The sequence below is a fragment of the Ciconia boyciana genome, chromosome 6 (assembly GCF_034638445.1).
Source record: "Ciconia boyciana chromosome 6, ASM3463844v1, whole genome shotgun sequence".
Taxonomy (NCBI): Eukaryota; Metazoa; Chordata; class Aves; order Ciconiiformes; family Ciconiidae; genus Ciconia; species Ciconia boyciana.
The window spans coordinates 29,613,627-29,685,387 of NC_132939.1; the positions used below are offsets into that span (position 1 = coordinate 29,613,627).

The 71,761-nt window shown below is 44.7% G+C and overlaps 1 protein-coding gene across 5 annotated transcripts; it reads right to left on the reverse strand.

Annotated features, from left to right (window-relative positions):
• Positions 1-3,256: 3,256 nt before the first annotated feature.
• On the reverse strand, positions 3,257-46,675 carry RPAP1 (RNA polymerase II associated protein 1). Of its 5 annotated transcripts, none has more exons than XR_012042985.1 (26): positions 46,616-46,674; positions 41,441-41,683; positions 40,307-40,455; positions 39,652-39,744; positions 38,114-38,294; positions 35,848-36,024; positions 32,635-32,841; positions 28,923-29,038; positions 28,414-28,512; positions 27,843-27,944; positions 26,885-27,052; positions 24,351-24,536; positions 22,429-22,563; positions 22,072-22,251; positions 19,930-20,087; positions 18,407-18,586; positions 17,433-17,634; positions 15,412-15,521; positions 12,795-12,990; positions 11,708-11,857; positions 11,086-11,228; positions 9,050-9,854; positions 6,797-6,973; positions 6,048-6,104; positions 4,898-5,302; positions 3,257-3,485 (listed from the first exon to the last, which is right to left on the reverse strand). XR_012042985.1 is itself a non-coding variant. In XM_072864424.1 (26 exons), the coding sequence occupies exons 3-26, from the start codon at positions 41,628-41,630 to the stop codon at positions 5,147-5,149; spliced, it is 4,317 nt and encodes a 1,438-aa protein (XP_072720525.1). In that variant the 5' UTR covers positions 41,631-41,683; positions 46,093-46,157; positions 46,616-46,675; the 3' UTR covers positions 3,257-5,146. The 5 variants fall into 5 exon arrangements, 4 of the variants coding, with proteins under 4 accessions (XP_072720525.1, XP_072720527.1, XP_072720524.1 ...); XM_072864424.1 differs by adding an exon at positions 46,093-46,157 and having other exon boundaries at positions 3,257-5,302; positions 46,616-46,675; XM_072864426.1 differs by adding an exon at positions 46,093-46,157 and having other exon boundaries at positions 3,257-5,302; positions 41,441-41,680; positions 46,616-46,646.
• Between the last annotated feature and the right edge of the window lie 25,086 nt (positions 46,676-71,761).

The following is a 71,761-nucleotide window of genomic DNA, read 5'->3' on the forward strand; positions in this document are numbered from 1 at the left end:
CCGTGTGTCCCCCATTACCCGCCCAGCCCCACCGCTGCCACCCCTCAGGACAGGCTCCCAGAACCCAGATTGTTCCAGAAAACTTCCTTCCAGCCTTAGCCATCAACTAATGCATCAACCTCAGATTTTAGCATACAACCGTCACACATGTGGCTGTGCTTTGACATCGGTAGTATTTCTAGGTCACAGAAGCCCTCTTTTTGTTGTGGCCAGGACAAGCTGCTGCTTCATAACATCATTAATTGCATTAACATCAGTGGTCTGGTTTGTCATCTGTTAGATTGGGGCAGAGGGACATAGAGGGTAGATGCCCCTGGCCTTCCTCATATACCTTAGATTTTGTTATGATGTCCATATACAGTACTTTCTAGAAACTTTCATCACCCTGACTGGACTTATGAGCTGGTTGCTCAACAGACAACAGAGTACCGCAAAAAAGTTGCCCAGGGGCAGGATAAAGGATATTGCTCTGGTCCCTGAAGCCACAGGTGTCTGCCAGTATCTGCTAGTTATGCCCCAGCAGAAAATAAAGAACTGAACCCAGGTGTTGCTATGTCTAAAACGTCCTTTGTTTGTTAGTAACCTGCACGCAGCTATTGCTCAGTCAGGGCTGGCTGGAGGCTCACCATGACATGGCTGGTGCAGCATCTGGTCCTTTTGCACGATATGACTTCAGTCAGGTTGAATTGGAGCTCTTCACGCTCTTCCTTGGGCTGGGGCTGGCCAGAAATCCACATACAGCGTTTTTGCAACAGCTGTTTTGAGACTCAAGATTACCCAAAAAAGGGAGGGAGCGGAGCACATAGTCGCCATTTCACCCCTGCATACAAACACCACTCATCATGCAAAACAACAGCAGTTCTGAGAGCACGTTTTCACAGCACCTTCTCCCTTCAAAGGGGGGAAAAAAAGCCAGTTTTTAAGAACTAGGGCAAAGGCCAGTAAATTACCATAAAGTTACTTATACAAGGGATATCAGAGGGCCAGCTTTGTGAACAGAGAGCTTATATGAGCTTCTGTAAGCTGAAAGAAAACATGTTTTGCCCCCAAGTTTGATCATCAGCTAGAGGCAGCACCACTTTATTGATGAGAGATTTCCAAAGAGAAATCTCTTCGCGGAACTAGGAAGGAGCAAAAGCAAGGATTAACATGCCTTTCTGCTCTACTTTGTCTGACACCAAAAGAAACACATTTGTCTGACCCGTAGTATATTTATACACGCACATCTTATGGCTTGTTCTATCTGTCCATGACTTCATCAGCAAAAGGTGTCTAGGGTGTGCCTGATATTAAGTGGCCAGACAGAATGCATTAGTCTAGAAATGGATTATTAAATTCCATTGTCAAACTGGAAGTAGTCAATAAACACAGTGGAATGTAAGTGCTTTAATTATATAATGCTTCACGTGTACTTTACCGTTAAAAAGTTCCCATACAGTGAGGTTTCAGTCCTGTTTTGATTTTTTCCTTGCCTAACTCTTTACTTTCTTCTGCCAGGCTTTGTCCTACCCAGTGCGTAGTACAGCCAGCTACTGAGTTGCCTACATCTTCTTTGGGAACTGCCGCTGCTCAGCAAAGTGGGCCAAGTCACCAGATAGGGATCCTAAACCCAGGGAATTCAAACCACTCATGCAGTCGAAGGATCACAAATCAACTCCATTTCTTCTAGGTAGAAAAGGACATGCTTCCAAGCTGATGGGAAAACCCCCTCTCCCCCTTCAAAATGCAAAGGAAGATTCAGTAGAATGCAGAAAACTGCTGCCATTAAAGTTATGGGATGCAAAACTGTTATGAGACAGCCCAACCATCTTACCTGCCAACTCAACAGCAATACTAGAAGTATTATCTTCAACTCATCTCCAGTCCAATCAACCACTTGTTTTTAAAAGCACATTGTTGCTGCCTTCCAGCACAGCCCCTGCTAAATTTGTCCCAATACAGATTCCCACTGTTCCTACATGGGGTAACATCAGTAACTTGGATGAAACCAAGCATTTTCTAGCCACAAAGGACCAGAAGGTAGTTGGGTTTTTTTTTCTTTCTAAGAATTAAAAGACAGCATCTGTGGGGATTTTTTTTTATTTGGTCGTTGATGTTTTTTTTGTCTTCTGATCAGTTACCAGACAACATATGCTGTTCTGAGTTAGAAATCCCAGCAACCTATTTGTGGGTCTCATTTCAGCAGAATTACTTTCTTCTCAAAGAAATCTTAAGCTTTTGATAAGGAGTTAGGAAGTCACATCAGTTTTTGGGACAGTTTTCATTTTCTTCATCTCCTCACGTACTCTGATCAGGATTAAACTGGATTAACAGAACTGGCACACTTTGGTCCTGCTTCAGAGTGCATTCATGTTAAGTTTTAAGCTTTCATTCACTCTACCAGGATTTTTCCAAAATAATCCTGCTGGCAAAGCACTAAATGATTCTTAGCAACCAATCACATTTAAAAAATATTTAATTCTCCACACTTTCTCCAAAAGTATATGCAAAAATAAAAAAAATGCAGAAAATTCAAACCAGTTTTATGGGTTGGTTGTTTTTTGATATTTTTTTTTTAAGTCCCAATCGCACTGAAGCTGAGAAAGTTTCCATTTAAACTAGGTAAAGCAATGCCCTCTAGTGTTCTGCAGAGAAATGTGGTACAAGGCTGTCCAAAGCCTTAAAAAATTCAAGCTTAGGATTGCTGTACCATCTCAAGTGACATCCAAAGTTTTGAAAGCTTTCATCTCACATGCAGCGTCCACACCAGTGTGGTCTGCAGACTGATTTGGGATCCTTTCCTTTCCTCTATTGCTGATGCTTGCATCAGAATTTCATGTTAAAAGATGTAGGTATTTTCTGGGCATACACCGATGGCTTGAGGAACATCTGGGAACAAGAGGGGCTTTTGAGAATCAGGCAAAAGCCTGATCCTTTCCTTCCCAGGGTTCACAAAATAAATTAAATCCACCTCCTCTCTCATCACCTACAAATACCATCCATGGACAGTTTTTTTAGTGTCTTTCCACTTGTGGCATGTGACAAGTCACATAATACCCACCCTGCACCTTCCCCAAGTACACACAGCATTTGGTATCCCGTGTTAATGACCCACCACACAAGCAGGATGATGCCTTCGGCTTGAAGAGCTCTCTTACAGAGCTCCAAAGCTTAGTGGATTCGCTCACAGCAGTAGCATTCCCAAGATATTGATAAATTGCAAACAGAAGAAGAAGATTTCAAGAAAGATTTAATTAAAAGGAGAGCATTCTCATGGTTCAAAAAACCTGCAGAGCTATCAAAATATTTATTTACACCCTGTACACATTACAAAATTCAACTTTGCATCACACAAAGGACTGAAAGAGTTTTTATAACTGGAGGTCTGAAAAGCAAAAGGCAAAGTCCTTGATGAAGGCTGCTCTTAAATGGGCAGCTAGGAGTCCTCAAATTTTACCATCCATTGCTCTTGAAAGACAACTGCTGGGCTCTCACCATCTCACCATCTAGACAGAATAGAAACTTGAATGCCTTTGATTAAACTTTTAATCACATCAAGTACTTTTAAAATAATTAACAACAAAAAAACCCCATCATGTTGACCACGGTGCTTTTGTTACTTTATGTGCCATTGATCTGCAGCAGAGAAAAACCACAGATCAAAAGCTGCGGGGTGGGGGGGAAGAGAGATTAAAATGAAACATCAGTTCCACCCATGTCCTATCTGAAATAAGGGGGAAAAGGATGAAACAGCATATTTTCTGGCAACCTAAGGAGGACTGGTACGCTTAGAAAACTGCCAATGCAAAGACAGCACCACAGCCATAAAGTTGCTAGCTGGAGTTTGTTTCTTGTCTGGAACAATTTCAACAATTACAAGCTGGCCTATTAACAGTGTTTCACACTCTTATTAGGACATTCACTGGAGCAAGGTTAATACAGGCATGGTTTCTTTGGAGGGAAGCTAGCTTGGCCTGTTTGATAGGTAAAGAGAGAAGCTTAAGTCTTCAGGCTAGGCATCACCCTGCACCTTCCAGAGGAATTTATTTGTAAGAACAAAACAAAAGAAATAACTTTAACAAGTTTTGCTCATAAAAGTCAGTTCTCCAAACAAAAGCCTGCCAGAGTGACTGTAGTTCTGCAAAAGTTATTGTATATAAACAAAACATCCAGTGAGATCACACCTAGGGTAAATTCTGGACTTGACCTGTCACTTGCGATGAGCCTTTTAGGGTGCTGTATTTGTAGCTCTTGTGTCTGAGGCTGCAATACATAATTTGGATTATAGAAGTAGGGTCACATTAGTAATTTTTAAAATTAGGTTTAAGCTGAGGAACTCCAGTTTAAAATTTAAATTACATTCCCCTCTTCTCAGAGGGCAACCAATACATATTCTAGTTAAACAAGCAGATACTTGGGTTGTTTTTTTTCTCTAATGGGGAGTGCTTACTGCCAAGCATCCTGCCCTGCAAATAAATTATTTTTGATCTTGTTATACGTGTAACCAAATTAAGGGAGAAGAGAAAGCAGTTTAGAGACTATCCGAAAGACAGCCAAGGGAGAATACCCAGTGTTTGTACCACTGCACTGGGAAATATTATTTCTTAGAGGTCTGACACAATACATCTGTGTGACTGACCATGTGCACAGAACACTGTCCCAGAGAAACTGCTTGTATATATATTTTTAAAAAGCTCTCAGCATCAGCTTCTTCCCTGCTGTATTATCATCTTATTTGCAGGGGATAGTGTGGGGAAAGGACCATTCAAAACTCAGGGTACAAAGAAAGCAAGGGAAAGATCTGGGGAAAACAGACATCATTTTGTGAACCCACAATCTCCAGCCTGACTGAACAAAATAACTTTTCCACTTCCTTCAGTTTATTCAACAGCCCAGTGCCTCTCAGACACATTCTCACCTTCTCCAGGGAGAAGCAGAACAACCTGAAAGAGAATGGAGGAAAATGCTCCAGCATTCATCATGGAGAGGCTACACACACATATTGCCATATCTTGAGAAGATGTGTATTGTTCTGCAGGGCTGGGAGCATGCTACTAGTGCTTCACTTTCTGAAGATGCCAAGAGTGTGCAGGTAAGACACATCAGTGAAGCATACACTGAGCTCTTCCATTCTTCCCCTTGGCCCTCTTCTTGCACAAGTGTTTTGCTATGAGACTAGCACTGGTCCATTCTCCTTATTTTCTTTCTGTGTCACCATCTGCAGGTGCTTCAGTCGCATGGGAGGGAGCTGCTCATAAAGGTCAAATCCCAAAGGGCTCTCTGCATTCAGCAGTCTGTAGTAGAGTAGGTGCTTTTTCAAGGTCTGAAGAAAGAAACAGCAGCCATTAAGCATGTCTGAACAGAATCTAATCTTTTCCACCTGTCTCCAACACAACATAGCAACCTGCCAGATAGTACAATTCCATCATGCCCAACATTTAATTGCATCAAGAGCAAAGGTGAGTTTCTTCCAAGAAAATTCACTTTTGATTTGCATGAGATTTCCTCTTCTGAACAGAACTTCACTGTCTCCTCAACAACCCCTCACAATGACCTCTTGCCAGAAGCCCCAATGGGGTTTCGAGTTGGATCTAAATCTACCCTGGACGCTAAACAAAGTGCCAAATGACCCAGCTCTGTCACACAAATGATAGACTTTGGCAAGCTCCCTGAGAAAAAGAGAAGCCTTAAATCTGTTTTGTTCTTTTCGGAGGAAGCATCCAACTAGGAGTTAAGGGAGATCACTGCTGGCCACCTAGTCATAGTTGTGCTCGATCATCTCTCTAGGACCTCTCCCTATCCAGATATAAGGCAGCTTGGGCAAGAGCCATGGAAATACAGTACAGGAGATTCATCTAGGTTCCAATGGGCTCAGTGCTTTGAGTTCAATTACTACAAGAACTGGATAACAGTATTTACAGCCATCGCAGGTCAAAATCCTGCTGCTAATCTCTCATTCTCAAGTTAGCAAGGTAGTTAAATTTTGAAAGACAAAGGTAAATCTGTAACAGTACCGAGTCTGAAAAACTTAAGTCCCAGTGGCACAGACTGAACCTTACAGATCCTACCTCATCCACCAACAGCCACGTCTTCCGCAGCATGCTTTTCCGAGCAGCATCAGTCTCCTGCGAACAAAACACATACTTTGCTTAATACGGCACAGTGCTACCTTTGCCCATGGGCGTACAGCACTCCAGAAGGATGCTTTGTTCATTATGATGATGCTCCAAAGAGCAGCTTGTTCTATCAGAAAGGGCTTGAGATGGCTGTCGCTTGGATCGTGCCTCTCTCCTCCTTCCCCCGACCTGAAACTCAGCTGACTCCTCAACTTTCAGGTAGAATCGTAGATCAGAGGTGAAGTGTTAGCACAAGTAACCATTGCTAGAGGCCCCAAGGCCATGGGAAGGTTTCTGCTTGGTTATTCAAGCAAGGTGAAAGGAAAGAGTACTCTGCACCTTAAGACTGCCCCAGACAATGGCTAAATCTATTACAAGCTCTCTCTACCTGATCAGCTCCCTCATCCTCTCTGCTTCATGCTTCCTGCCGTAACATAGCCCATGTAGTTGCTGACTTCAAAGGTTTATGTAGGATTGGCTACCATTAATGCAAATGCTTTAGGGTATAACGAACAAGAGCTATTGCCCGCATCTCGTATGTGGATTCTCAAACAGCTGACCAGTCCTCAAAACATTTGCTTACAGTCTTTGTTTTCAAGCCCAGGGTCAGTGATTCACCACAAGCCACACAGGACCCTTGGGGAAGAGCAGATGCAAAACCCAAAGCTTCCAGCCCTGAGGCTCTGCTGTCCATTACCTACCTGTGTCGTGCTGTCTTGGGAGAAAATAAAGCTGTTCACATGAGCCACAGCCACCACGTAAAGAACAGGGCACCAGGTGTGGCGCAGTGCACCCGTGACCAGTGTTCGGAAGTAGAGTCGCAGGAGGTTCAGGTTATCCTCAGGAGGGGAAGTATATCGCTCAAGAGGCACAGGAAACTGCAACAAACCCACCCAGAGACAACATTATAGTTTTTGTCAGGGTCTAAGTAGCGAGGGGAAGTTCATTACTTTAGGGTGCCCTTCCCCAGCTCTTTGCGCGTGCACTCCCATAACATGATGTACCTTGCTGGCACAACTCCCATTTGGAGCACAGCTGTTACTGCCCACACTGACTAATATGGCATGTCTTGGACAAAGCATCCTCAAGACTTCTTCAGCTTTATGGAGGGATGTTTTACTGGTTAAATCACTGCAGTTGCTTTTTGGCACAGGTAAGAAGAGCGGTTTCAAAGTGAGGAGACAGAGTACTTTCAACAGCATCGCATCCTGCTAACGTACCAGACAGGCTTACACTGACCTATGCATTTAGCCAGAAAAGGAAACCAGATACATGTGCCAGAGTTAATGTTGTTGTTAAGCAAAGTTTCCAGCATTTTCTGACTTCACTGTCTAGTTTCAGAAAATAGGTTAGAAAAGCTTTTATTAACAACTTAGTTGTGTTTGCTTCTCCCCTCTGCAGAAGTCCAGTTTTTATTATTCTCAATTTTGAGATAAGTTCTCTAGGGCTAAAATTACGTATTTCACTTTGGAGCATCTTCTTTGCATGATTAAAGACAATCATTGATTTTACTCAATTCCAAAAGCAGTCTGCCTGCTAGGATATTCCTACTGCCCGCTAGGGTATTTTTAATTCAAGACAAAAAGGGAAAAAAAAACCCAAACAAACAACATCATCTCAAGTGATCTTGCTCAAATTTGCCAACACATAGTTTGTTTTCAATGAAAAACAATGAAAACACTGTTCATAGTATTTGACATTTAAAAAATTTCTAAGCACATGAAAGACAATCTGCTTTGAAATGTTCTCCATCGTAACATATGCCACAATTCTGATGGTACTGAGGGATCAAGACAAGATAAAGCACATGACGTAGAATGAAGGCTTTCATCTGGAATATCGTGTTTAGCTCTATTCCTACATGTATTTGTGGAACTGGAATAGAGACAGGGAAGGGCTACTGGAAACATCAAGAGAACAGATAGCTTATCATAAGAAGCAGGCCAGAATATCTTGCCTTACTTGGCTTAAACAAAGGCTCATCTGGCCATAATGATATGGAAAAACTGGCCGCAGGGCTACTACAACCAAAGCAAAAGCACTGCAACCACACAATGGAAAGCACTGATCTCATGTAAACTGCTGGTTCATAGGGGTTTGGAAAAAAAATTTTGAAATGTTATCTTTGTATTAGCAAACTTTAGGCTAGATCAGGTATTGTCTGTCAACTGACATAGAACTTAAAGGCAGCTAAATTCCATCTCTTGTGCTCTGCTCATTCAAAAGAAATGCAGTCCTGCACTAGACAGATCAAATTTACCCAGCAAAGCACAATTCCAGTGTAACTAAATGTGGAAACATGGTTCAGAGGGAAAATGACTGTTTGTCCATACATTAGGCAAGGAAAAGGTTCTCACCAAGGTGAGAAAAGACTTATTTAAGGGAAAAGTAATTGCTGGCAGAAGAACATGGGGTGCAGACTAGCTCTTCATACACACAGGCCATAAATTAGAAGGAGGTTCTCAGTCATTAGACCAAAGCAGGGTGTGGGACAATTTCCACTGAAGACTGAACAATTTCACAGCTCCTGCCCTCCACTTGTACACCTTATCTGCTCTCAGAACAAAGTTCAACAGGTTTCTGAAAATGATTATGTGACAAGGGCTTGTACCTACAGGGGCTGGACTCTGTTCTCCAGACTTACAATCAATCTGTTTAAAAAAAGAAAGAAATAACAACAACAAAAAAATGTATACACTGCTGTCACAGCCCTAAATCAAAAATAACATTGCTCTCCGTTCCTATTCTATTTTACATTCCAGGCATTGGACTTTCTTCAGGGAGAATGAAAAGCTTCTAAGCAAAGAAAGCATGACTATTCTACTAGACAAGGAGGGATGAGGAAGAAGGGGAACTGCTGGGAGGATGCCCAAATCAAGGTTGGAGAAACACAGGCAAGAGCCCAGTAACGCAGAAATATGCAGTGACAGGCAACTACCAAAAGCCAGGACTACCTGCTGGAGTGGCACTCCTAGTGCCCGCAGGATACTTGTGTGCTCCCCAAAAACAGAGAGACGCAGATGAACGCTGAAACGCTTCTGTAGAGGTAGAAGAACAAAGACTCCAAAGAGTGGATCTCCAAAGGAGACACCTTCAAACTGCTCCAGGAGACTTATATAGAGATCATGGAAGGAAGCCAAACCAGGGAGAGGAGCATCCAAGTTCAGAGAGTCCAATGTCTTGGGTTGGCAATACACAGAGAGAAGGGCAGCTGTGTAGCGGTGGATTGGTGCTTCTAGAAAGAGGTCACCACCTGTGAGGAAGACACACATAAGCCGTGCAAGTTTGGCAGCAGTAGGGATGCTCTGAAGGGTTTTAGCACGCCAGGTTTCCAGCAACAAGACCCACTGCAGGTTCCAGGTCACAGTGTGGACGAGATCAAGTGGGAGAGAGTTCAGTACAGCCCCACGTGTCTCTGCATTAGTCACTTTGTTGTAAAGGCTGATAAGCGGAAAGAATGGCCAGTCTGAAGGCAGGATGGGCCCTTTGACCTCAGGAAGCAGCATTGACTGGATGAGGTAATTCTGTCCTTGGTAGAATGCTTGGGAACGTGTAAGGGTAGGCTGTAAGTGGACAAAATGAGAAAGGTAGCAGGAGCGGATGAAAGGCAGATTCTGGTACGATTCTCTCAGCAGGGCACCACGAGTAGCCTTTGAAAAAAATGCTGCCACAGAGCCAGGCTGTGCCAGTTTGGCACTGGTACCCAGATGCAGGATATCAGAGAAATCAGCTGCTTCTGGCCCTCCAGCTTTCCCTTCACTGTAAGATAAAGACAAACATCAGTTAAACAAACACACACACACCAAAACACCCAACAAACAAAACACCACAGAAATTCACCTCTACAATCTTCCTGGATCAGGGAGAGCAATATACACACAGCACTCACAACACTTTCTACAGCATTCAGTTATGATAATACTGAGTGCCTGTAAAGTATCAGCTATCTTGGTATTTAGAGGGAATTCACAGAACTACATTTGGAGTTAGCAACACTAAGGCCTTGCCATGAAAAACCTCCACACAATGCCAGCAGCCTGGTGTGGACGCTGCAACCCCTTTTCCAGAGAGGCAGTCTACTTAGCCACACAGCTGTCAGGGTGCTGAGATTAAATACCGCATATCATATAAGGCCTACATGAATCAATAAGACAGTTCTCGAAATAGTAGCTTTGCAGCTGGCAGTGGCAAGGTCAGATGAACCATACAGACTGGTAGTTAGAATTTGGGGGGGAAGGGGGGGAGTTGGTGTTTGTCAAATCCATGTGCCACGATATCAGACCAGAGACTGACCATGGTCTCAGATTACTTGCCAAATTCTCACAAAATGGTAGCTCTATAGCAGGCATTTGTAAAAACACCAAAAAACAAAAACACAACACCCAAACAAACAAGCAAACCCACCCAAAAACTTTCCTTCTTTTGGGAAAACTATAGTATCTCCTTGCAGCACCTTGGTCCAACCTCTACAGGGATGTGCCATGGCAAATTACAAAGAGATTGTGATGAACAAGATAAACTGCTACCATTTTCTTGGCCAGACATGGGAGGCTTCACATTTGAGATGCTCACGATTTCTTCCAGTGCAAGGTGGAAAACATCACAGTTGCCAAATCAGCAGAAATTTGTGTAAGAACTTGTATAATAAGGGTTTGGGGGAGATTTAATAAGCTTTTCAGCCTATGTCAAATTCCCATATTTAGTGAGAATCAGTTCTATCAGGAATCACAGGACTCTTGCCACAGAGATCAAAAGAAACTAGTCACGTTTCTCAGCATTGGTACATTGGAGAGAAATCTGCAACCACACTGCCGATCTGATTAAAAGGCTCTGTGACTGGAGAATATGCCGATGAGTAACTAAAATTTGAATACAGGCCCTATTAAAGGCCAAAAATTATGACAAAATTGCAGTGCCAACACGTGCTCCTTCAATTTTCCCAAGTTTTCCCATGTACCAGACTACAGAAAGGAAAAAATGCAAAGCTTACGGAAGAAACTCTGGATTAAAGGCAAGATCCAGTAGGACCTCATAAGCCAGATGCTCACTCCCTGGCAACAGACGGCTTAGCAATGCCATGGCAACACAGTGATGGAATGAGGCATGTTGGGCATAATCCGGACAAGTGCCTGCCTGTACAGGAAACAAAACAACAGATAAAAGCACTATATCATTTGTCAACAAAGCAATCAACAAGGACAGGAGAGTCAACCGAGACATAGATCTTGCTGGAAAGTGAGAGACTGAGGCAGACTACAAGAACTGTCAGCATTCATACTGAGATCTTTCTGCTTCCCCTGATTGTCTTAAATAGTCAGACATCTTTTTTAGCAGCACATTTGAAAACTTTGTTCTCACTCTAGCCCAAAGACAGGCAAAAATATAATTTCGCCATCCAAAGTATTTTGGATCTGAATCCCCACATCAGTAACTGTAAAGATATTATTTGCTAATGGGGCATTAAAAGACAGCTGAAGAGTCATGAGACCTAAGTCAAATATGAGAAAGAACATGGCTGCAAAGACCAGTTGCCAGTCTGACACACTGAGCTGGAGAGGCCAAGGTGAAGTCAGTTCCTCGGGTGAAAGAAATGAAAGGACTAATAACGATACCATTCTCCGAGCCAACGCTAACACAAAGTACTGCAGATGATATTCATGGCGCAGGATCCATGCAGATGAGGGAGTTACAGAGGGAGGTCTGGTCTGCCAGCTTTGATGCAGATAATCCTTCAAGCCTCTGAAGTCCAGCACAGAGCTGTACTATAAAGGAATCAGAAGGGGAGACAAATACTACTAAGACAGTTCGTGCTTGGAGGAACATAAAACATAGCCCTCTCCAAGGCCTACCCCCTACCTTCTCCCATAAGAATTCCTATTGGCTGCTCCAAAAGGGATAATCAAAAATAGCCTTATAAATATCTGCCTCAGGTCTCACCTGCACCTATCATGACCATCCCCACCACAGGTAACCAATAGTCACTGCGTACATTTTCCATAGTGCTTTGTAAGGCAGAAGTCTGGACAGTGACTTAAGAAGTCTCTCTCTCATTTGGCGATCTCTCTCAGATACCGCTATTAGTAACCCATCCGCTAATTCAACATAAGATGACAGAGGAAGGTTTTGAGAAAGCTTATGCTAGGTTCTCCATCTCTCTAGGGCTCTGCCATTTCCTCCTCAGAGTTTGCACTCTTCCATGACACTCTCATTCTAAAAATTCAGGGCAACCAGAAGGGAAAGAAATCTCTTCAGCCACTGTAGCACTCATTCTCTTGTTTAATTTCATCCCATTTTTCTTTGTTATATATGCCTCAACCATCTCTTTTCTCCTCTGACATTGTTATCTATTTTGCTTAGCCAAACAACAGTTATTTAACCCTTCTCAACATTCTTTATAAATCCATCCTTTAAGTGTCATCATTATTCATCACCTGCTCTATAATTCCAGCTTCCCAGTGTCAACTGTCAATTGGAAGTCAAAGACAGAATATATTTTTCAGATCCTTGTCCCACCTGTTCTGAAAATGGAGGTATTTCTCTCTATAGGACTTTGTTATTTTTAAAATAAAAATACACAACAATTCCTTTTTAATAGTCCTACTAACATCACTCTTAAGCCTGGGAGGATACAAATACTAACCTCCCTCACAAGCATATCATCATTCACCTAGAACCTACAGCGAAAAAGTCTATTCTCACCTTGCTGGTCAGGCCTTTGTGAATGTGAGTGATGCTATTGATGAGAAATAGGAGGGCAGTGAGGAAGGGAAAAGGTGACTTGGAGCCAACCAGGCTCAAAGGAGGTTTGCCTCCAATGCAACTCAGAGATGCAATGCTGAAGACAGATTCTGGTGCTGGGGAACAGGACAGAGGGTTGCACAAAGCAGAACACGGCCTGTGTGAACAGATAAAAGAGAGAGGGGTCAGGTCAAAAGCACTCATACCGCTGAAGAATTATCTTGTAGGAATGTTACTCCCTGCTGTGCCACACATTGCAGTAAAACGGAAGCCCCAAAGACTGTGCAAGAAAAAACCTAGTATCACAGTTGGTCAAGTAAGCACTACCGCCATACAAGGTAATGCTAGTGAGCTGTCATGAATTTGAATCTTCAGCTACATTGTTCATGACATGCAGAAATACTGATGCAGTGACGCAACTCTGATGTCAAACATTTGAAAGCATCGGGCCTTTGATTAAAAAAAATACACATTTCCCCATGTACATACGTAAACCAGGCTAATAAAGCTGCCCACCCACTCAAGACATTTCAATAACAAAGTGGCTGGCAAAGCCAAAAAGCTAGCTTATATCTAAAATTGACATTGTAAAAATACTGCCCGTTATGTGCTCATGAAGTATATATTTTTAAAGTCTATTCAGAAAGAGCCTAGATTTAACGTACATGAACATGACCGTGCATACTGCTCTTGGTGTGCGTGCTCACTCTCTGCAGGCAAAGCTAGAACTTTTCATACCAGCAGTGTAGTCTAACAGGAGCTGGTGGAAGGCCAAGGCTTACGTAAAGCTGATAAGGGGGATTCAGGCTGGAAAGCAGAACTTCTAAACAAGAATTACTGTCCTTGGGAGAGAAGCACATCTTGAAGAAATATGTAAGCCAATTAAAATGTTTTGGAAACCATCTGAAACAACTAGTAGAAGTGTGATAAGAAGCACCCTCACATGAACTATCCTCATTATAATACTAAAAGTCACATCCCTCAAGCTGGAGACCCTAGCCCAAGCAGAGACCCCTCACCTCTGAGCATGCGCAGAATATTAAAGTAGCACTGTAGCTTTAAGTTGAAATAAGAGAAATGTGACCAATAGAAAACTGCTTTTTGTAATTACTTATGCATATGCATAACTAAACTGTATAAATACTGTACCTGTATGACCGAACTTTGTGCTAGCTTTGTGGAGCTACCACCTAGCACCCATCTCTGCACAGGCATGAAATAAAATACCTCTGCCCTGTGTGTATATTGGCGTCTCACACACCGGGTAAACAACCTCACACTTGTGGGATAACAGCAGTGCTTACAGGGCCCCACACTAGACATACCATGTCTGTACAGGCAAGACCACTACAAGGAAGAGCGGCCGTAAGCATGTTGCTCAGCGGTCATGAGGCAACAGGGCAAATCCTGTCGAAGATCCATATCACTACTCTATGACAGAGAACTAATTCTTTAAATGCATTGCTCTTCTTTCCATTGGCATTATCATGTAGGAGATGTATGAACACATCTGGGGCTTACAGAGTACCCTGAACTCCTGGCCCTAATCTGCCCAGAATGTTTTGACAAGATTGTCAAAATATTAAGGCAGAGATTAGCTGATTCTTTTTACCAGCCAGTGTTAACAGCAGCCTAGGAGAATTCTTGCTGATAGGCTTTTACAGCCTGATGAAACCCATTGTTTTCAGACTTCAAGGACAGGCAGGAAAGGGTCTAATGAGTGCCCTTGAGTTGGAAGTTTTGGTGCCAAGACCTTCACACCTCAGTTCTCAGTCATGAAAGAACATGGGCCAAACTGTTTGGTGAGCATTCAAATACCACTTAAAACCAAAAATTTCAAGGGCCCTTTATATCAGATGTTCTCAGAAGCAGCCGGATGTCTCCCTGACTACAAGTTAGGCCTTTTAGGATCCCCCTCTCCAGAGGACTGATCACAGGCTAGCAGGGAGGCTCCCTATACAGCAGAAAGACAGCATTTCTGTGGTGCTTAACAGTTCCCAGAGCCAGAGACAAAGCTTATGTTATCCAAATGTCTGAAAGAACAGTTTGGTATCTGGCCTTTCACTTTCTTGCAGGTGCTTTGAAAGCCTTAGTGAAGCTCTGCAGGAGCGTAAAGTCTAGTTTAAATTATTTTATATAAGCAGCATTACACAGAGCACGTGAACGGTACAGACACACACACTCACCTCCCCCATGTAAGGACGACTCAAATTGATGTTACTTTTTTTTTTTTAAACCAGTGAAACCAAAGAAGAATCAAAGCCAAGAGTGACCAAAGTCAAACTGAAACTGATATGAAAAACACAGCTACATGGAAGGGCAGAGCTGCTGACCCTGCAGCAGCACCAGTAGGAAAAGAGGAACTGGAGAATCCCTGTGGCCATCATGCTTTTTGCTGTGAGGGGAGAGAGGACAAAGCAGGGTGTAGACAGAGCACTACTGCACTCTAATTCACACATATGGGGCACGTATGTACAGGGGAAAGAAATGGGAGGGGGAAAACTGCCACACAGTACAGTATAGAAATGAGGCTCCGTTAGCTTCTGGCAACAGCATCTTCGCAGTGAAATGATTTTACCTGAGGAAGTCCCACATGCTGTGTATGGCTGGCTGGCTGAGAAGGGGCTGCAGCACCTCAGATGTCAAACGTTCCAGTTCCTCTAAGCAGTCAATTGGATTGACTGATGGCTGCAGAAGACATGGAGAAAGACAGGAAAAGATGGTGAATGAAGGCATTCCAGTGAGGGCAAAAAGCCAGGTTGATTTAATTGCTTTCTCTGAGTTTGTTATCTTTTTGCCAGACCACATCATCTACATAGTAGTACTGCTCTAGGTTAGAGCTGGCCTCACTGCTGGTAGCGCGGAAGCTGCGAGCTGGCACCTCAAGGTGTTGTCGCACTCAAGTATTAGAATGCATCACAGAGATTTCTTAATTGGCTGGAAGTAAGGTATGGGGTCCTTGGGATCAAGATTCCCTAAATGAAAACTTGCCCTAAGTAGCTAAACCCCCCTCCCCATACCATCTGCATGCTGATCTTTCCATTTAACTTGAAGATGACACAAAGGTGATCAGAACTACCTTGAGAAAGCAGAGTGGCACCATGAAGGTCTCCAAAAAAATTATTGGGGGGGACGGGGGGGAAGAAATCAACTGTATAAAGTGCAATTGACCTACCCATCAAAGCATGACTGTGGATGCACACTGCACAGAGGAGGATTTGTGGCTTTTAGAGAACCATCTGAATTCTTCTGACCCTAGTAAGCAATATTCCAGGTTGAAGGAACATGCTGGCAAATTTTAATGTTTTTTCCCTTCATTAGAATGCTGCTTTAGGATACAGAAATACTCATTTCTATAACATAAAATCTAATTTTCCCCTGGGTGAAATCCCCCTCCAGAAATCGGTAAAGTCTACATGAAGACGTTAACCTTAGTTCTTAGTCATCTAACAAAAATATTCCAAGAAGGTCCCAGTATACACTAATCTCGTTACTATACAAGTTGTTGTTTTTTTTTTTTTTTTGCACTAGTCCATTCAAACGTGCTATATGCAATTTTATTTTTTTTAATCAGATTAGCTAACCACAGGTAGATGACTGAACTTGTTTTTAAGTGGAAATAAAAAAAAAAATCTTATGTCATAGTTCAAGGACTTAAGCAATTATTTTGTCAGCCAGTCTTCTGGGATATCTATAAAGGTTGAAAAGGAGTATTAACCTCTTGGTTATCCTGGTTCTCTAATGCTCAGGACCTAATGACAGCACATGAAGGGTAACACCAATCTTTGGGGCACTGAAGACATCTTTGAAAGATACTGGTGGTTTCCACCCCAGCCACAACTAACAAACTCATTTGCTTTGGGCAAGTTTCAGAGGAGTTGCAGAAGTGTGAATAACTACAGCCATTAAATTACCCCCACACCCTGAAGACAGCTCGCCCAGATCAGAACTCAGGCATGTCAGTTGGGCAGTAAAGAGGAAACTTGCATTTATCTTTAGAACATGAATCTTTAAGGTAGCTAAAGTATAAGACCTTATTCTTCAACAGCATGACACTGATGTGTTACCTTCAGAAAACTCACTTTAAAAGATGGTCACATACTACAACTGTTACTGTGTTACAGAATTTGACCTTGAATGTCAGTGGGGCAACAAATAAATTTATCTTTATTGTTTCCTATCCAAAGTTCATATGGCATGATCCTCTTCATATGGCATGACCCTCAACACTCAATCTTCCAACCAGATTATTGCAGCATAGCTGTCCACATGTAAGCTCTCAGACCACAGCAAATGCAAAAATGTGCAACTTGATTTAGGCCACAAGGAGGAAGGACTGCCAAACTAAATTAGGTGGAAGAAAGGACAAGAAAGGAAGACAGTGATATTTGGCACTGCTAATGTGAAGGATCAGCAGACTTATCTGACCCTAGATGCCATGCAGCCTAGATATGAGGTGTGGTAAACAAAATCTAGTTCTCAGCTAGATGCCTCAACATCTGTCTTTTTTAGCATTGCCTGTAAGTTCAGGTTTTCAGAGGTAATACACAAGGCTGATGTTGGTGAGATGAAAAGACACCCTGTATTTTCAGGCCTTACCTGTTGGCTGCAAGCACTGTAATAAACTCCCAGGTAGATCACATAAGTTGTGGTCAGAGGCTGGAGAGTTTGCCAAGTTTCTGTCTGGGATATCTCTTGGAGGAGTGTTTTCAGGCCGGTCTCAAGGAAGGGCTGTAAGCCTGACACTTGATTCCATGCTACTGGAGGAGGTGGAATCTGTTCACTATCTTCTGAGCTATTACTGAAACACAATGGAAGAATGACATAGGATAGCAAATATGTCTCAGGAACAATTGCCTCTCTAAATCACCATTTTTAAGAGCAAGATTTCCAATTGCATGTAGTCTGGAAGGCCCGACAACAACTGTTGATACCCGACAACAGCCACTAGGGGGAAAAAAAAAAGTCTTTGCACATTTCCACAGACCAAGTCAATTTAGGCAGAAAGGATGAATGCAGAATCTACTCATGCAAGCTGAAGTTTCTTCACCTGCACTACTCTGTCCTTGAGCTATGCTCTAGTTTTACTGGACACACCACCTCAGTATCCAGCTTTAGTTAAAAGAGTTTTTTGCTTTTCACCAGAAAACGTACCTGTGTCCAGCAAATCCTACTGCTTTGATGCCTATCGAAACCAACCACCTCTTAATCCTGACCCATCTTGGTCTCTGCAGGGAGGTTACTTTCTTTTCCCCAAAGGGAAGGTCAAAGGAATTTCCTAGCTCCTTTCAGCAGGGCATTTGGCTAACATTGCCCTTCTGCCCCATAGCTGAATGCAATTTTTGCTCCTACCTCCTACCAAGCTAGCAGGTATACCACTGTCAGACTAGATTACCCCTCTGACCTTGTGCCAGAGGGAATACACCCCACCATGCAGGGATTCACATGTGGGACAGTAAACCATCCAAAATTAAGGAAAAAAAGAAGGTGATAGCCAGGTCACCAAACCAAAGAGAGGGAAGACAGGATGCCAACTATTCAGATACACAGAACTGGTGACAGAGAGGGCCTACCTGCTCAGCTTGGCCTGCAGCTCTGCCGCGTAGCCTGCTGTTTGCGTCACGTGTATCAGCAGAGTAACTACTGCCGTAGCTCGCTGGACAGACAACTCAATCATAGGGCTCTTCCCACGGCAAGTGCTGAGCAATTCAGGCAGGGACTGCAGTATCCTCACCAGCACAGGGTAGAGATCCCTATAGTATGAATCACAGAATAAATGAGGTTGGAAAGGGTCTCTGGAGATCATCTATAGTTCAACTCCCTGCTCAAGCCAGGTCAGCTACAGCAAGTTTGCCCAGGAACATGTCCAGTTGGATTCTGAGTATCTTCAAGAACGGAGAGTCCACAACCTTCCTGTGCAACCTGCTCCAGTGTTTGATCACCTTCACAGTAAAAATTTTTTTCTTACGCTTAGGTGAAATTTCCTGTATTTCCATTTGTGCCCATTGCTTCTTGTACTTTCACTTCATACCACTGGAAGAACCTGGCTCTATCTTCTTTACACCCTCCCATCACATATTTATAAAGATTGCTAAAATGAGATTATGACAACCATCACCACCACCAAAATAACAAAAATAAACAGATAGAGAAAAAAAGATGACAAAGGAAGAATACTGTCATTCCAAATTCATCTGAATGGGACCTACCTAATACTCTGCCTCCAAGCATTCTGATAATCTCTTGGAAAAAAATACTTTTATTTTATTCTTGTTTCCCTAGTACTCAAATTCTCAGCCAAAGTATCCACAGTTATAATCGTGCAAATTTAAGGAATCTTCTGCTGTTTGTCTTTCCTCAACTTTATTTACAGTGCTAAAAAATTATATACAGTTTTTACTCTTTATTAACCAATACACCTGATTGGGCTGGAGAACACAAAATGCTGCTGCGAGAGAGAATCTCCCTTCTGAAACTTAACACTGGCCACCCTTTTACACCTCTTCAGAGCAACTTCATAGCCATCTCTGTGCTTCCAAGTCAGTGCAATCACAGGAAGAAAATTCAGTGCTTGAGGTAGGTCAGACTTATCCCAGTGCAGACCTTGACAGTCAAGCACAAGAACTTGTATTGAACTGAAAGTCGATGCAGTGTTTGTCTGCATCAGTCTGGCTCACTTAGCATGGATGCTGGTGACTGCTGCCCTCAGACTGCCTTTAGGTCAACAGATTCAATCCTAGGTGTGCAGTAAACTATGTGTCCTGATGTCACATAAGCACAGATCATTCATGCTTTCAAGGGGAAGAAGATGCAGCCCTAAAAGTTAGGGTTATCTCCCATAGTACAGAGGAGAAACAACAAAATACCAGTGCTTAAACACAGGAGATAATGAAAAAAACAGAAAAAGAGACAATACTCAACACAAATGCCTTTAGAAACTGTGAGTTTTACTGCAGGAGGCCAGAGAAAGGGAGGTAAGACTCCCTGAAGGGAGTAGAGACTGAGCCTGGAGATTCCTATATTTGCCCATCTGGACCAGGATGTCCATTTTCTCTGTTGTGCCCTCCACCCCCATTTCTCCAGCTTTAGACTGTACCTGTAGAGATCACAGGCCTGACCATAGCCAGCTGCCACAGCCCACAACCGGAAGGCTTCAGTGCTTAGCCTAATGGCTTCTTCCCTTGGCAAGAGCAGATCCAGCGGGTCTTCAGCTACAAATCGACTTAACCGACTTTTCATTTGAAATTTGTTAAGCTGTAAAACGAATAAAAAAGAATGAGCAACAAAAAAGACAAAGGGATAAGAGACAACAGTTGCATGCATCATTACCTCATTACTCTGACACACCAAAAGAGGTGCAGATTTCAATTAATCTCATTCTAAACTCCTCTTGCACTGTTCAAATCTGTCTTTATCTTGTGTAATATTAAGGAGCATACTACAAAGGATCAATAAATGGTCAATGGCTATTAAGACAGAAGTATTCCTGGAGGGGATGCCTAGGTGTTACCTAATCCATTCCTAACACAAATCAACTATACCTAAATCATTCCTGACAGCAGTTTATCTAGCCTACACACGCTCTTGTTTTGGATGCTGCTCTCTGCAGCATTTAACAGATTTTTTAAAGATATATAATTATCCTTCAAGTAGCCGTAAATAGAACTCTAATAGAGTCAAGATTACATGTAAAGATATATCTTATTAAAAACACTGTATACAAAAGTACTGAATTGATGACGATATTCTTTTTGGGAGATCACACTAAATGGCTTTCAGAGGTCCTACAACCTAAATCTTTCTACAATTCTGTGTTTATTTTATAAAAGGGTACCTCCTCACTATTACTTTTATAAGATTATAGAATTTTGCTGCCTTGGAAATGTTCTGAGGTTATTTTAGTATTGAATTAAGCATTACATGACTCATTTGCAGTTCTCTAGAAATAATTTTTATCCTCCCCAACAACTGGGTATTTTTGCTTAACCATAAAAAAAGAGCTTCTCTTTCCTTCTCCCACACATACAAAAGCTCATGTGTGCTCTGTCTAAACAAATGAGATAACAATGTCTTTTTCACAACACAAGGACGTATTATAGATAATTTAAAATTCAAATGCTTTAGAGACATCTTGTAGGGAAATCAATGCACACCAGCAAGAAAGCAAAGGAGCTGATGAATTCTGACACCCCTCCTACAGAACAGGGGGCAAAGTCAAATTTACTTCCAGAGGAGGAAGATGGAAGAATTTTGTTGTTAGCCAAAATAAATTCCTACATTAATGATTTTGATTTAGTTTTTTATTATCTTCCACTCCCATGTTTAAGTGCCTGTAGCAAGCCATATGAGAGTGCAACAGAACTAAACCCTGAGTGGGAGGAACCTTGTAAACAATTTTTGCATGCCTTGAAATACCTGGAGTACACAAAGCCTGAAATAGAGTAAAATTCAGAGATTTTCTATTATGTTCCTAGCACCACTTAACAGCCTTTAAATAACCCACTATCCATTATCAGTACATTATTCTATGTATTTTATAGAACAGACTGGTGTTCTTCTGCTGATGTTAGCAATTTCCTGGATGGCAATTTATTAGATGCTATTAACAATACTGAACCAAAAACCCTAAGAGGTGCTCATCGCACTGTAATGGGTGCTGCTCTTGGTAGATGTTATGCATTTATAGCACCAATGTGATGACCTGTATGAGTGAATGCAATTATCTCTGAGTGGAAAACCTGTTCAGAAGTAGATAAGAGGGGTTGGGAATACTGATAAATTAGCTCAGAGTTATTAAGACAAATGAATGGCAGGAAAGTTCAACCAGGGTTGTAAAACACAAGGATAGCGATTAAATCTCTGGTTTATATAGTCCTAAGCTGCCTATCACTGAAACACGGGAGAGTACAGAGCATCACACACCAATGTGTGCTCTAACATCTGCTGTTGGTCAGTATCACTGAGCTGTGCTATGTGATTTTTCATAACTGCTCTACGTAAAACAAAATAAAGCAGAGAAAAGCTTGAGACAGCTCTTCTACTGGCACACAGCAGAAGGCATCATTAGTATGATGCTGTCAACAACAACTTCAAAACACACATATGCACCTTCTTCACAATTATTATTTCAGCTTCCGCTCAGTCTCACCTCCAATTAATCCTCTATCTTTACTTAGAAAGCAAGGCACAGAGAGCAAAGGCCTTTGCAATCAGAAAAGCTCTTCTGAGAATCACTCACCAGCCTGGCAGTCGCATTTCGGCCTCCAGATGCCAACACTCTGATGAACTTCATAGCAGTGGCGCAAGCAACTCCATGGAGGCTGGTGAGTAAACACCCTGGTTCAGCCACTTGGGGATCCCACCGAGTAGGGAGAAATTCCCTGACAATGGTATCAATCAACCGAGGACAATCAAGCAGCTGCAGAGAAATAGCAGGCAGCACACATAACTAAAGGTATGCAATTATGCAGACATGCAGAAGACATGCAAAACACACAAATTTGTCTAATCTTTGCCATAACTTCACCTGCTTCTTTCTTCCCTTTTTCAAACCTTTCTCTACTATTCCTGAGCTCCTGTACAATAGGAGATTTACCTGGCTGCATGCTTCAGAGGAGTGCCTTGCTATGTGGGTGAGGATGTGCAATATATCGAGGACTACTGTTGGAACAGGTCGAACCACCTCCAGGATGTACCTCAGCCGGTGCTGGATCCGTGTCTTCAAAAGTCCCTGAAAGGAGAAAGAAAGAAAAAAAAATAATTCCATTATTTATGCTCTTAACGATGGCTCTCTGAACTGCAGTTCCTCAAAGACAAAAGCAGATTCAATTACATCTTCTGCAGAGAGACGGTTTTAAAATTACCAATGGGGAAACAAAGAGATAAGTTTCTGTGGATTTGCCAGTATGCTAGCAAATGAGCAAGAGTTAGCTCAAGAGAGCAGGAACGACTGAACTTCTGTTCTGAGTCAGACCACTGGTGGGGTTTGGATACTTGTGTTTTCCAGGATACGAAACTGTAAGTAACAGGGAATAGGAAAACAACCTTCCCTATAAAGGACTACTAAAACCTAATGTGGCTGAAAAGGGTTCTTATGCTCCTTGAATTATTTTGGCTAGACACCACCTCCACCTAACGCAGCACTCTGTCTGATAGTACCTGCTATGTCAGAGAAAGCTGACAGAAGCAGAGAACAGACACCAATTCCTATTTTGCAGTAGGAATAGAGAGATGCAGAGAGATGATGTGATTTTTATTTTATGCTTCACAGAGCAGATCACCACGATCAGTGGCGGTGCTAGGAAACAAATCTTCAGTTTAAATGACAGCGTCATGCATTCCTAGTTCTGGGAAAAGGCAACTCCACAACACCTGAGTTCGTAAGTACCGATACTTTTAAAAAGTTGTAGCCAAGTAAGGTTGTAGTTCTAGGCCTGACTGAGTTCAGCTGCTAGTTTAAATACTCCTTTTCCAACTGCGTAGAGTAATTGGGTTGTAACAGCCAACAAGCAGGTGTGAAACAGAATTTCACAACAACTGGAACAGTGGAGAATTTTATCCCAAATATCTTCTGAGTTCAGGCCACTTGGAACAAGTTAAAATCCATTATGCTGAACCACGCAACTGTTTTCAGAATCACAAACTGATCTCATCTCTATCTACAACTCTTTTGTTAAGCTTTTTAAACAGTGTCACCTAGTAGAATACATCTGAAATCATGAAGCCTCTAAATGAGACCAGGTGCTGAAGTACAGTAATTCATTTCCCCAGTAAAGCTTTTAACCAAGTGCCATTCGAACACAGGCTCAACCACATGGACTAAGTGATGTAATCACAGGTTTTAATGATTGCAGCAGGCAAGAGAGTTGCATCAGCTCCACCAGGGTTGGGTTTGAGATAACAAAGATAGGAATTCTAAAAATAACAATCAGGAATGTGGGATTAGGCTTAAATAAATGAGGAATCCCTTCCAAATGCTGTAACTCTTTATCTGAGAAATGCAAATATGAAGAATGAAATTGGAGAAATGCTAAGTAGCCACCTTATGTCAAATACAAAAAGAATGTCATTGTACAAATCTAACTATTTCTGAACTACCTAGCTGTAATGCTCACGTTAAACTTCACAAAAATGCATACAGTCACTTTAATAGTGGCTGGAACCTTTTCACTTTTAGCTCAAGTAAGTGAGCTTGAAAATCATGTCTGCATGCACTCTTTCAGCAAGTCTTACAAGGTCATCAGTGTTCTTGTTGCCAATTTCCCTAGAGGAAGTTAGAGATACTTAATGACACTGAAATCACACAGGTCAAGTCTCAACATTTTTAGACATCGATAAAATTACCCTCCTGGTAATATATGACAGAAACATAACATCCAACAGCCAGGAAAGAGTTCTAATTCTTGTTCAGAATGTTCTTAATAGCATACACAGGAGGACAAATGTTTCAACAGCACACATAGCCACTGTGCAGAGCCTATTTTCCTAAAAAGATTTCAGGTCTAGCTCTGTGCTTACCTTTACAACATCATATCGGGCGACATCTGGATCTGGCTTGTTTTCATCCTTTAATTTTTTATCTTGAGACTTCTCTGTTCCATTTAATTCTTCCTCTTCCTCCTCTTCTTCCTCCTCCTCATTATTGGGGACAAAGGGGAATGCAGCCATCCCTTGGTACCATGAGAAAGTCCAGTCAAGATATTTCTATAAGGAGAGTAAAAGCACATAAAATAAAATTCTCACAAAGAAATCATGGAAGACAAAGTTTTCAAGCATGCTTTTTATTACTGAATGCTTTATTGATTCCCACCTAACCCCAGGAAAACAGGAACACAATAAAGGGTATTCTAAACATGTACAAGTAGAATGCAATGCTTTTTCAGGGAAGTGATTTTAACCTATGACCCACACACACTTGGGAAACCATGAAAAGCAATTACTGTAAGGTGAATTAAATTCACTACACAGGTAACAGAAATGCAGCTTGACTGGAAAACGTTTAAGATAAAACTAAATAAATAAACCACCAAGGCTCTAGAAGTTAAACTGGAATTTGCCATTTATTGGCTCTATTCCCATTTCTGGAACTGCGTGGAACTTAGGTCACAAATAATACAGAATGGTCATGTAAAAATTGGTATGTTAAGCTAACATGCCTGGTGTATTTTTTCATGTTTCTTTGGCTTTTGTTTGAACACCCTTGGCTTCAGCAAATAAAAAAAAAAATACCCTTTTTTGTTCACCACTAATGACAGTGTCAGACACTCTCAAGTTCTAGGGCAATACTGCAATAAGTGAGCTTTCAACTCTTCAGAGAGGGGACTGCTCCCATAGCAGTCCTACTTCCCCCAAAACGTTTTAGAATATAAAAGACAGTCAAATTGAGTGCTTGCACTACTTAATAACTGCTTTAAATTTCCATTTCCTGAACTGGCAATCAGAAATAACTACCACATTAATCAGAAAAGTCGTAGACTTCAACTAAACCCTGAGCTGTTTTGAAAAATTTCAAATGGAAGTGCCAAGGAAGTGCAAGTTATTATCAGACATTTTAAAAAAAAAAAACCTAAAAAAAACCCCCAGTATTAAACAAAGTTGGTAAGTGAGTGAATGACATGGTCAGAAGAGGCCTGATCTTACGGGATGCAGCTATGAGTCCATCTGGAATACAGAGTTTGGGACTATAGCCTTCTTTCCACCACGAGAAGGAAAAGCACAAGACAGAGTATCTGGGTCTTCGAAGGAAACAAAGAGAAAGGTTCTTCCTTCCCATAGCCATTGATGAATGAACGAAACCTTCAGACAGCATGATTTTTATGTGTGTTGATCTTCTGTGTTTATAGTGGGGATAAATCCTGCTTGTCTTCCAAATCCTGGAGCAAAAGGCCAGACTTCCAGCCCTGTCCCTTCCTCAGAGACCTTTTGAAACTCAAAGCATAAGACTCTAGTAAGGACTCTCCAAATAAGAAAACTATACCAACACAGCACTCACAGTGCTGCTTTTGGCATTGAGACAGTCAGCAATCCCCACTTATACAAGACATCACGCCACAAGCTTTGATCTGAGAATCAGAGCACTGCAGACAATTATAAACCAGAGCAATATCAGAAGAAAAGCACATTAAAAAGCCAATTCATAGCATTAATTACCTACCATGGGTGGGCAGGACTCATCTATCTAGCAGAACACCATTAGGCTCATATCTTAGAAAAGGAGCAAGATGTGGAGAAAGCTACCCAGTCCTTCATTTCTCTTGCCTTCCCACTAGGGAGAGCTCTAAAGGCCTGGGAGAAGTTGCAGGGGGCTTCTTGAGATCTACCCACTCTTCTCTATCACCAGCCCCTTTGCAGTCTGACACAGGAACAGCTCTCATGGAAGGAACTTGAAACACAGCCCACAACATGCTTTGCCTATAATGGACTGCTTCTGTCCAACCAGGAAGACATCTTAATCTTGCTGCTCAGGGCTCTCTAGTATCTCTGAGCACTCAAAAGAAGTCTCAACCTTCTAACAGGAGAAAAAGCATCAAGGAGAAAATAGACTCATAAGAAGAATGTGAAATTAGGTATTTTTCAGTGTAAGAAAAGCATTTGAGAACAGCAGAAAATGGACAATGAGAGAAAAAGAAAGCCGCATTATAAGGCATAAGGGAAAGCAGAGAGAATATTTAATCTGTTCAGAAGCAGGAAAACTACAAAGCAATAAGCCAGCAACGTAAGAGGCCATATTAAAAAAACTAAATTGTACACATACATTAGTAGTGGCCTGATCTTGATTGTAAAGATGTCAAAAGGAAGAGAACCTCAGCAGCCTGCACTGAATTTAATCATGGGGCAGAACAAATACAAACAGGAGAAAATATATCTGAATCTCTCAAACTGGGATAACACACTCTCTTGTCTGTCCCAAAGCACAGCAATGGCATTCTATTGACCATTAAGCTAACTCATCCAGCAAGCCTTTGTTCAAGCTACCTACCATGTCTTCTCATTCTGATTCCTGTAAACAGCTCAGCATGAAAACAAACCCAGGCACTTATAGATTGTCTCACCTCATCATCGAGTGACACCAGCAGAGCCCGGAGAGCACCAACAGATGCTGCCATGACATTATCCACTGCATCATCCAGGGAGAAGCGCAGCAAGAAGAGAAACCCAGCATCTAGCAGCAGACGCAGAATGCTGCCCTTCAAGGAGGAAGCAAACTCTCCAGCCCTGGCCTGAAATGTATGCCACACAGAGCCAGTGTTAAAGCTGTGTCATCTCAACTGGATACACCTCAACATTCTGCATGTCTGCCTCTTCCCATTTCTACTGTAAAGCACCTAAACTGTGTGCAGGTTTTTTTTTCCTTTATTTTCTCCTCCTTTCATTCTACAGAGGTATGCAACTCCAGTTCCTTAAGGCAGGAAACCTTTCTTTCCAAGTCTGGACCCATCTTCTGACTTCATCCTGTTCTGCCCCATCGTTCTTAAAGCCACACAGTTTCTTCTTCTCTGCCTCCACTGCTGTTGGAGGGAAGGTTAGCACTTCCCCTAAGAGCTAGGTGGAAATGTGCACAGAAGTACATATTCATCTTGCTTTATGCTACTGGCACATCATTCTACAAGTAGGCTGGTTCATTCTCACCTCCTACAGAAAAAAGCACATCACGAAGTTGGCTCAGACAACAGGAGTGAAAGGGTCATTGCCAAGGATAGGTTTGTCACAAAAGTAACACCAAAAAAAGTAACTTGTGTTCAAAGCAAAAACAGAACTGAAGTTGCAGCACAGCTGCTGAACAACATTTGGAAGCATCTCCCTCTAGAGAAACCTGAAACTCAGTTTGTTATGTCCTAACACTTAACTTTTCTAACAGTAAGGAGATCCTCAGTGAAAAAGAATGCCCTGCTGGTGATTCTCCTCACCTTCATTGAATAGTAGAAAGCAAACAACTAGTACCAGAGAATCTGGGCCCTGATCCACCAGAAACTTGAATTATCAGGAGGAATTCCATGGAAATTGACTTACCTTTTGAACAATACGACCCAAGACCTGTAGAGCCAGTGTCCTCTGTTGAATAACTTGGCTGCGAGACAAATGAAAGAGCTCTTGGAGAGAATAACCAGCCCTCTAAATGGGGGAGAGGAAAAAAAAAACAAAACCAAAACTCAACAAAAAAACCTCAGCTATAGGTAAAAATAGGCCCCTTAAAATAAGATTAACTGTGAAATACTGCATAACAGGAGATAAACTGCAATGCAATGTTGTTTGCTGCTTTGTGGCGATTGCAAAAGAGATTCTAATCATTAACGTGACAGGAGAAAACTGACTTCTTAAGAAAACGATGTACACGCACCTTTTTCCAACACCACAGACCCTTAAGGCATTAAGGAGAAAAAGCATTAATGGAGTTTTCTGAAAGCAAAACAGTTAATGCGTGCAGACCCAACTTCTCTTCAGGAGCTTGTTTCAAAAGAAACTCACCTGTCCGCACTTTCCTAAGGTTTTTGTCACTAAAAAACCTTGACACAAAAGGAAGCTACCAAATCAAACACAGAAAATGGAAATGGGCGTGCTCTTTCTACTACATTACACCTACCTCTGCCTCTTCTCCATGGTGATGCAGGCCTAGATGTGTCGGTAAATCAGCATCTGCAGGAATTAATTCTCCTTTTAAACTGAATCGAGCTTGCATTCCCTACAATAAAAGGGTGGACGGAGAAAAAGATTATTTCTATTGCGATCTGCTCCATTCACCACTTAAAATACCACTTCTTACATCAACTGCTGGAAGGTGACAGTTCAAAAACTCCCCAGGTCAGGCCTCAAATTCTTAAAAAAAATTTGCTCCACTCTTTCCTTTTTTCTTAGCTTTCAGACCTGTTTCATCCCAGATTACAGTTGCTAGACTCTCACTTCCTAGCTCTCTTGAGCACTACAAACCACGTATCATCCCACCCTGTGGAAGAAACTGGGGAATCTCTCAGCCTGATGAAATCTCACAGACTGAGTAACCAGAGGACTAGATTTTGAAGCCTTCAAAACCGTTGCTGCTGGAAAGCACGATCCAGAGACAAACATGAAAAATATCAGTTTCTGCTTTCAAACCTTTTTGGTTTTCTTCTGCCGGGGTGAGGGCAAATCTTTCATCCATTCCAGCTTCTCAAACTCCACATTGTCCATGTGAATCCATTCCTTCTTGGGCTTCACAGGCAGATCATCACCTTTGGGGGGAGGGGGGGAAATGGCAGTCTTACCTTCCAAGGCAGGGATGAAGAAAATACTATTCCCTCTTTGCCAATCTACTTGGCTTAAAGACTGCATCAAATATAGGATTCATGTAAAATAAGAAGAAAACAATTTTCAAACTGATGTTGGCTGATGTATAAACATCAAAGGTTTAAAGCTGTTTTCATCTTTCATGAGAGCTAGAAGAGGAAGTAAACAGCACTGTAATGAAATTCACAGACAAGGCTAATTTGGGAGAAGTTGAACAGAAGTCAGGACACAAATAAGGCAAAGTGATCAGAACCAGGGCAGAAAAATAATACCAGCCCTACCTTTTGAGAAAGCAAACTAATACCATTCAAGGAGGGGGGTGTTAGGGGAGATGTGAAATGATTCAAAATATTAATGCAGAGAGGTCCAAGCAAATTATTGAAAGCCAGTATGATTTCAGTCTAGATACAATGGAGAGAGCACAAACACCACTATTCATGCTTTTGTCGCATTTGCGATGCTGCTCTTCATTCTGTGTCCCCCTCTAAAGGCTTGAGATCAGCTTGGGAAGAAAAGATCAAAACAGCTGAAAATTTACACAGCTTGCCTGAGAAACAGCTCAGTGAGGAAACTGGACAGTTGAACAAGAATTTCAAAGGTGCTAAAGGAAGTACTAAAGGAAGAAATTACTGATTTAACTTTATAAAGAACTTTGTCTAGAAGAATTTGAGAAACAAGACATTTATGCCTGACATCACAAGAGTTGCCCTAGGAAAGAGACAGATCAGCATGTGGAAGAATCCCTTAAGTGAAGAGACAGGAGAGATGTAACTGGAAATAATCTGAACACTAGGAAAGGTAACGTTTTCCTACTAGGATACTATCCTATACCAGCATGAGAAGAGATGAGCTAAGAAGTCTTTGCTATCTCAAGAGAAATCACACATAAGGACAGGAACAGGCAGTGTGAGGGCATGAAAAGCAGCAGCATCACTCCTGCTGGAGCAGCCCAGAACTCATTTGCATTGCAGCTATTAATCCTAGCGCTCTGGTCTTCTCTTGCAAGGAACAATGAGTCCCACTGAGATGCTCTTCTCTCATCAGATCTTTTCCTGCTGATAACTGGCCTGAAACCTAACCTTTTACTTTCCTCCAATTAGCAGATAAACTTTCAGGAAGGGCACTCATCCTTTCTAGGATGAAGCTTCACCCTTTATGATCAATGTGGTACTGAGTCAGGCAAGGAACCAAGCACAGCGTTATCTTCCCCAGCCAGAAAGCTGTTCCGCAGAATTTCAGCCAAAGGCTCAGCACACATTTTAATTGAAGAGAAGGAGAAAGCATCTGAAATGTAAGAAAGTAGAATGTTTGTGGGCGGTAGGTGCAAAACTAGAAGAAATAAAATCAGCAGAAAAATGAAATCTATTGACATTTGTAATTCAACAAATTGTTTTCTCCATTAATCACTAAATTGATAGGGGCGAGTTAATCATTCTATGAATAGGATTACACATATTACCACCAGCCCTTAGTATTACTATCTTGTCAACAAGAAAAAACGGATATATATTCCAAGGCATCAGCAGATTGTTCAGTTACTGAGAAATCCCTTTACAGAAACACAAGCTGACAGTGTGAATGCAACATTTGCACTGAACTTTTTCAGACTTGGGTTATATTAAAGGCCACCACCCAACCTCTTCCCTTTCTGCTTTCCTTCCCCTTTTGTCTTGGTGCCAGAATTTACTTTTCCATTTGATAAGATTACAAGTTGCTGGATAAAGGCTTCACCATCTTGTTTATTAGAAACAGTAGCCTTTTATCTCATTAGAGAGGCAGGTTTGACTTTTGAGCAATCCCATTGCTTTGTGTCATCATCCTCTCCCTGGGGAAATGCAGAATGACCATTTCTGCTAGGTTATTCATGATGAGTTTACTTCTGAGCATGAACAGATGCAAAATCCCAACACTAAGTGCTAACATCAAATTAATATTTTACATCTCCTGTTGGCCAAGATGGGCTGCAGGCATAAGCTCAGGTGCTGGAAAGGCTTCCCTTGGTTTTATAACTGTGTTCCAGCTCATCCTTTCTTCGTTATTTCAAATATCCTGGGAAAACTCTTCTTTCCTGTGCAGTCTTCCATGGGAAGCAAAAGATGTCAGCACACGATGCTCTGAACACTGAGCTATTCCCAAGAGCACTACTACAATCTTGTTCAGCTTTTACAGACTGAACAACCTGCTTCTATTGCTCCCAGGCGAGTAAAAGAATGTCACTTAACCTGGTACTGCTTGTGCACTTGATTGTTCTGGAACTAACAAGAACTAAAAATAGTCCTTTTGATTAAGATAGATTCATGGAAAAGTAAAACTTGGGGAGAAACAGCAAAAGGACTGTTCAGTGAAGTGTTTTCCTCAATAAGAGGCTAATCAGCTTTCCTTCTCCTGCACGTGTACACACACATATACTCAGACTCATCCCTCTCATCAAGAAAATGGTAAACAGTTGTTATCTCTTGCAAACATTAAGCTGAAATCCGGGAGTGATTCAGAGACCTCTTTAATCAGTCTGCATGCGGCACTGGGACACAAAGAATGCATCAGAAGAGAGGATCAAGAGATGGAGACAGCCAAAAACTGCCATGAAATTGAGGGAGAAGCATGTTAACAAGGGAAAGAGACATCCTATGAACAAAAGTGTGGGGAAGATGAGAATGGGAGCCTAAAATCACAGAGAAAAAGAAGTTGCTAAAGAAAAAACTGCAGTGAGGAAAGCAACAATAAGGGCAGAAGCTTAAGGGGAAAACACTTATTTTCTCTGCCATGAGAATATATGGGTTGCTCTAGCTGCTGGGGATAAAGCAGCCTTCTCCTCATACAGGCATATATTGAATATTAAAGAGTTCTGTCTTAAGAGGCAACAGCTCTGTACAATTTTCCCAAAAAAGCTGAAGAACACTCTACACCTTAATACTTCCCTCCATCCACAGCACACAGAAAAGAACTGCATCCTGTAGAAATCACTGCCTGAGCTCTGAGGGACAAGCCACAGAGTGGGGCCATCAGAAGCAGTGTCATGATAAGACATACATGCACTATATGAGCAATTTCCCTGAAGTGAGATTGATTGTCATCTCCATGCTATGCTGTGAGCAAATCACTAACTCTTACCTACCCAACACCCTCTTGTCCCCAACTGGTCCCAGTTAAAAGAAATTACTCAAGCAGCAGCTGAATCTCACTACCACACTCTTCTCTTTCCCTGTTCACACGACTGAATAGAAGAACAATGACGCCTAGTTTAAACACATTTTCCCTTCAGAGACCTCAGAACAAATTTCAAAAACAAAGCAAGACCTTCCACTGAATAGCTCACCTCCGTTACATAGTGTTTCACCCTTCTAATCTATGGAGCCCAGCTAGAAATAACAGAGATGTTCTTTCTTGAACCCAAAATATATGTATTTTTTAAATATCATGATAAAATTCTGAGTTGGATAAATAACAAAGTGCCACATCAATCCAATCTGGAGTGATGCAAACACCATACAAACCTTACATTTATGTTCAGAACTTTAACAACATGCTCTTTGTTTCTTACCTGTGATTTCTACCTTCATATTTTCTTCCTTCCTTACAGATTCTTCCAGACCCAACTCCTGCATGGAAAGAGATGACCCTACACCATGCTGAGCCACAGGCAGAGATTCCACAAACTCCTCTGGTCTGTTCTGTTGCATTTTTAATTCCTTTTTCTGGCCTTCATTGCCACCACATCGTGACTTCAAGAAAGCAACTAAACTGGAATCTGCAAGTATTGACAAAGAGACAGACAAAGAAGTGACAGAAAGTCTCAAAATATTTGATAAGCTTATAGCTCCTGCTATTTATGTTTTAGTCTTTTCATTCCCATTCCACACGCCCTCTTCTTCTGTACCATCACTTATTTTCAAACTGAGGCTCTTAACTGCTTTATGACCTCTTGAGTACATAAGCTGGATACAACTGACTGGTGAGGCGACACCAGAGAAAGAGCTGATAAATGTCTTTCCAGGTAAAGCAACCACAAAAATTCTAGTTACTCTCCCAGCTTACAAATAAAGAGGTAATTGTTTCTTTCCCCCTCACTGCCACTAAAAAGGCAAATCCAAACAAGACTATTCAATGTGGAGAGAATTCTGGTCTGTGATTTATGGGAGGAATCCAGGTCTGACAGTTTGCCTACCCTGCCTGTGGACTGCTCAGTGGCATCAATCTGAATGTTATGAGAATACACGGAACAGACACCACAAAAAGAATTACCTGCTCTTTATTGAATTGCACTAGAGCTACAGTGCATGATCTAGATATTATGTTAGGAGAAGGAGATTTTGTTTGTTCTGAACTGACTCCCCATCCTGAGAGTCAATTATGGTCTGACAACATCCAGAAAACAGACGTGGCCATTCTCTTCCTGCTTTGGAGGAGAAAAGGAACATTTGGGAGGTAGGGGTGTTTTGAAGGACAGATAATATTTGTATGGCTCTAAAATAGGAAAATGTCAGAAGATCATCATTTTACTTTCAGATCTGCTACAGATATCCCACATCATTTTTGAAGGAGCCCACTTTCTCTCTAATACTCTTATATAGAAGATGGTGTTGGGATGCTTATGCCAGAGGTGAATAGTAAGAGCCTGTGCATTATGCCTCTAAAAGGTACAGAGATACTCCAATAAGCAGTGTCAGAGATGTATAAAGTAACAGAATATAACACCTACGTTGGTTATGTATTCTTTGGAGGACAAAGGACAAGCAATTTGGAAATGCTCTGTACCTGAGAGAAGTCGCCCCAAAAAGGAAACGACTCCCATGTCTCTGAAACAGTTCAAAGAGGATGCAGGGATCTATCCCACACTTGTGATTGCTGCACACTCTCCTCATGATGCAGTTTAAACCCCCCTTGGCAAAGGAAAGGCATTCAGCCCAGTCTCATTAAAGCACGCATATTTTTTCCTGAATGCAAGCAGAGCTCTCACTTTCTCACACTTCACTATACACAGCAAAGAAAAGACTATATTCATGATTTCTTCATTTCACATAAACAGTGACAAACAAGTCACTGATTATGTCAATCTGTGCACAGTATGTCAGAAAGTAAGTCTACTTCTGCCTAGAGTCTCCATGGGCAAAACCAGAACAGTATCAACAATAAGACCCTGAAGACACTGCCCAGCATTGGGAATTGCCTACCCATCCTCATACTCTACACCATGCAGTCTCATCCGCTTCATAACTAAGAGGTTAATTCAGAGACTGGGCAGCATTAAACACCCACAAATTATTCACTCTCCTGAACATGGAGAAAGAGTCTCTTTAATCCACATCTCTGTGCCTGTCCAGTTCCCAAGTTCATCTGTAAGACAGCAATTTAGTTTAGGAGTTGCTTCCTTGTGCATAATTCCCCAACCACAGATATTTTGGGAATGCCAAAATGACTCCCAGTTTCTTTAAGGCCTCAGAGACTGCAAGATCTAAAATTTTAACCCATAGGGCATATAAACAAATACATTGTTTTAGAAGATATTTTATTGTTCAAAACCACTTCAAATACATCCTATCCCTTTTAAACTCCCTAAGTATTCGCTTCACTAATATCCCAAAGGATGGAGTGGTGGGGACAAGGAGCAAAGATCACAAATCAGTCACAAGAAAGTGGACAAACAAGATATTTTTCATATACATGCCATTGTTATAAGCAGTGAAGTTAAAAAAAAAAATTTTTTTCACCTCAGGTAGTTTGGAGAGCTCAGCTCTCTGAATGAAGGATGTACCCAAACATTCTGCCTGCAGTTATTTTGCGCAGTTCTTTTGCCACCTTTGCAGTTATACCCACGCTGCTTGCAATGCAGTCAAGATCATTAATATGATCTTTAAGCTAAACCCACAAGAGACTTGTGCATCTAAAATGCCACTCACACCTAAATTTGATGCTAGAGAATCTGAAATTATGAGAATTTCAAAAACTCTTGTCTGCCACCTACATCTGTACGTCTGCTCTTCTTGAGCATACAAAATAATTGAAACCAATGCCAACAAGTTCTACATTGCCCTAGATCACACAAAGTCTTATCAAACATACCACACCCGGTGTTCTCCCCCATCTTGTCATCAGCTGTAAGTGACAGGCATTCCCAGATCCCCGCTGTGGACAGGGCTCCAAACCAGAGACCAGACCCCTGCCAGAACGCCTGCACCCAACAGCCATATAATTAAAACACTTTTTCAAGAAGTTCAAGACTAGCTGTAAGTTTTTCTGCTCTGCCAAGTACAGATTTGAATTTAAATCTCCCACATGCCCACACGTTTCCCCTATCCCAGTACTGACAGTTCTGGCCCAAGTCTTAGGTATTTTTAAAGGGAAGATCAAAGGTTCTCTCTCACCTCAGCATTGCTATGCCCAACGTAAGAATAGCTTTGCTTTCTTATCTGCTTCAGAGAATTACATTTTTAGGACCTCAATACATGTATATGTAACCAGGTATTTGGTGTGCAAAGTAACAGAGTGCATGGACCATCTTATCCCACAGCAAAGGGGAGACAAGACAGACTTAAGCTAAGGCCCCTCTTGCTGAGGAATAAGCACTCTTTAATTCCTTCACAATTAATTCTTACTCATAAGCTACTGACATGACATGAAAGCTAGATTATCCACATATGCCATGAGTAGGAATCCCAAGCTTTCATCTTTGATCTGTGAATTTGGTAAGATTTCAGGATGCCTACACATTCAGTAAACTTCCGCGTCTCTAGAATTCATCCTGGGAAGCACATACCCAGCTGAGCCAGAAGCCTTTCCTGCTCCTGCAGGATCTCTTCCTCAGACATGGACTGCAGCTTCTCCAAGTTCTCTTTGTGAATAGCTTGAGCTTCCTGCTCACTGTTTTGGCTTCCAAGACCCTCTCCCGTTATGAGACAAGGTCGCTGAGAGGTCAAAGAGTCACCAACTTTATCTATAAGATCCAGCAGAGAAAGCAGTTAGTGATTTAAGTGTCTACAGCATTATGAATGCATCTCAATTTTGTCATCACCAGGCTTGCATAATTTCTTTTTTTTTTACATTGGTAGCCAAGTTAAAATAGGAGTAAAGAAGTGTAGTTTAGCTTCAAACAAAACTAAAATATTTTGGCTTTCATACCATGTCACAACAAAACGTCATTTCCACCTTGTTTCTTTAGAAGTTTGGGGAGGGATGGGAGGAAAGGAATTTTGTTTCTTTAATGCAAAGCAAGAGCAAGAAAAGGTAAACTGGAGTATAATTCACAACTGATGAGTCAGAGCATTCCTCCATGTTAGTGAATACTAGATTCTTTCTCTGCCCAAGAGCACATTTGCATGTCAACTGAATCATGATCTAGTAAATATCTGTTGAGTGAGACAGAGAATTAAAATTATTAGGTAAACCAGGTTCCAGAGTGATACAGGATCCATTCTCAACACAAGCATGTTTGCTTCTAACAATGTCATGTATTCACCTTTAAGGGTTAAACATATTAGAAGTTCCAGCAGGGGGGCATTTTTCCTATCCTGAAGAAAAACAAGTCTCCTTTATCACCTGATCTAAATCCTTTTTAAAGGCTCATTTAATTTAACTCTAGCAGCAGGGTAACATACTCCTTTGGTCAGTGAGACCCTCCAGCTTTCCTGTAGCCTGCTATACAAAGACCTGACTTAGTGGCTTTATTCCTTATGTTTTGTTCATATGCTCCATATAGTGACTTGGAACATCCCTATGACCCTAAACCAGACAACTCTGAAAGCATCAAACTCCTGTTAAAACAGCAGTAATGACACTCATCATAACATCAGTAAGGTTTGATGTCATTTCCACAGCAGTTGTCTTGCATATTGAGCAGAAAGAGATAAGACAGAGTGACCTGGTAAAAGATTCAGTAAGCTTCCCACCACCAGCAACTAGGCTCAGGGTTATCAGGCACAAACACATTGTTACTACAAGAAATGGAACTCCCCCTCTTCTCCTCTTGCTTCTAGTGATCCTGCTGCAACAATCTTGCTGAGGAGGCCAAGCCATTTTCTGATCCCTCTGTTGTGCTACTACATTTTAGAAGTGTTCTACTTCAAGTGGATCACAGCTATAGGGCTGCCATATTTCCTTTTGAGGTTTCTCAGACAGAAGTACACATGCACAATTGTAACAGGATATACAGTAAGCACAGCATATTGACCTGGACGGTGGATTTGTGCACGCACAGCACAGCACATCTGGGGGTTCTCTTACCAATTCTCTGACAGGGGTCAGGGCAGACAGAAACCTTAGCCAAATGGTGATAACCCTCAAATGACATCTGGCCTCTATTTCAATGTGAAAAGGGGAGTGTCAGGGAAAACCCAGACACATGGTATTCCTAAGCAAACAGGACTGCCCAAGACAAAAAAAAAAAAAAAAACAAAACAACCCAACACACCAAAAAAACCCAACAACAACAACAAAAAAAAACCTGGAGATGCTGGTAGCAGTTGAAATGGTTTCATCTTTCCTTGTCACATTGCTGTCAGACAAGTACCTGCTGGAGATGGCACTGACTCATCAGCACTGCCTCACAGCATTCCTTACGGAGCAAAGCCACAGTCTCATTGCAAGCGTATCTGGTGATGGAAGACTGAGCTTTCAGCTTCTAGGTAGGAGTGAGAACCTGCATCACAGTGGTCTCAAACACTTTAATGAGACACAAGAACAACCCTCTTCCTAAAGTTGTGGAAATCAACGATGAAACAAGAAAAACTTTACATATAACAAACAGAGAGGAAAATAAGGACAAGAACCTTGAAAAATAAATCTATTTGGCCCTGTGTGAAGCAAAAAGGAAATGAGTGAGAAAGCTAACCCAAGTTTTAGAATGTTAATTTGGGTCTCAGACCATTTCAAATCCTTGTCACGCCACAGACATTCCAAGTGACCTTGAGATTCCTGAGCTGAGGACAACAGTGCTACCCTAATTTAAAAATAAGGTGCACTGATGTTATGGTTACTAAGGCCATGTAAATACGGTAGGCTGGATAAGCAGAACCTTCTCCACTTACCATCCGTGATGCTGGGGAGAGGTGCCTCTCCTGCTGACCCCTCAGGATCCAGGGCATACGGAGCAGCTGATCTTACTTGCACGGACTCAGCAGCAGAGGGAGCTGTTGCTGCCTTTTCAGCAGCTCTTCTCGCTGCCATCTTTTGTGCAAAGATGCTTTTTCTTCCAGATCCCACCTTCACCTGCAAACAGGGAAGCCATGTGTCACCACTTTCCTCTCCAGACTCCCCCGCACACCTGCCGCTAACAAATATATAGATCTGATCCTAAAGACACCCTCAGATCAGACTTTGGAACATGACACAGAGAAGCTGCTGGCAGCCACCTGCACTTTTCTGGGTGTGCGCTATTCTTTTTTTAACACATGGTTTAATGCTAGGACATAGAGACAAACACATGAATGTTTTTGCTACCTAGACAAGGAAGATGATTAATTATAAGTGAATTCAAGCCAGGCAAGTACACCTAAAATTTCACCAAACACAACAGTTCCAGCTTTCCTGCTGTTTGGAAACCCTGCATAGCTGAATACTTCGCATTTCTGAGGATAAATGGGGCTGTACTGCACTGTGCTCACCACAGGCCTCGAACAGGCTTCTTATAAGGTGATTAGAGAGCAGCAGGGTGAAGAGATTTACGCAGTAAGAAGTGGGCAAGTAGTGCTAAAATAATCCTGACTAAGTTACTGTGCTGCTCGCCTAGGCGATGGAAGGGCATGGCTCTGAACAGCCTTGCACAGGATGCACAGGAAATCCAAAGCAGACTAAGCAAAAAAACTCTTGCACGTCCCCAGTACAAAGAAGAAGCTTAAAAGGCAGTCTGAACATTTGGTAGCTGCTTTGTGCATTCCTGCATCAGGTAAACAGAACTGGTGGTTTAAAAAGTATTACTCTCTCCTTTCAAAAAAGCTGTCCTTCAAAACAAGCTACCTCTTCAAAGCAACCACATCTATCAATCATGTACCAATTCCCAGCATCTGACTCCCACTCAGCTAGCAGCTCTTGCTACTACAGCAACGACTGATGATAGCAGCCATGCCTTCCAGTTTTACAGCCTCAGAAAAAAAATTATGTCAAAATCCTGAAAGCTGCAAAAGGTAATCTGTGCAACCATACACAAATGTCACGCCAGGAAAATCAGGTGCAACTTCAGTAAACACGGACTTAATCAAACCCAGTGGACAAATTAGCAGAGATTATTCCTCAGAGAAAAACAAGCAGAACAGGATCAATTCTATTACAGCAGATTTGATCCACCTCACTAACGTTAGCTGAAGGGGATTGCCTTTCTCCTAAACTGTAAGGATTCCAATGTTATTTAACGGCAGACTATGGAGTACCTACTTGATGGCATCTTGGTAGAAGAACTCTCTCCTACACTAAGGTGGCAATGCCACAGATATGTTGAGCTAGCTCATAATCTCCAGCATGCCAAGACACTTATTTTGAGCCCTACCACCCACCAAGCATTAGGCTTTGTTGTGGGGAAGTTTTAATTGTTAATGAAGGTAAAACATAAAACAGCTGCTCCCAATCTTACCTCACTTTTTATCTCAGAGCGGTGAAACGTCCTTGGAAATGGGTCTCCTGTGGGTACTGGCATGGTCACTGCTACTGCACTCGTGTCTCGTTCCTGCAGCAAAAAAATGAAACCCTGTAGAAACCATTGAAACAGCCAGACATGTTTATATCATTTACCTAAGAGTGGACTCAAAATCTCTCAGCTCTGCAGCTCACAAGCTTTCTGCTACATCACTGTCAGGCTCAGAATACCTTGTGCTTATTTAGACCCAAAGTGAGGCTATTTTCCAAAAGGCTGGGCTACCAAACTCCACACAACACTCAGAATCAGATAAAGGAAAACCTGGGGCAGTGCAGAGCAATAAGAACATCCCCCTTAGAGAGTCCAGAAACTCACTCAAATCCACACTAGAGCACACGCCCGCACGCAAGCAGTGTGACCTGTAGGCAGTCTGGACTGGAGAGCAGATTCAAACCCATATTTAACTGACAGCAAAAATATACCCAAAGAGCTTTTTCTTTCAAGGTGCTCCAGGACACTGGTCTACAGTGCTACAACTGCTTCATTACACTGTAGAAATAAAAAGCAGCAACAGAGCCCTTCATGCCTGTCCACTGCTTAGTTCACAGCATTCAAAGAAAACACTAGACCATCACATAAAAACCAGACATACAATAATTTTGCTGAAGACTGCTGTAATGTGTTGATCATGACTCTCCAGCCTTTCCTCTGCATCTTCATCCTCGAAGTGGACACAGGCATTTTTGATCTTGGACTTTTTTGGAGGAGCTGGAGTTAGAGCTGGGAGAATATCAGGAAAATCTGGGGAGAGGAAATAATAAGAAAAAAAGCAGTCAAGTTACTCATATATAACTACTGTGCAATAGGTACCAGATGAAGGCTCCCTAATAGCACCTATTATTGCTTTGATGAGAAACAAAGATGATGAGGAAGCAATAAGACCAATTAAGAGTCCTCTGTCTCTGACTTGCACTGGGTAGTGGAGAGAAACATGCTCAAGAATTTTATTATTTAGGTATTGGCACCAAGGTCTTTTCAAAGAGCTGCATAAGCAGGAAAGGGTACTGAGGCCTGACTGCAAGTATTAAGGGAAGAAGCAAGGCTGTACAGAAACAAATAGCGTCCTTGCAGGTTGTGTTCAGGCACAGAAAAGCACATTTCCACTGCCAGCTCTAACAGTGAGTGATTTGTATGATCGTGAGCAAGTCAAGGCCTCCTCTTCACTGTCTATAAACTGGGATCATATTTTCCTTACCTGGAACCAAGCACGGCAAGATTTAAATTGTTGCTTTTAAGAAAGCACCTTGAGCTTCTGAGACTATTAAGCACATGACAGAAGTGTTACAGTTACTACTGATGGAGGAAAACAAAACCGCAGGAAGGAAGCTTATCAAGCCAGATCTGCTGGCTGAAAGCTGGAGCTGTTAGCACAGCTAAATCTCAAAGACACTGAGAACAGGGTATGGATAGATGGCAAATAAGCAGTGAGTGTCCAGTGGGTACAAATCACAGAAAACACCTCTTGCATTGAAGCTGGCAAGGTACCACAAGCAGCTGATAAATTTAGACAAAGGCAACGTGTTGGAAAGGTGGTTCTACTGGATGCTAGTTAATACTGAACAAGTGCATTTTCCAACAAGGCTAAGAACAAACAATACTGCAAGGAGGACACACATGCAGGGCAAAAGCAACACTGGGTTGAGAGGGAGATGAAAAGGCAAGCGCTGAGGAACACTGAAAGGGGCAGAGAATCCTAGTAATTCAAAGAAGCCACAAAGGAAGTTACCATCCAACATGACTACATCCTTGCTGTCCTGTAGCAAGGGTCTCTCGGCATCTGTGCTCCCTTCCTCCCCCTTCCTCTTGTCTGCTTTCTTCACAATCTTCACTGCAGGTGAAGCTCTGGCTGCCAGGAACTGCTTTTGAAAGTGCAGCAGGTCTGCCTCAGACTCCCCTGGCTTTGGTCTTGACAACATCCTGCCTTCTTGCTCTTGCAGCCCAGCCCTGCGTGCTGTTCACATGGAACCTACTGAAGAAATGGAAAACTGGTTACAGGACTGGATTTCGTGGGGACAGGATGGGGACAGCAAGAGAAAACTACTCATTTTTGTCCCACTCTGCTGCTCCTGTACATACTGCAGCCACCCTACTTCAGGATCACCCCAGGACACAACTAGCAGTACCAGAGTCCCAGACAAACCGTTTACCTTGTTCTTCATTGCCGAACAACATGCTACTAGACAAGTTAACACCTGGTCTACCAGACAGCTGGGAGCAGAATGGCATTTATCCAGCAAAAAATCAACCAAGTGCATCACTGCCAGAATGCCAACAACACAGCCTTGGATTTGCGAAGCCACAGAAGCACCTGGTCTAAGACAACAGACTTGACTTACTCCATTATCAACACCAACCAAGAACATCAGAGACACAGTATCATGCAACCCTCCCCGCTCCAGCATACAGTCTTCTCAGGATCCTAGCAATAGCATCCCTGTCAGGATGCAAGAGCCTGTCCACGTAGATTTGGACAACGCACTCACTCTCACTGACTGTTTCCTCTCCTTCTCACTCAAATCTCCCAAGCAAAAAAAGCTTTTCTTCCTTATCTAGTCCTCCTGCTTTAGTTCTCTCTCACTCTTTCACTGCCCTCTTACTGGCAGAAGTCATGCTATTTCCAAGCATTTTCATTCACTGCCCAGGCCAGTTTTGGGTTGAAAGCCAAAGGTGGTATTTATAAAGACTTTTACCTCTGTCCATGAGAACTTACTAGGAAGGCAACTATTCCACCTCCCATCTACTGGGCATGAAAATATTTGTGAGTATTACTCCCCACCTCTTATTCCCAGAGACTGGGACCATCAATCCATTTCTCGCAGGCAGCAAGTAAAGTGTTTGCAAAAGCATTTCACACTAATTGAATCACTGATCAGCACTAATGCTACAGACTGGACACCCTCCCACACTTGGTATGTTGAAATATTTTGTACATATTTGATCTCTTCCACTTTTAAAAGCCCATCAGGACTCAGTGATGATTTATTTAGGCTGTACACATGAGAAAATGCAAAGCTTGGAAGTGAATCTCAGATCAAAACAAAGTTCAATCATTATGCAGGCACAGCCACTGCCCTGAAGCCAATGTTATGTCTTATGCTATTATCATACTTTATTGTAAAATATGTGGGGAGATACCTTGTGGGAAGGATGCTAACAGACACAAGAATTACTTCATGCAGTATTTATGACCTTCCCTTGGAATATTTATACTATTTTGAGGGATCTCATTCTTGACCAAGGTTGGTTAGATGTGATGCTGCTGGTTCCAAGAGCACAAAAGAGGCCCAGGGAGTTTTACATTTGGTTGGGGGTTTTTTGGTTGTTTTGTTTGTTTGTTTTGTTGTTGGTTTTTTTTAAATCAAGGCCTTAGTGTAAAACCACCAACCATGTAAGACTCGCTGAAATTCTTTTTCCTGCCCCTCATTTTGTGCAAAAGCTGGACGAAAACCATTCAGACTTAAGAGTCTTGTGTACCAAAACAAAGCAGATTTTCAGAGGTTTTGAGGTTTCCAGGGACTCTATTCACTTCAGTACTTCATGACTGACGAACCAAACCTCTTCATCCGATGCCAGCATCACAAGTTAGTTGCTCGATTTCAGACATCTCAAAACACTGACCTTAATGAAAGCTGTCAGCTCAAGAGTCCCAGAACAACAACTTCCATTTACACCAAGCCTACATATGGCACAAGCAGCAGCAAGGGGAACTTCCCTGTACCCTCTGAACAATAAAACCCTCTCCCAGCACACAGGGAAAATGCCCGACTTCTCTGCCAACGCTGTCAAGGACATCTGTGGAACACGGCCACTAGCAAAGGCTACTTCAGGGCAGGAAGGGAAAGGAGCACCCTGCTACAGTGCCTTGCTACTGTTGGAGAAAGACTTAACACAAAAATGCCTGGGATGTCATTGTGGTTCTGACTGATGCTGAGAATGTAGAAATACTCCCTTTCAGCCGAGTTCCCTTGCAACTGCACAGCAAAAACTGGAACTTCTGCAGACAGCTCCTTTTTTGTGCACTCCTAGCACAAGCACACACCTACTTGCTGTTTATTTATGGAGCTTTCTGCCACAACAGGGGCTCCAAAAGTCATAGTTCAGCTGATAGGTCCCTCTTTGATATTCATAAGTAGCACCACACGCATCAGAAGCCAAGTGTTTCATGCCCTATCATCACAGGCTTCAAAGCCCAAATGAGGATGATGCTAGGATTAACAGACACAAAACACCCAGTTATAAGCAAAGTGTGCTGCTAATCTTTCTGCAATAAGCCTCTTCCATACAGGGATGTACATACACTTGCCCGAGTCTCTGCGTATTAAAAATGTTAATCAAAAATATAGCGGGCCTTGAAACTGTCTTCATTTGTCTGCAGAATTGTCAAGCACAAGAAGCCAACTATGCAGTCATTGTCTAAAGAGCTTAGATGTTGTTCCAGGAACCATTTCCTCAAAGCTGCTCCTTCCTCCATACGGACATAGACGCCCCCCTCAATGTAAAGAGCTACAAGATGGTAATACAGAAGTGGGCATTAGTTTGGTGTAAAAATAGATAAAAGCTTTAAATGTGTTCTTCCCACATTCTAACCAGGTCTAGAAATTTAATACAACCAAGGCCTTTGACTTTGTCATTCTGCAGTCCAATGAGCTAGAAATTCCTTATATACATATGGCACTTGCAGACAGACAGAATGTAGTGAAAATGGTTTGCTTTCTAATGGTACCTTTTTCGATGCCCCCTGCAAGCCATCTAAGCACATTAGCAACACTCACCTGGACATCATAAGGAGTAATTCTTGACCACCAGTGCTCAGAGAAAACATGCAAGAAAAATTACACACTCCTGATGATCAGCACTAACCCCAGCATCCTATGTCTGGTTATCTTCAATCTTGCAAGTGGCTACTTAAAAGCTAACCGCACACAGTTTGCCTAGAGGGACCACCATCTAGCCAACATATGCAACCTGCTGAGGATATTGTCCTAGCAACACATGTAAGGGATTAGAAATGCTGTCAAAGGACCACAAGCACCTATACACACCAGAACACAGTGATTATTATGTGAATACACTATCATCTGTGCTTGTATCCCCTGTCTGCACTAAAAGTCTCAATAAATATTTTTCTGTCATGCTCTGGACTTTCCATGGATACTGTTTGAAAAGCCTGTCAGTGCTGCAGGAAGTTTTACAAATGCAGCTGGGACCAGTGATCTAAAACTAAAAGAAGATGCAAAAGCAGAGAAAGCAATAAAGCCACAGACTGCTTCAAGTGCCAAGATACACTTTTGGATTAACCAACTTCAGCTCAAGTGTAAGCCTGAGAAGGAAGACCAGTTAGGACAGTAAGGGAACCTAATCACCAATTAATGCAGCACTAGTGTATCATAGAGAATGGCATTTACTTTACAGAGAAACTGAGGTCTATAATACTCTTTCAATGCTTTCCAGAAGCAGCATTTAAGCTTCTGAGGCATATATTACCAACCTCTGCCACTACTCTCAGCAGACATAAAACAACATAAGAATCAGGCACAGCATTTGTTTGAACAAAGTACCACTCCACTCTTGTCCAAGGTTTTTACAGGTGCCATCGGGCTACAAAAAAAAGTGTACTTACTTGATATAATCCAATACTGTTATGATTTTTATTTTATTCTAGCTCATCTGCATTTACAATGCATTTTTCTTCCGCAGCAGCAGAGCCCTACAGCCCAAGGGAGACACTTACATCACAACAACAGACATTAATTAGACAGTTAAAAGAGAAAAGGTAGCAAGTACATGTAAAAGCAAAGAATCATCTCTGACTCCTACTGATTTCTGAACCCTGTCATTTTTTTCCCCATCCTCAAGTCTACAACTTTGCATTCTTTTGCTAAAGTTATCAGATTTGGGTCAAAGAAGAATACAAGGTCGTGCTGTCACAATCAGTGCCTCAAATTAACGAATTTCTTCAGACCTTGTTGGTTGAGGTAAGGAATTAAAAGGAGAAGCAAAGAGTCACATCTCAGCCTCTCCAAGGCAGCTCAGCAGCCAACGGAAAGGTACAACTTCTCTGCTCTAGATTAGCGGTCAACGAAAGCCTCACTCAGGATTCTTGGCTACTTTGCAAAATGGTGACGTGCATGCTCTGCTCTGTCACAAAAATGCTTTCTGCACACAATACTGTAATGACCGACAGCTTGAAACATCTAGGCTTGACAAGACAGGCAGCAACTTTTATCTGCTACAAAGAAGGCAGATACCTCTAAAGACCCTCCTCCCAGAAGGAAAACCCCAGTCAAAAGCTGCAAGAACATCTCCTCAAAGAGGCTCCATGTCTCATGCTGGTCACATAAGACCCAGGGTCTGTTACTTTGCCTGCCAGGCACATACCGTGTGCACGCATACAGCACCTTGCCTCCAGCAGCGCTGCTGTCCCCAGCTTGCCTGAAGAGTCTCTGCAATAAAGAGGCACCAGCATGGCACACAATAAAATTAAAAGCAGCAAGCTGCTATTAACAAACTAAAGAGCTGATGCGTCCCGACGCTCCCACTGCGTTCACGGCTCTCACGGGCTTTCCCTAAACGAGTCTGAATCGAAGTCTTAAAGACGCAGACGTAGGCTAGGCCCGGAGGCCTGGCGAGGCCTACTCCCTGACGGGGAACTGCTCGGGGAAGGGACCCGGCGAAGGAGGGCCCCACAGCAGAGAGCGCCCGGGGCACACAGCCGGCTGCCCCGGAGGCCGCACTGCGCCTGTAGCCGAGCTCCTCTTTATGCTGTAGTAAAGGCGAAGCCCCGGGGCCCCGCTGGCTGCCCCAAGCGATGCCCAGCCTGCTCTCACCACCGCCCCAGGGGACCCCGCAACCCCACGGCGGGGAAGGTCCCGCTGTCCCCACAACTCGGACCGCGACCCACCTGCGCTCAGCCCGCTCCGCTCACCGCCAGCACTTCCGCCCTGCCCTGCAGCAGCTACTTCCGCCCGGCAAATCGTCACTTCCGTCCGCGCTTGCCACCCCCTCTCCGCCGACGAGGGCGGGGCGGTGCCATTTTCCCTCCCCTCAGGGGTTTCAGCCGCGGCTTCCCCGCGGGGTGTGTGCGTGGAGCGGCACAGTAGGCGCGGTCCCGCGGTGACTCTGAGGCAGGTCCTGTGCCGGCTCCCCCGTTGGCTGTGGAGAAGGCGTGAGGAGGCTGCCCGGTGCCACTGGCGGCTTGGTGCTCGTGAAAGAAAGTCTCGCCGCTGAACTACCTCCCCAAGTTCGCTCTTGGCTTGTGCAGTCCAAGTGCAGGTTCTCCCAGGCGTTTTTGTTGGATCTAAATAGAGGGCACCTGCATCTAATAGCGTGTACCTGCACATGTAGAAATACGTTTATGTAAATGGATGATCTGTGCCGTTTCATTATTAGAGGGTGTTGATGTGCCTGAGACTGAAGTTATTTCAGGAGACCAGATACATAAAGCTGTATAAACATAGCTGTAATTTATTATTCATGTCTGATTATTCATTTATTATATGCCAAGCTTTATTAAAAAGTGTTGGAAAGCTGTCATAACTTGCAGAAGCATTGGTTTTAATATTGGTCATTAGTTTTAGTGCTTGGTTGCATTTCAGCCTTTTCACCTGAGAGATATATTCTGTGGGCATGAGTACAGACAGAGATAAAAGAGCTTGGACTGGACCAGGTGGGCTCACTGTTTGAGAAGGACTCGCCACAGGTGCCTTAATGCTGTACGAAATACAGCACATTTTCATCTATTGAATCTCAGTGTTCTTTTTATCACTTCAGAAAGCTATTATACTAGCGCAAAATTACAGCCAGAAAAAAGTTTTATTTGTTATGAGCATTGAAAGCACTTAAATCTATAGAAATTACTATAAACCTTCATCTTGTCAACAGTCAGCCAGTCTTAACCACAGCATCAGGGAACCAGGGCCGTGATGAACTCACACAAAATAGAAATTCTCAGTGAAAATGCTGGGCAGAAAATGTCTCCCTCAGTTGTGTGTCTTCTGATGAGCAACTGTGTTCCTGAGACCACGAAGTTGATGAGTGCACTATTTTAGGTCACTGTGCACTTCTTTCTTGAAGTAGGAACCACCAAAATCACTTGAAGATGCCCCATTAGACCAACTGACTAAGTAGCCAAGAGTGACCCCGATTCTAACCTTATGAGTGGACATTTTTCTACCACCTGATTCTGGCACAGGTGTTTGAGCAGCTACTACTATTTTATCTGGTGCTTATAGGTGCCCCTAGCAGGAGGAACAAATAGAGCTGCTCTTAATTACATTTGGAGATTCTCAGAAAAGAGCCTCAAGAGTGTTTGGAGTGCTTCTCTGATGCTGCCCTGCCAGACTGCAGTTCATCGGCTGGTGGAGCTCTGCTTTGCACTCCCTGAAGGAACTGGAATCAAATTAAAGTCAAACCTACTTCAGGAACAGCAGTGACTGCTGAGAAATGTGATGTCCAATTCTCCGTTTCACTGAAATCTGCTATTACCCTACCACCACCATCTGCCACTGAATTTTGTCATTCCCAGTTTCTGCTGGTTTGGGATGCAAGAAACACTTCGAAGTAATTGTTCAAGTTTCTTGCAGTTAAACCTCAAGAGCAGCAGTTTCTACTCCTTTGTGGAACCGCCCAACATTGCTGGTGGCTCTGGGACTCTTGATCATGTAGGACTGCTCCAAAATCTATTGAAATCAATGGATTATGCCTGTGCTTGAGGCAGAAGGTGGAACCAGCATTTTAGTTTATTGCACTGTTTGTCTTCAGACCAGACAAGAGAGCACCATTGATTTTACAAAAGGGTTTGGCAGATGCATTAGTGTGAGTAGAAGACCTCTCTCACTCCGAGGCTTTGCTGGGCTGAACTTGGGAACGATTTTCTGTGGACCCCGATGAAGACATTTGGGTTCTTTTACCTGGACAATAAGGCAGAGAGGCCTTGGCACTGGTTGCGTCGGAATGTGTTTAGGTTGTGTTGGGACTGCTTAGACTGACAACCGCTTATGAGGTTGAGCTGTTCTGACTCCAAGGAATTTAATAACTAGTTGTATGGTCACTTTGACCTTACCAATGTTGCTAGGATGGAAATGGTGTAAATAAATGACTATTCATCCAGTGAAAAAAGATACCCTAAAGGTGTTATAGGATATTTGACCCCATGTGTCTTTAACAGTCAATTCAGTAAACTAGATGGCCTGAATGATGAAAGGGCCTGTTTGAGTTATGGTTCTTCGGGGTGGTGTGCCCATCATCTTTTCCTTTTAAACCCAGGAGAGGTGCCTATGGAGACATAACCAATTGCTAGCTGAATTTTGCTTTGCTTGAGTAGTCCTCTAATTCTAACCATAAAAAACATTAACTTTGCCTCTTGCTTTCTGCTGAAGTAAGCCTGTACCTTTCTGTAATGCTTCCCATGTGAAGGGTCAGCATTGAACTTAGCAAAACTAACACGTGTTATTGGAGTTATATCTAATCTGAAACTAATCTGAGGGTCGACCAAGCAGAACTGGTCAATACACACAGACATTAATCCTATCCTGAGCGCAGGGTGGCATTCAAGCCTGACAGCCATAAGCATTTTTCCTCCCTGATTTCTCCCACGCTGGCTGCACAGGTTCTGTGGCCACACGCGGTGTCTCTTAGCATGCATGTGAAGTGAGCAAATAATCTTTTTTGTCAGAAAGATATAAAAATGTACTCAGAATATATTCAGGTTTAATTACTGCAAGACAGGAATGTTTCCCATCAAAACTGCCAGAGTTTTATGTATCTTTTCTTCATTTCATTAATTATTTACCTTCAGTTTTAATAATACAGTTAAAGGCACTATATATAGCTTATGCTCTATCAATAAATCATGCTTGTGCGTCTTCATATTTATCCTGTAAATTATAAGTACCAACACACTTGCGTGGATCTGCGAAGCTATTCTAGCAAAGAAATTCCCACCAGAGCACCTCTAAGAGTCACTGGAGGTGAACTCAAATATTCCTCACATAAGGAGAGCTATTTTATGAGATTTTAAAAGGTCGTCAGTCTTGTCACAAGCCCTGACAATGTCCCTCATTCCCTTCTTCTAGCCCGCCACAAGCAAATAGTTTCACATGACTTTCTGGAGGATGGTTTTGGTCTTCCAAAGCAGAGAGAAGCATGAGAGCGCACAGCCAAATGCTTTTTCACTGGATTATAAAAGCAAGGGGATCAGAACGACAAAGACAATATGGCAGTGGCCTTGGTGGGATCAGAAATGGTAAATCCATAAACACGATAGTATTATGTGTGTTGCAGAGGTGATAAATATTAGGATGAGTTGCCTAAGAAGCTGGTGACCAAGCAGATGGTAATCCTAGTGGTTTGTTGCCAGAAGACAGAAACTGAAGTCGAGAACAGAGTAGCTGGAGAGCAGGGTGGTGGGCAGCACGCAGGTCTCCTTGGGAATGGAGAACAGATGATAATATGGGATAGGTCCAAGATACAAGTCCTCACTTGTGTTCCCTTGTAAAAAAGAGTTCTGTTAGGACAGTCTGGTAGGACAAAATGTTCAGTAGTAAGTTGTCACCTGTGCTAAAGGTTCAACTTTGCAAGGGAATAAGCATTGAACTCAGAAGGAATGGTAATATATCATACCTCAAAGGAGCGGTTGCACTGCATATCAACACCAACATCTGCAAGAATCCAACTGGAAGAGTGAGAGCCCTGCGCCAGCAGAGCAGGGACGTACACACAGCAGTGTCATGCACAGCACATCGGGACTCTCTGTGGTAGTAAAAAAAGTACACATACTCTTAAAGAAATGTGTGTGCATGAGAGCAAAACTGGATTGTGAGCAATCAATGGCCGCTTTCTTGCTGGTGGGAGAACAGGATAGGTGAGCAGAGACGGTGTGTGTGTCTGAATATCATCAGAGATCCACCCACAGAGCTTTGGGTGGCTTTTTCTGCAGCTCTGGTCTACTTTTGGGGTGGAACCCTGGGACTCTGCGGCAGTAACACCTCACCACGCAAAGGCTGCTAGGCATCCCTGGGACTAGGTGAAGCAGGGATGTTTTAAATCAAACCTCTACTTGCTCACCAATAAAAAGCACGCATCCATGCTCAATGTGAATTGATTTAACCATGTAAGTGAGGGGGAAGGGTTGTGTATTTTAAAAGCCCAAACCAGCAGAGTATTTACTCATCTCTAGCAATGCATCTGCCAAACATTATGTTGGCTTTTGACAGTTAGCATGGGATTTCCTCTTTGTTGTTTGTTTTATCAATTGTTTCTATAGAAATGCCATTTTTATCAGACTAAATGAAAATATCCTGAAATAACACACATCTTCAGCAAATAAATATATTTCTTACTCAGTCTATATAACATATCTGTACCACACTGGGTTTTCCTCCCCTCATTACAACATCGAAATAAAACCCAGCTAAAAGCGAGCTGCTGTACAGCTGAGACTCCAGAGAACAGACTGCTGTGGAAATTAGAAGAGGCAGTCAAGCAAATGTGTTTCTCAAGTCAGGTCATTCAAACACTGCCTCTGAAGAGTATTGCAGGTGAAAATCAGTGTTTGCACAGATGGTGAATGTGTCGTCATTGATGGTCACTGCTTCACAGAAGGCTTAAATGAAAATGGTCTCTGAGCTGACCCTGCCTGACAATGCCCTCTGCCCTTGCTATCACTGAGGAAAGCAACATTTCTGAAATTCAGCTTCTCTGGGCTGAGGACGGTGTCTCTCATGGCTGCTGCTGCGGGATCTGTCTACCAAAATCTGAGTGACATAGTGGATGCATTCAAGTCTACTGTCATAGATTTTAAAGGAAGCCTGTCAAAGTGACTAAGCCTGATATTTCATGCAATTTAAGACAGTTTAAAGCACTGGATATGCTCAGATCATTATCCTCCGTGGCAAATCTCCTGAAGAACTGGCTGTTTTGTTGGCAATTCAGGATTTGTTCCTTTATTCTCTCCAGATTATTTCCTGTTGTATCATGGGAAAAACCTTATACTTCTGCACCTGAGCAGGAAGAGAGTGATGCATATGTGCTTTATCCAATCCCATCTGTACTAGCCAGAATATGTAATGAAAGGAGTGCCATGGGAAGCTCACCTCTCCCAGCCTCCAGCTCTCACACCCTGGGAACAGAAAGCGTGGCCTCTGCAATGCACTCGCTTTAGGGAGCTCTTGGGATCCACCCGAGAGTACTGAAGGAACTGGCAGAAGTGCTCACCAAGCCGCTTTCAATCCTTTATCAACAGTCCTGGCTAACTGGGGAGGTCCCAGATGACTGGAGATTAGTGAATGTGACACCCATCTACAAGAAGGGCTGGAAGGAGGACCTGGGGAACTACAGGCCTGTCAGCCTGACCTTGGTACCAGGGAAGCTGATGGAACAGATCATCCCGGGTGCCATCACACAGCATGTAGAGGATAACCAAGGGATCAAGCCCAGACAGCACAGGTTTAGGAAAGGCAGGTCCTGCTTGACCAACCTGATCTCCTTCTACGACAAGGTGACCTGCCTAATGGATGAGGGGAAGGCTGTGGATGTTGTCTATCTAGAGTTCAGTAAAGCCTTTGACACGGTTTCCCACAGCATTCTCCTGGAGAAACTGGCTGCTCATGGCTTGGACGGGTGTACTCTTCGCTGGGTAAAGAACTGGCTGGATGACCGGGCCCAAAGAGAGGTGGTGAATGGAGTTTACTCCAGCTAGTGGCCGGTCACAAGTGGTGTCCCCCAGGGCTCTGTGTTGGGGCAGTCCTGTTTGATATCTGTATCAATGATCTGGACGAAGGGATCGAGTGCACCCTCAGTAAGTTTGCAGATGACACCAAGTTGTGCGGGACTGTTGATCTGCTTGAGGGTAGGAAGGCTCTGCAGAGGGACCTGGACAGGCTGGATTGATGGGCCGGGGCCAATTGTATGAGGTTCAACAAGGCTCAGTGCTGGGTCCTACACTTGGGCCACAACAGCCCCATGCAACGCTACAGGCTTGGGGAAGAGTGGCTGGAAAGCTGCCCAGCAGAGAAGGACCTGGGAGTGTTGGTCAACAGCCACCTGAATATGAGCCAGCAGTGTGCCCAGGTGGCCAAGAAAGCCAATGGCATCCTGGCTTGTATCAGAAATAGTGTGGCCAGCAGGACTAGGGAGGTGATTGTGCCCCTGTACTCGGCATTAGTGAGGCCGCACCTCGAATACTGTGTTCAGTTTTGAGCCCCTCACTACAAGAGAGACATTGAGGTGCTGGAGCGTGTCCAGAGAAGGGCAACGAAGCTGGTGAAGTGTCTGGAGAACAAGTCTGATGAGGAGCGGCTGAGGGAACTGGGGTTGTTTAGCCTGGAGAAAAGGAGGCTGAGGGGAGACCTTATCGCTCTCTACAACTACCTGAAAGGAGGCTGTAGAGAGGTGGGGGTCGGTCTCTTCTCCCAGGTAGCAAGTGATAGGATGAGAGGAAATGGCCTCAAGTTGTGCCAGGGGAGGTTTAGACTGGATATTAGGAAATTTTACTTCACTGAAAGGGTTGTCAAGCATTGGAACAGGCTGCCCAGGGAAGTGGTTGAGTCGCCATCCCTGGAAGTATTTAAAAGACGTTTGGATGAGGTGCTTATGGACATGGTGTAGTGGTGGTCTTGGTAGTGTTAGGTTTACGGTTGGACTCGATGATCTTAAAGGTCTTTTCCAACCTATACAATTCTGTGATTCTGTGAATATTCAGTGTAGGTGCATGCACAGCAGCTAGCTCGTACTGCCAGTGGACCCAAGCCTGAAGGACTTAACTCTAAATAGCTGTGCTAATGCTGTGAGATCTGCCAAGAGTTTTTAACAGTGATGATCATGATGTCCTGATGATTTAAGTGGTCTGGCAGAACTAACTGCAGTCACACAGAGTTGGGTTTTTGCCTTGATCTTTGAAAATGTAAAGGGCTGTGGTGGGTAGCTGTGCCTCGTCTTCATGAGTACTTGCCCATGGAGTCTTGCAAGGCCAGAGCTGGTTTCCCATCTCCTTGGCAGTGACATGAAAAGCTGTGGGTTCCCAGAGGAGCGTGCTGTTGGTGTGCATTTCTGCTTCTCAGGAAGCAACACACGCTGCATTCACCTAGCTTTCTGGGAAGGAAGAGACAAGCAGCCTAATGAGAAACAACTGTCTAAAAGGACAGCCCAGCAAGGTGGAAGAGACACATGGAAGGCGCGTATTCTAAGGAAACTACCAGAACTGTATTGTTGTCACATGGGATATCTCATACCTAGACGTGGCACTGGTACATAGTGCCGAGTCACTTTTGCACTATGTTGCCACCTCATACATTGAAGAAGAGCTTTTGCCAGTCTTCTGCAGGGTAGGAACTTGCACCCTTTTTTTCCGGAGGCTCAGTGCTTGTGAAGTTTGGTGTATGCCTGGCACCAGGACAGGACTGTTCCCTCACTGGTGGTACTTGGTGATGGAAGTGAAGTCATCAGAAAGCTTCAGCTGTACACACTTCTCTACCAGGCTGACGTGAAAGCATTTTTCTAGAGTACTCTCTTACACTCATTATTTGCCTAACAACAAGTTCTCTTCAGTGTTGGGGGGGGTATTGTTTCAGAGGTATTTATAGCTATTGTGATCTCTCATGACAGTTGCATACGTCAGGAGCAAAGAAGTTGATGGTGGCCAGAGGAAAGCTCACAGGCAGAGCGCCCCCCTCCTGTTAGCGGCAAATGGTACCACTAGCAACACCAACATTTAAAAGCCCTTTTCTTCAGTAGCACAGTTACAGGGGAAACAGCAGAGATCACTCCAGTGCTTGCTCAGTGTCACTGTGCGGGAGCATTGATTGCTCAGATGCGTGTGTGCACCTTTTCATTTTGGTTTGTCACTGAGGGCCATGCATTTTAAAAGTCTGTTTGGCACTGGACAACAGCCCTGAGCGCTGGCAGGCTGCCTTCTAGAGACGTACAGCAGCAGCAACTGCCCAGCTTTCTTCCCATGGGAAAATGTTGGGAACTCTCCAAATTATCAACTTGGCTCTGGAATGGCACTGCCCAGATGGCTGTTCTGCATCAGAAGTCGTGAGCCGTGGAGGTCAATGGACAGATTTGGGCTTCCGAGTTTAACTTGAGAAAGAAGGTGGCCAAGCCCTGTGATAGTTAGGTATTTCCTGCTAAGGACCAGAGGTATTTGCTCTTCTTCCAGCCATACAGCCCGTATTTTGGTGCTTGGAGCCACCAGTGATTTGCCTAGCCTAGGATTGCTCCTCTGGTCAGCCACTGTGTCTAAGGACCTCTCTTCCCTATTTAAGATAACAAAATGTTGTGAAAGACATTCTTCCATTGCTACTCCCTTTGATTTACAAAGCCCCTCAGTGCTGAGGAGAGAATCTGGGGGCTCAAATTCCTTGTCATTGTCCATAGCACCCCATTAAAATTGGGGTGCCTTTACAATATTTGTAAAAATACTTTTATCCTCATTTGCTCCAAAGCACTTTGTGGGCAGGACCTGGGTGGCATTAAGCTGAGCTACCAAGTCCCACTGAAAAGCAGGGTACATCAGCTCAGGCTTGGCACAACATGGGCAGCAGCAGCCGCCTCAGAGGATGCTGGTGAACTATTGTGGGCATGGCCTTTTGCTGCTGCCTGTCTCTCAGAGCATCTGTCCAGTTTTATGCAGGTATGTTCAGCATTCATGGAATAGGAAATGTCAGTACCTGCAGAAAACAAAACCCCTGTGCACAGAGAAGGGCAGAGGCAGCTCTAGGTCCCTCATGCTGCCCATGGCCCTTCATGTGCTACCTGGGGCTGAGAGGACAGTATCTGTTCTGTCTCTGTTGGTGGAGGTTGGAGATGTCCTCCCTCACCAGCAGCCTCAAAAAGGAAGAGCAACAGTTTGAAGAAGCAGCAAAGAGAGAGGTTGGATTCTGCTCCAGTACAGTTAGCAGAGGAATAGCCTTTGCTTTTTCCTAAGTGCTTCTTGGGAAAGACTCAAGAGAGTGCTGTAAGGGGCGATGAAGCTCTTGGTGACAGCGATAGGGACAGAACTAGGAAAGGTTTCTCAGGACTTAAAGATTGAAAAAGCTGGGAAATTAGAAGTTGTGGGAGATGGTGATTGTTCAGGTATTGGAAATAACACATCAGAAGGAGCAAGACAAAGGAAAGATAGAAATAGGAGACAGGTGCCAAATTTGAAAGGCACAAGCCAGAGGAATAGATGAGAAGGGAGAACATTTCATTCTGAAAGGAAAGAGCGAATGTCAGTGCAAATTCTGGCATATCTGCGCAACATGGCAATAACATTACTAAGCCTAGAGCTTGAGAATAGGCATCACTGCCACCAGGAAAGAAATAGCAGGAGGCAGGGCAGGGACATCTAAGAGAATGGGAGGGAGACAGTATGGAAGCAAAAAGCCTGGAGTGTGGAGATGGGTTGAGAAATGAAGGCAATGAGCAATGCCAGGAGATTATGACGGCAGGAGATGACAAGGAATGAGGAATCTTCACCCCTCTAGAGATGGCCCTTGTCTTGGGCCTCATGTCTGTGTGGGTGTCACCCATGCTTTCCAGCCACGTCGGGTCCCCATAGGTTTTGTACGTTGGCTGTTAAAGCCCAGGCCTCTCAGGGCACCAAGCCTGCTGTTTTACACCAGAGGTGCCTATGTGCCAGGGCACCAATACCACCCGTCTCATTTCATCCTGTTAATTGGAAAGGCATCACACGACAATAGGCTAGTGGTTCATCCCACTGCAGTCCCTGGAGCTATGACCATCACGCCGAGAGTCAAAATGCCCCTCAAAATGAGGCATCCTTTGTCAGCACCAACGTATTAGAGTGTGCAAAGACTTTACAACCTAAGAGACAATATTGCCTTTGTCCTCTTTTCCTCCAAGAAGGCAGCAAACTACAAGCACTGAAGGCTGTAATCCAAGTGCTAATAAATTATTGATGTCTCCCTTCAGCTTTTTACTTACTAAAAGGATATCAAAGCTCATTTTGTGAATGGTCCAGACAGATTCTCTTTTGCTATATCCACAATTTAATTCACAAATATTGCACTAAGCGTTAATATTGAAGCAATGCAGTGTTCTCTCTTTACAGGCTTTGCAAAAGATAATAGACATGTTTTGGATTACACAGGCTCAGATACAGTGAAGGAAATGCCACTTGTGACTGCAATAGACATTTGAATTTGTAATTTTAAAAAGGCAGAGCTTATTATTAACTAGGAATGCGCTTCTTTTTTTATATTAAAAGCCTGATTGATAGCCTGTTGAAATCACTGGACTTGCTCCTTACGGATAGTCTGCGTAGTTCTTTGGCAGCTCACACAAGTCGTGGGACAGTATGACTTACTTTATATTTAGCAATAGCTCCTCTCTTCCAATATGCCTATTTGCATAAGTCAGCTAACGAACCATCTGTATTGGAAATACTTTTTCCATTACTGTCAGCTTTGGGGCAGCATGTGGCAGTTCCTTAACAGCACATATTACTTCATGCTATATTTTTTGGAGCAGCAGAGAAGTAATTTGAAGTCCTCATACTGCAATTTCCCTGATAGGAGTCTCCCCTGGACAGAAGGGTTAATGTTTCTCTTTCAATAAAGTGCTCTGCACGTTTTGATGGCCAGAAATGCTCAGGATCTTGATAGCTGTCTCATCTGCAAGACAGACACCAGGCTCCCAGGTATATCTTAAAATGGTACCAGATCTTTGCAAATTTAGCCCAAATGCTGTGTCTCACTAAAGAGCAGAACAAAATTCTGCCTGTGAAATCAGTGCAATGGCCCAGCTGAGCTCAGAGAAAGGATTGTCAACATTTTAACAGAGGCATGCTCTGAGTGACAGGGGGCTCATTTTAAACTAACACAAACTGCAGTTCCTGACTGCACCAGTTTCTTCTTCCTCTGAATAGAGGCGGCAGTGCTACAAATGCATGTTGTCTCTGTTCTTTGCTAGCCATTTAGAAAGAGTGAGTGACCAGGCACAAAGCCCAGAAGAGAGAGCTAGTTTTTGCAGTATGGTATACATATTTTGCAAGCCAGCCTGCAAACTACTTATCACATTTTTGGTGCCATATACATAAATATTCATAATTAATCTGTGTTAGAATAGAGGGAAAAGCTTCTAAAGAATAAAAATAGCCCCTTCAGGCAGCTCATACCAGTGACACTGATCCTTTGCATTTCTGAAATTTAAAAAATAGCTTCTTTGCACAGATTTTGCAGTACTCTCTGGAATTCAAGCTTCCTTTTTTCCCCTGTTCCTTCAGGTTGTGAGGGCGACCTTGATAACAGAGGTTGATACCTTGAATCTGGAGCTAGAGAGGTGGAATTAAAGGCACCAAGCGAGAGATGACATTTCCAAAGCTTAAATCTCAGGGATAGCAACCTTCATTTTCCCTTCTCCAGGTCTCCTTCACCTCTAGGCTTTTTCCCATGTCTTGGTTTCAGGTACCAGCAGAACGCTGACAGCATGGCAGGTGGGAAGATGTACACGCCTGTGTCTTTCAGATCGAAAGCCTGAATTCAGCTGGGGGCTACATACCCCCAGCGACAACTTCTTCCCTTAAAGGCGGAAGGGCCAATTAGGCAGTGCTTGGGACTGCTTGCAGCCATAAGCCAAGCAACAGTCAGGATTGGTTTAGATGAAATAAATCACAGGTTATTCAATATCAAAAGAGGAGTGTCTCTGGAAATTAAAATAAATTAAAAACCTTCATGAAGCTGTTCAGGCTGCCCCAAAGCCCCGTGGGTATTAGACGTATTTATTAAATAGAGGCAACTATTCGGACTGGAATGGCAGACAAATCTGACAGGCTGAGCTCTGCCAGGTCTTTGTTTTCTGACCTTGTCTGACTCAGCTTTTCAATTTGATGCTCTTACTCCTGGGCTGCTTGGCTTGCCTGGCTGACACCTTTCTGGTGCACAGCTGCTCCCTGCTGTCTGTAGAAATGGGGTCCTCAACTTCAGAAAACTGTCACCCTCTTCTGCCTTACCGAATGGGGGTGCTCCTTCACAGCTGCCTCACGGCACATCAAAGCCCATTTTTTCTACCTCTCTTCATGGTGCCTTTAACTGTCGCTTTTTAACAGTCCCTACAAGTAAAAATTTGGCACAAATAAAACATTCGGTCCAGATTTCTCAGTGCACAATTCTCTGGCTTGGCGCATTTCCCCTCTAACGACAGCACTCCATCACATCCCAGCACAGCCACAGACACCGGTTTTATAGTGTATATAAGGTCACTGAAACCATCTAGACAAACATGCACAGGCTGACCAAGCAGAACGGGTTTTTAATTCCTCTCTTCCCCTATAGATCTTGCTGGGTAAGTCCCAGGCTCTCTTTATGTGGTCTCTACTGCTCCTTCCCGTGTCCCAGATGTGACCCGCCCCCTGCCCATCCGCTGGCTATCTTATCCCCAAGAGATCATTTCCCATTGTGCCACTTGCAGAAAGGAAATGGGGTATTTTAAATGTGCATTTTCATGTGGTTTATGCGTTGTACTGCCTTCTACTATGTGCATCTGGCAGCTCCTCTCCAGGGCTGAGAGGAGCAAAAGCCAGACTACTTTGCACGTATATATTGGATGCATCCAAACAAATGCCTTTCCTGCCAGGAGGAGTTGTCATCAGGGGAGGACAAGGCACATGCGGCTGTAGCTACGGTGGCAGTAGGTGCACTGCAGTGTGATCCAGAGCCACAGGAGGCAAAGGGAGTTTGTCAGTTGGCTCTCATGGACATCCTGCACCTCCAAAAATGGATGGGTTTCTCCATCTGGCATCAGCCAAGACTTGTCCAATGCAATGAATGCCCTGAAATTCAGATTTAGCAGACCCCAACACTTCTACAAAATCCCAGCCTTGGGGATTTTTCTCTCTACATTCGCACACCAAGCACCGTTCCCTGCTCCTAACCAACCTCTTATGCAGCCTGAGTGCCTTGAAACTGGAGTGGAGTTTTCCAGAGCAGCATGCCTGAAAAGCAGCAAGCATGTTGTGGCAGGAGTTGAGGTGCGAATATTAAAGTGAAGGTTGATGCTTCAAGTGTGCTCACTTGCTTGTTTGCGAGATTTTATGAAGCATTTAAAATATATACTGCTTGAGGGCACAGAGAGAGAAACGGATCAAATGAGACGAGCCTCACAAGGCAAGGAGTGTAATGAAACATGAAGCAAACATGCAGAGATAAGATGGTGCAGCACACCAGTCCGGGTCAGCAGGAGAGCAGATAACGACTGGATGCGCTGAGCGCAGGATGCGGGCGGGAGGAAGAAATATTGACAGTGCAAGGAGTTTGCAGAGGCTGCAGTTGTGCGGGGGAGACCTGTGCTGGAGGCAGATGAAACCGTTAGGAAAGGCTCAGGCAGCAGGGAGGGGAGGAAGGGCCAGGAGCAGCAGGGTGCCTCCGTTTCCTCTGCCAACTACTCCTCCGGCAGAAGGGAGGTGAAGGTGGGCAGCAGGGCTGGGGTGCTGGGCCAGCTCCGCGCCAACGCTCCCATCGCACCGGGGGCAACAGAAATCCCACTGCGGGGGCTGGGGGCGAGGGGGGGGCGGCTGCTGCTGCTCCCCGGCTGAGCCTGGAGGGGCCGGGACAGCCACAAGGCTCGGTCCCCGCAGCGTCGCCCTCTGCCTCCGGTGCGGGCGTCCAGCGACCGGGGAGGGGAGGGGGGGCATCTCCGGCGGTGCCGGGCAAGTTTGTCTGGCTGCTCCGTGCGGGAGCGCTCCCCCGGGGCAGCCTTCCTCCTCCTCCTCCTCCTCCTCTTGCTGCTGCCGGGCCGCGTCCCGCCGAGGGGTGCCGCCGCCAGCCGGGGCGAGGTGCGGGCTCTGGGGAAAGGCGGGAGAGGTGGCCGGGGCTGAGCTGCGGGCGGCGAAGGCGTGAAGATGCGCTGAGGGGGGGTGGCCGGCGGCGGGGGTGCACCCCGGGGGGGGGGGAGGCGCACCCCGGGTCGGGGGGGCGAAGCTCACTCCGAGAAGGAGACGGGAGGGGGCACCCCGGGGAGGGGAGGGGAGGGGAGGGCAGGGAAGGGGAAGGGGCGCCCCGGGGAGGGTAGGGGTTGGGAGGGCGTCCCCCGGGAGGGGAGGGCGCACCCCGCAGCTCCCAGCCTCCCGCAGAGGCGCGCCGGGAGCCGCCGGGCAGTCGCCTGCCCACCTGAGGGGGCCGGGAGGGGCAGGGGCACCCCCCCTCCGCCTCGTCTTTCTCTCCTCCCCTCCGCCGCCTCCCTCCCTCCCTCCCTGCCCGCCTGCCTGGGATGGTGGAGGGAGCCGGGAGCACCCGGCGGGGCGGCCCCCGCCGCCGCCGGTGATGGCCAAGGATGTCCTCGGAGGGGGAAGCCGAGGCGGCTGCTGAGAGCGGGCCGGGCAGCACCCCCGCGCCGAGGGCCGCCGCCGCCGCCGTGCGGGAGGAGGTGAGCGGCGGCGGGGGCGCCCGCCCCACCCCGGGCCGGGCCGGGGGGACCGGGGAGGGCAAAGGCAGCTCCGCCGCGGGGCCGGGGTGCGGGGCGGCGGGGCGGGCGTGGGGAGAAACCGGGGAGCCGCGGCGGGAGGCGGGTGCCCCGGCTGGGGGTGTTTGCGGAGCGGGGGAAGCCAGCCACAGCCTGCCCGCCCGCCCGGCTACCTGCAGCCGCGCCGCGGGGGCGGCCGCCAGCCGCCGCGGTGCGGTGCGCGGTGCGGTGCGGTGCGCGGTGCGGTGCGGTGCCGCGCCCTGCGGTGCCGGGGCCGCCGGCGGGACCCCCGCGGCCGCGCAGAGCCCTCCGGGCGGCAGGGTGGCCGCAGCCGGGCGGCCGCTGGCTGCGGGGTTTTACCGAGGGACTCCCGGCGCCCACCCTGCGCCCGGTGCCGGGCTCGGGGAGGTGGCTCGGCGCCTCGGCCAGCGGCTCTGCACCCAGACGATGCAGTGGGGGAAAGGGGGCCTGTCCAGTGGAAGTTTGCCTAAATACGCCCCTTGGGGTTTGGCCTAGGAGAGCCTGCTGCCTCCCTGGGACTTCTGAAACGGCGAGAAAATTGCAGCTCTGCGAGGCGCTGGTGCAACTGGCAGGAGCCTGAGAAGGGGCTTGCAGCCGGGGGCTCCGTGGCTTTCAAGTGTTTTGGGCCAAAGGAGGAGGTCATCCCTCCCCTTTTCCCTTGGGGCCTAGGCACTCCTGTTGCCTAATCTGCGACAGAAAACACTGTAGAAAATACGGCTTAGTATGTTTCTTCAGATCAGCTGGGAAGCGCTTACTGTGGCCTTGCACATCATAGGGAGGGAATGACGGATGTGTCTGAGTGTCGACACAAAAAATCCTGAGCCACAAGGCATTGGCCAGGCAGAACTGCAGGGCTCTGTGGCAGTGACAATGCGCGTACAATCCTGCACAGTCGGGACAGCAAGCTGTCCTGTATTAGGAATGCCTGAGATTTTCTTCTACTCCTGATGTAGCCTTTGCTCCCCACTGTTTTGGTAGATCTGCCATTTACATTGTGTAATCCATGTGCAGATCATGGAAGTGACTGAACTTTCTTCATAATACGGAGTTAAAAACAAATGTACATGCTCCCAGGGATGCAGAGAGCAGCCTTAAAGCAGGCAGAGAAAGCTGAAAACAGAAGTGAAAGCAACCCTGGAACATTGTTGTGTGCAGTTAGCCTGCTTAAAGCTTCTCTTGATGGGTCCCATGGCTCATCAACAGTCCCATGGTCCTGTAGTCAAAATCTGGTAGGCTCCACAAAGCCTATGGGAAGCTGCAGTATACTTAGGCTAAAACCAAACAGCACTTTTTAAAGTACCTATAATAGAAAATTGACTTTGCAGCTCAGGTTGAAAAAACTGTCCTCTGTGGGTGAAAATTAGGGTTTTCTCCTGTACAATTGCTTTTTAAACACCTGCAACACGGTTCACTGCGAAGAGCTGTGGCTGGATCCAGGATACAGCTGCTGTTCCAATGGTAGAGCTCCCCAATGTAATTACAGCCCTGCAGAAGATCGATAGATGGTTAATGCTGGAAGGGATTTTTTGATTTATTTGGTCTATGACCAGGAGCTACAGAACGCTTTCCAATATATTAAGTCCACCATAAAAACATCCAAGCCATTTCTAGGCATGAGAGCACTTGATCTCTCTGCTAAGCACATTATATCTTGCTTCACTCATCCTGATCTCAGTTTTTCTTCTGTTCCAACACAAACATTTGCACATTTGAGTCTATATCTCAAATGCCTGTAACAGTGATATCGTAACACTGCAGTCCTGCAATATTGGTCTTTTCCTCATGTTTTCTGCATCTCCATGTAAATAGTCGTTTTGCGCTTGGACCTGCAGTTGCATTTAAATGCCCAGTATTAAATGGGCATTTCATGGGCTTCTCTATTAGTCTTGTCATTTATGGATTTCACTTAGATCAAATGCATGGGCTTAAATCTTAACAGTGACTAAAAATTGCCTTTACTGGGTAATAAATCAATGTGAGCTACAGCCCTGAGCTAGTAACAGAGAATGTGTCTGAAGTCTAAGTTTTTACTCTTGGGAGCGAGACAAGCAAAGGTGCAGCTGCGGAGCAGGAAGGAGAGAGGCAGTTCGGTTACCTGCCACAGCCCTCATCCTCTTCTGCCAAGGGCCACTTAGGTTTACTGCTGACTTTTCTGAATGTCAGAGCAAGCCTTCAGATTACCTGCCAGTATTCTGGTTTGTTTTTTTTTCTGTTGAGATATCAATTGCTTGAGCTGCATGACCTGGAACAGCCGTGCTTTTGGTGGTGGTGGTATAGGGTTTTACCATCCCATCAACTCTTGCAAAAAGAATCAAGATCTTTGAGGGGAGGGAATGTAAAGGACGTGTTTTTCCAGATGTTTCAGCAGTTACTGCTGTAGATTGATTCTCCGGACATATTTTCCTTTACTTTCCCTGCTGAGGCAGGAGAACCTGCTGCTCTGTACTGCCCCACTTAAGCTGTGGGCTGGTGGTTTTTCTTGTCTTACTTATTACTGTGACAGCCTACACCTACACTAAAGAGTTGGTAGGGACTTTTCTGCAGTTCTGCCAATTTACACCTCAATCAGGAAATAGCCTTAAATATTTAAATCTTTAAAACTTAGTTGGAAATTGGTTTTCTTTTTCAGGAAAGTGAAGCTGGTGAGTACAAAGATCATTTATTTGCTACCATAGCCAAGTAATCACTGGAGAAAGCTGAAAGAAGCAGCCACTTGACATTTTGAAATACATGTTTGTCTTGTCTGTACTGGCAGAGTCAAACAGCAGTTGTCCATGCTTGGTTTTATCTTCTCTTCCATATTTAAGAACTTTAATTGGGCATGACATAATATAATCAGTTAAGCTATTTAAATAAAAGGGGGAAAACCTCATGGGTTGGTGTTCTGGAAACCTACGGTCATCAGGTCACTGATGGAGATGTTACAGAAGAGAGAGGCCACTTAAAACTGTCTCATCTGCCTCTTACTGCCACTGTGAAATGCAACAGGAGCTCGTTTCAAAAGTGCTGTTTGTGGTCACAACAGCACCAAGGGGTGTTACAAGTTAAGAAAACATACATGTTGCTTGTTTGCAGGCCACAGCTTTACAGACTGTCAGGTCAAAAGACATCTGGGTCCTTTCCTCTCAAGCATGGCACTGGAGAGACACCCTCTACTTGTGGGATTGACTCTATTTAGTTCTCCAGATTTTTTATCCCTTTTCCCCAATATGAATGTCAAACATGTTTATTGTATTTGTCAAGGCTTATTTTATGGCATTGAAAACATCGGGCATAAAGCCCTTTATAACTTAGCCTGGGTAGCTTTAAATTGTCCCCATCTATGGGTCGAGGCATACTCATGGGGCTGAGAGGTGGTGGAGGAAGCGAGGCAGGCGACCCTCTCCAGTTTATCAGGCCTGCTGTAGATGCACTTTCCTCACCAGCAGATCCCCATGATCTGATGAACCCTGCTCTGTCATAGATCCGCAGGAGCCCATTAGTTCCCCGCTGCCTCTCTGGCAACATCCTCTTCCTACAGATGCTTTTGTCATCCCTAAGGCTTCTGTGCTCAAGAGAAACAAACCCAGGCACAGGGGATGGAGAGCAGAGGGGGCACAGGGCCTGTGACAGACGTTAATGTTCTTCCCTGCCACCTTTTAAGCAGAAGCTGTGGAGGGACCCTTGGATACCAGTTTCCAGAGAGGGGCTATTTCCCTTGTAAACCTCCCCACCAAGAGCCGCGCAGGGCACTGACCCAACGGCCTCTGCCCAGAGGAGGACAGGAAACGTAAGATGTGGCTCCCAGGGAAGCTCTGCTTTTCCTTCCCCACAGCTCTTCCAAACCTCTTGCAAAAGACCTGCTCAGCTAACACCCTGAATGATAGCTGCTGGTTAGCCTGGTGGAAGACTGTCACCATTCCAAGCGAGTATGATTGACTAAACAGTTATTTTTTATGCAGTGCACGATATTCTCCCTCTTGAGTGAGGGTCAAACAGGAAAAGCCCTTTCTACCCCTCCTGCCCCTTCATTCAGCAGACATAAACCAAGGAGTGCATCTCATTCCTTGATCCAAGTGGTCTCCCTCATAGAGACAAAGGAAAAAGTCCAGCAGTAGTGGCATCGGAGGAACTGGAAGGCTTTTTTTCATGATCCTGTAGTTCCAGGCAATATTTGCATTGCAGATCCTGTCATAAGAAAATCCATGCTGAGGCATCACATCTTTTTTCTGCTTTTGTTCTTTTCGTTGTCCCACTTTATCTTCTGATCACGTGTCTGTTCACGGTGCCCTGAAGTTGGCTGTCTTCTCTGTACTTCACACAAGAAGCTGTCAAGAGTTTAAAAAAATAGATAGGAAACATCAAATGGATGTGTCTGAGCTCTGAAGGACAGCATGGGCTCCAGCTGCGTGGGCTTCTATGGGCACACTTTTCTGTCCTCTAACAGAGAGTGCTCCCTCACCACCGTGGCTGAGACTGAAGTGAGTTGCTCCTTCCGGCTGTATTTCCCAATTCCCTCCAGCAAGGGAATTTTCTTAATGGAGCGTTGGTCTGGAGCAACTAGGGAGCTTGTGGAGCTCCACCATTGAAGGGCTGTAAGGACAATTTAGGCAAACAGCTGTTAAGTACGTAGATGTTGCCTCCTGGGAGAAGGAGAGACTAGGTGACTCAGTAGTAGGTTCCCTCCAGACCTGGTTTCTAATGCTGTTCTCTCAGGTGGACAGACAGTCAGCTGATACCAGTGGAAAAGCAATGGGTCTGCACGCTGTTTTGAAGCCCCAAATACTCTCCTTGTTCTCCCTTTCTCACTTCAGAGACCCCAGGGGATGATCTCCCTCCAGAAGGGAAGAGTGGATACCAAGGGTGCTTTTCAATCAGTGCAAGCCATTGCGAGAGTGAGGTAGGAGGTATCTTCTCCCTGGGAACAGAGCGTGAGGCTTCCTCTCATCTGTTTCCATGCCTTGGAAGAAAATAGCTCAAATCATTGCCAGTGACCAGGGACATTGCGGAAACGGAGATTAAAAAGAGCAAAATGTCCCCAGGTAGTCCATAGTGAGTGGGGCTTGTTTCTAGGTGTGTCCTAACACATAGTAGTGAGTTAACACCAAAAGTAGTGGCTGCCGAGCTATCGTCAGCACTATAAGGCCCTTTCAGTTGTTACAGTGACACTGTCATGACACTATAGATAAGGCTGTGTTTGATTTTTCACTTACAGCAGGAGTTCTACTTTTCAGAAAAGCATGGTTAAGTAGTTAATTAGTTTTTAAGTTCTAATCATGGAAAATATAGTTCACTCAAGAGTTCACTTTCAGACTCTAATCATTCATTGGGCTCCTCTGAGCTTAAGAACTGTGAAGTTAAAAAGAGCACATCGTGAAACTTTGTTGAGGTCACAGTTGTTATAATGGCTTTGTTAACTACCCAAAACTATAACAGCGTAAGTTGGCTTGAGCAGCAGCACACAGAGTAGCTGACGAGGTATTATAGCGGGGATGCTCCCTGCAGCAGAGCTCAGGGGTAGAGGCTGCCTCCGAGAGCTGCCCATGCCGGCTGCTCCCTGAGCACCGGCCGCTCTGCCCACAGCACATCTCGTCCACAGCTGCAAAAGCAAGGAAGAAAAGTGCCTGAAACAGGCAGGACAGATGGCGAGTGGGAAGGCTGGAGGAGCCTGGCTGTGCGCGGTGCCAGCAGCTCGGCAGCACCAGGAGGCTGGCAGCCTTCCCAGAGCAGAGTTAAGGTTGTGAAGCGGTGTCTGGTGTACCTGGCAGCCGCTCTCACAGTGCCACGCGTGCCACCAGGAGAGGACGGAGGAGATTATGCCCAATGAAATGCCCAAGCTTTTAACTTCTGTGACTTTACATCAGGTGAATAATGTACAGGGAATCCCAACTCACACGTAGCACCGTTTCTGTATGGCTGAGGTATTGCACATCCCAGTTCAGCATCCAGCCAGCGGAGGCCTTGTTAAGGAAAGACTGGTAATACTGGGCCTCAGAGAAGACAGCGGCTGGAAACAGCTGGCTGGTGAGAGCAGGGACTGGCAGGGTAGGAGCTGACAGCAAAGGGCAGAGAGCAGGTCACAAAGGGTCACGCTCCTGGCAAGGAAGCGAACAGTAGGTAATTGGGGTGGCTTGCAAATGTGGAGTCTGCATAACCTGACCTTACCAGAGAAGTGGATGGGATCAGTCAGAGACTTCTGCAGGTCACAGCATATTTGGCTGCAGGAGAGAAGTGATTCGTGGCCATGCATTTATGGCTGGAGGCCTTCTTCATGCCAATGCGATTGATTGCCCTTAGGAGCTGGACTGGGAATTGTGGAGTACGACATTCGATTAGTGTGGTAACAAAAGTGATTCAGCACGAGGCATCGGCATCTTACTTTGAGTAGCTCTCGCAAACCAGCACGGTGCGTCAGCACAGCGTGTCCTGGAGGACAAGAGCTAGAGGAGCCTGAGTGCCCACAGGCATAAGCCGTGCTGTCTTGCCCACCCCGCAATGGGCAGAGGGAGCACGGAGCACCACCGAGGCTGGGGTGGTAGCATCTGCCAGTAGGGTCCTGCCAGCATGGGGGTCCCTCTGAGGACCAAAAAGATGGTCCCTCTGAGGACCAAACAACCCCCTCGTGGCTGCCTGGAGGTGAAGTGGCCAGCCAGAAGTGCCAGTACCTGGTGGACGAAGGGGGTAGTGAGGGCATGTGCTGAAAGGGTGGGAATGACAGTCTGTCCGCAGGCCTGAGGTGTGCTGTGGTCCTCTGCAGGGGACTGCCTGTCAGCAGGCCAGGGCAGGAGCTAAATCCCCTGGTTTCCACCAGCTGGTACTCGGAGCGGCAGGATGCAACAGCTCACATGCAGATGAGACGCCTTCCTGGAGAGTGCAGCTGCAATGCTTAATGTGAAAGCACTTTACAAATGCTATTTTTTCAGTGTCTTCAGGAGGTGTAAAAAGGTGTGCTGAAGCCATGTCATGGGTCAAAGTCAAGTCAAGAAATAAAATCCAGGTGTCCTGGCTCCCAGGATCCCTTTTAACCATTAGGTGTTTAAATGAATTTCCAGTGAAGTTTTCACCTGCTGTGCTGTCACATGTTATTGCAGAACGTGTCGCAGAGAGAGAAGAGAGAAGCAAGAGGGAGAGAGAAGTGATATTTATGATGAAGCTTCTTTTCTCACAGGGAAGCATTAGCTGCTGGGATACTACCTCCTCTTAACAGGAGCACCATTATAAAAAACCTGACAGCACTGAGGTCCCAGCTGTGTTCAAAAAGGTGCGGAGACAGGGAAACACTCCCTGAATCTGACAGAGCAGCTGAAGCCCGAGCAGTGGCTGGGTGTTATTGCAAGGGATGCTCAGCTCAGCAGCACGAGGGACCTGGCACGGCTGCAGCCTGAGCTGCAGCAGCCCAGCACCGCGGGGCTGGCAGGTCCCCTGCTGAAGTGTGGCTGGCAGGCTCCGACTGGGAGGTCACACGTGGGAAATGAAAAGGCTGGAGGTTGAGAGGTCAAATCATAGAGCCACCTTGTCCTGGTTTTACTTGGTAAAAGGGCAGCTTTGCAAAAAAGTGAGGATAAAAATAAAACTTCATGGTTCTGGACAAAGCTTGATTCACAGTTCACTTTGAAAGACTTCCCCTGACTTCACTGGAGCTTGGATCAGTCCTAGATCATATTTCTTCTGAGGACTTGAGAGATGTTTCTATCCCCCATTTAAATCTCAAGGTGTTCGTTCAGAGTAAGCAAAGATTAAATGCTATTAATAATAATGAACTATTTTTCTCATTTGCAAAGTCTCTGAACAGAGGCATTCAATGACTAGGCTGCAAATAGCTGGTGAGGAACTAAGACTCCCTGGGCTTCCTCCTCACAAGGCTGTCTCCTCCTGGCTCCCAGCTTTCCCCCCAGAGAAACTGGTCTGTGGCTGTTGGTCCAGCCTGGCTCCAGGTCAGTCCCTCACTTCCCCACGTTGGACTGAGGGAAGGTCAGGCAGGACACACAGGACCTGTGGCAATGGTGAGAATACTAAAGCACAGGACATGCACTCTTCAACGATGGGGAGAGCACCTGCAACCCTAGGGACCCAGGACTGGGAAGGGACCAAGCTTTAGTAGACCACTGAACTATGGCTCTAACATCCACTACTGCAGGCTGCTTGTTTGCACCTGCTCGAGCACCACCAGCCTCCTCTCGCTGCTCGCTCCTCTCCCACCCCTGCAAAGCTGTATCTTGTGAGCAAAGGTGGGTGCAAAATAGGTATTACAGGATTCCTGTTGAACCCAACTGGGACTTTGTTAAACACATAGAGGCTGGCAGCTAGCTACTCTCCCCTTCTCCCCTCCCTGCTGTCCCCATCCCTCCAGGACTGAAGCAATGGGAGCTGCTCCCACCAGCCCTCCTGTTTTCCCTTGGCTGGTGTCAGTTTTCCCTTTGTGTTGGCAAAGCTGCCGCCGGTAACACCGGTGCCGTTGGCAAGTTGCACCTAGCTGATCCCCTGGGGCTGTGGTACCTCGGTGTTGCCTGCGGCTTGCCCAAGGGTGCAGGGAGCTGGATCTGGCTTTCACAGGCTGGAGCACACTGGAGCCTGCTCCTGCCAAGGTGAGGATCAAGGGATAATTTTGTAAGTGTAGCATTTTTGTGAGCTTGTAGGAAGCTGCCACTAAAATAGCCCTGATTTCTATTTTGCAAATGGTGACCACTTTGTTGCTAGGATTCCTTGGCACTGAAGATGTAACTGCACGGCTTTCCTTGGAGCAGCGTGCGGGAGCATCACCAGCAGATGTGGGTAGGGCCAAATTCTTCATGCCACTCGCATACGTACCCATAGTGAGCAGCTTTCCCATCCTGCTGCGATGTGTGGCATATATATATTGGCTGGGGTCCAAATGTCTTTCTCTTCTGGGATTTCCTTTATTTCTGCTTGAAGAACTCAAAAGTATCCTGCAAGAGCTACTGCTGAATCTGACATTTTAGAGGACTGGAGGCTCCTTCTGTCCTGACCTCTGCTTTCCTCTTCTTCAGATGGTGGCTTGAATTCATGAGGGTGACTGGTGTAAAATAACAGGCTGTCTTTGTATGGTACTTCAGGAGGGTCCTGGCATCTGAAATTCAGGTGAATCAGCAAGATTTGTGCCTTTTCATGGTTTGTCTTGTCCTGTGATAGGCTCTGCTGGGGAGAGAATTTAATGCTACCATTTTGTGCACCTTCCCACCCTGAGACGTTCCCTCTGACAGCTCTGTCGATGGAAGGAGGAGATTAAATCTCTGCAGGGACTTAAACAGCAAGAAACCAAGTGATTCCTGCTCACCACAGGAGGGCAACTGCCGAAGCAAATGCCTGAGTCAGTGATGCTACAAACACGTGGAGTGTGTGCAGGTTATTATTTTTAAACCAAGTAACATCATTTCTGCTTGGCATTGACGTCACGGCCTCTGCCTGCAGGAAGTTCTCATTCTCACAGGAGTTTCGTGGCAGAAGAGCAAATGGTGCATCCAAAACATATGTGCAGCAACCAATGTGCTACATGTTCAAGGACTGGAGGGAAATTCTCTTTGATGCAAAATGGCTTTTTCTGTTGCCTTCTATCTCTCATATTTCCCGTTCCCTCTGTGCTGGCAGCCACGCTGAGCGCACTTGCTACTGGCTCAGCGTGAGCTAGGGGTAATGGGCTTCTTGCCATTCAAGATGGATGGCAGGAGGGATTTTGTTTCAGGCTCCCCAGGAGGGGATTTATGAGGTGACTGTTGTAATATCTCCCTTTTCCCTCACCAGGCCTTATTATCAATGCCCCATGCGGTACCCAGATTGGGTCACATGGTGGAGGAGCACTTCTGCCCGTCATACACCAACGTCTGGTTCAGCACAGCCCTGTAGGCTCCTTCCTCACTGTACTAATGAGTATCTGACCTAGGAGTTCATTTGGCCCTGGAAGGCAATAAGAGGTTGTACTCTGACTCTTCTCCTGCAGTTGTCTTCTCCCTGAGCACCCCAGACTTCTTGGGCCAGTCTTTCACCAGGATCACCTCAGGAGCTGGAAGATGATATCTGCACCCACATCTGTTGCGGCTTCTTGGGGAAGGGGGGTAGAGATCGCCTTGCTCTTCTTGCATCATCCCTGTCCACCGCACAAATGGTGAAGCCTTTCTCAGCACCACAGGTTGGTCCTGGTGTCAGAGCTCAGCTCAGTTATGGTTAACAGCACAGCCTAGGGCTTGCCTAGCAAGGACTCAGTGGTCCTCTCTGTGTTATGTCCTGCCGTGTCCATCAGGAGGTGGAACATTTTCCACTGCCCTCTCTTAATCAAGATGGAAGAGGTCCCCTAGGTAGAGACAAAAATACGCTTTCATCCAGGCAGGCCACCACCTGCCAAAGTGTGTGACTTGTGGTTATTGATTATTCTTTCCCTTTCATGTATCTCATTGGGATATATTCATCACTTGTATAAATCTGCAGAGACAAATGAAATTATGACTGGCATTAATTTATCCATGTTTTTTTTCTTCTTGCTTCTCTACTTTTATTTGTTTTCTTCCAGTTTTATGTCAGTCTTTCCCCCACTCTTTTTTTCCCCATGGAGAAGATTATTCTTGCCAAATAAAAGAGAAAAAAAAAAAGAAAAATATAAGATTGACTCTTTGCTCACGCGAGTGATCCTGAGCTG

Bases quoted from the DNA above. Each gene is read 5' to 3' on its own strand.
- RPAP1 (XM_072864424.1), bottom strand. From the start codon at position 41,630: ATGTTGTCAAGACCAAAGCCAGGGGAGTCTGAGGCAGACCTGCTGCAC. The intron at 17,635-18,406 runs GTAGGCCCTCTC...ATTGTGTTTCAG, and splicing joins CTGCAGGCCAAGCTGAGCAG to TAATAGCTCAGAAGATAGTG. The intron at 15,522-17,432 runs GTAAGGCCTGAA...TGTCTTCTGCAG, and splicing joins ACAGTGCTTGCAGCCAACAG to CCATCAGTCAATCCAATTGA.